Source organism: Melozone crissalis, unplaced genomic scaffold (assembly GCF_028551555.1).
Source record: "Melozone crissalis strain CALT ecotype California unplaced genomic scaffold, PUWL_Pcris_2 ptg000140l_1, whole genome shotgun sequence".
Taxonomy (NCBI): Eukaryota; Metazoa; Chordata; class Aves; order Passeriformes; family Passerellidae; genus Melozone; species Melozone crissalis.
Window position 1 is genome coordinate 231,954 of NW_026535913.1, and position 71,115 is coordinate 303,068.

The following is a 71,115-nucleotide window of genomic DNA, read 5'->3' on the forward strand; positions in this document are numbered from 1 at the left end:
GAGCGTGCAGGTGGATTTTGCATGGCTGTGGCCTGCTGGCGGCTCTAGGCCCAGGAGTGCCTGTGGCTGCAGCAGGAGGGGTGGCTGAAGGTTTGCTGCCTGCTTTGGTGGCATGGCTGCCGGGGCCAGTGCTGGGAGAGCCTCCTGTGTGAGAGCTGGTGAGAGCTGAGCTCTTGGGGACAGCGCTGTGCCCCAGGCCAGGAAGAGCAGCAGTGCCCAGTGCCAGGAGTGGTGTCAGTGGGAGCCCCTGTGCACAGGGACCCCCAGCCCCGGGGTGGCCGTGCCAGCACCCCCAGGGACCTCCAGCCCAGGGAACGTGGAACAAGTGGAACCCACAAGTGTGCAAAGGCTGCCTGTTCCCAAAGGAATGGCCAGGAGAAGTCAGGTTTTAAAGAGAAACAGTATTTATTTGCCGAAGATTGGCAAATCTAGGATTTACAGAACATGTGTCATTATAACAATTGTTATAACAACAACAACAACAATGTACAGAACATATTGACATGGGATCCGATGGGCTAACAATCTTCAAAACGTATTTACAGAAAACTTCTAACGTAGTCAACGTATTTACAGGAACTTCTAAACTCTCAAACGTATTTACAAAGGCGTGGCATCTGCGCCATGATGTGCATGAGTCCTGGAAGAAAGGAAGCAGCAGAGCTGGACTCAGCTGGCAGCACTGGGCCCAGCAGGGCTGGGAGCTGGGCCCCAGGGGCTGGGCCGGGGCTGGCAGGGCTGGTGTGGCCCCAGGCAAGCGCAGGGCAGGCCGGGGCTGGTGCTTGTGGCAGCACAATCCAGGGCCCCTGCGGGCACCGTGTCCCTGAGCGGGGCCATCCAGCCCAGCCCCAGCCTGGCGTCAGGGGACCCAGCGTGTGTGTGGGCAGGGCGTGGGAAGCATCTGCCTGTCTTACCTGTGGGGCTCCATCTTCATCCAAGGACCATGGGCTCCTCCTCATCCTTCTCGTCCACTTCCATATCTTCCATGTTATCCTCCTCATCCACCTCCATCTCTTCGTAGTTGTCCTCCTCATCTACTTCCATGTTCTCAACAGGGGAGGACATGGAAGTAGAGGAGGAGTCCACCTCCATCATCTCTTCGTCATCCAGGCCCAGGTCCACTTCCATGTCCTCCACAGTGTCTCTGTCAGTCTGCAAGGGGCAGCACAATCTCCCAGTGGGCTTCCTGTCCCACAACATCCATTCCCACATGGCTGCAGCCTGCCCAGGCCGGGTGCGCCCTGCCTGGCATGGCACTGTACCTCCATTGGCACAGCAGAGCACATTGTGCTGGGATTGGCACTCCAGAGCAGGCGGCAGGAAAAGCCCAGGCAGCAGCAGCAGCAGGTCTGTGCTGAGGGTCAGAGTGCTGGGTGAGCAGCAACTGACCCTCGGCAGCCGGCGAAGTGTCTGCTGTGCTCGTTTCCAGGTCCTGGAGGTTCCACCTGGAACCCTCTGGGCGCTGTGATGTCACTGAAGTTTCAGGGGCGCTGTGCAGTGGGAGATGGGGATGGCAGAATGATCAAATCCTTGAATGGTTTGGCTTGGAAGGGACACTAAAGATGATGTGGTTCCAAGCTGAGCAAGCTCCCAGCACACCAAGTGGATGTTGCCCCTGTCCCACCTGGCCTTGGATGTTTCTGGGGATGGGGCATCCACAGCCTCTCTGCACTGGTCCCTGTGTCAGGGACAAGCACCCTGAGAGTAAAGAACTTCTTCCCATCATCAAATCTCTTCCACCTCTTGCAGTCTGATCCCATTCCTCCGTGTCCTGTCACTACAGTTCCTGAGAAAATGTGTTCTCCCACTTCCCTGTGTTTCAGACTGTTCCTACAGGGTTACACGTGTGACTTAACCTGCAGACAGGAGAGAGACAAGCCAAGTTCCCAGTCAGAAAAAATGCGGAATGTGGCTTGAGAACTGAGAGAATAAGGAAAAAGAAAAGACAAGGAAGTCTTTGGGTTGCGTGGGCTGTGGGATTCATGCCTTTTATTAGAGGCCCGGTCCCTGGTGCACTCAGTTCCTGTGTTGCAGCCTGCCCACAGGAACCTCTGCGATGGACCTGCACTCGCAGAGGTGGGAGCCGGCTTGCTTGGATGGCTGATGGATGAGGCAAGAGAGGGATCGTTGTGTGGGAATCCAAATAATGTGGATTGCGCTGAAGAGGGTCCAGAAATGGAGACAAAATGGGGCTGGGCACACAATATGGGGGTGAACAGCGCAGGATCATTACAGTAAGCCAGGACCAAATTGATACAAGAGAGTTGGAACATTCCGGGGGAGTACATATAAGGAAAATGCAGCAGTTGAACTGGGTGATGCCAGCAAAACGTGCTGCATCACCATGAGCCTGCAAATGCCCATGGGCGACACCATTGCATTCAGAGCGGTGACTTTTTTTACCTTGGTCGCTTTGCCCTGAGGTATTACAGTTCCAGTGGTCGGCCCCTGGGCCCTCACATCTCCCCCTTTTTGTTATCTATCAAGAAGGTTTCTGCCATAGACTTTTGGAGGTATTTAGCAAAAAAGGATAAAATAACCAACACAATGAATACAAAAAACAAAACCCACACAACAGTCTTAACTAAAGATGAAAGCCAGCCTCGCAAACCCCTGTGTTTGGAAAGTCCAGTGAACCAGTTGTTGTTGCCTTCCATCTGGATCTTGTTTCCTTGATCTTTTAGCAGCTGGATGCCCTGGTATACTGACTCCCTATGTGACAGCAGGTAGAAAAAACACATGCCTTGTAGTGCCTGACAGGCATGGCCATGGACAAGAAATTGTGGCTTGTCTGTGGAAGCGCCCAGCTGGAGGCATGCGGCTCAGTGAGGAACATCCAGTTGTCTGCTGCAGCGGCTACAAATGTCAGAATCCTCTGACGTAGGCTAATTTATTATCTGGAGGCTTGGGTGTCCTAAAAGTAAACAGATAAAGAGATTAGAAGATGAAACTTAAGTTGTGTTCCCACTAAACTTTCTCTTCTGTAAGGCCAGGGTGTGAACACAGCTTATTAGAAGAATCATGTATCAATGCTAAAATATAATTTTTACAAATGTTAAGACATAGATCCTGGTTAGTGGTGTCTGAGCTACCTTGGTCTTGGTGTGTGTGGTCAACGCTGCGTAGGAGATCTTCTTCTGTCCTTCTCCTTCTTCTTTTCCAGGCTGTTGCTGCCCCTCTTAGGCTTTCATTCTGTTCTTCCTATGGTGGCTCTGGTGTTTGCCTCACCATTCCCAGAAAGAGTTTTTATGTATTTTGCTGGGATCGATCTTAGGAGTGTTGCTGTAAAGACAAGGGCATCTTCTCTTCCCCAAGTATTTAATGGAAAAGGGCCCATAATTTGTTTAGATTCAGGGTCTTTGGTCAACACAGATGGCTGTTTTTTTAATTGGGCTGCAGTTGAATTAGTAAAATGCCTGATGACTGGGGGAGTTGCCTCCATAAATGAATTGTTCAAAAAGTTGAATACATTAAAGGCCTTGGCCAGTCTGTCAGTGGAAGATAATATCTGGATTACCCCTCTCAGTTGATCAAGGATCCTTTTGGTGGATCAGTGGGCCCTCTCAGCTATGGACTGTCCTGTGGTGAAGTGTCGTATGCCTGTGACATGTTTTATACACCAGTGGACAGAAACTTGTTGGAATCAGTGCAAGGTATAAGCAAGAGCATTATTAAATTTAATTTCCTGTAGAACTGCTAAGGTGGAAAAAACGAAAACGTAATGTTTTATAGCATCTTCTGATTTTTCACCAGCATGGGCAGAGGTGAAAACCACAGTGGAAAAGGCATCGATTGAGACCTGGATGTATTTTATTCTGCTGAAAGGGACTTAGTGGGGGATGTCTGATTGCCAGATGTGGAGACTCTCTATTCCTCTTGGATGGACTGCAGCTCTGACAGAAGCAAGGCCATGTTCCTGACAATTTGGGCAGGTGGCTACAAGGGATCTTGCCGGGTCTCGGGTGTTTTTGAACATCCTGAGCATCGCAGGAATGTTTTGATGGTAGAATTGGTGGCTGATCCTAGCCTGTGTAAAACCGATCTAAGGCATATTGCAGTGGTTCAGATGTTTGAAGTAGGCAATTGAGCGGCTCTTGAGTGAGAAGTAAGTATATATTGACACGGTCTGTTCCTGCAAGGGAGCACAGATGCTCTCTAGCTTTCCTGATAAGTTGTGCAATAACTTTCTGTTGGGTTGTTATCATTTTAGTAGGTTGGTGTGCTCTGAAAACACATTCAATTTCTATGAGGGGATCTGAGATAGTTGAGTCCCCCTGAAAGAATAATGCATGGAATATTGGACTTTCACCAAGGATTGCAGGGGAGAAAGGAAAAGTAGTGTGGTCTCTGTGTGCCTGTTTAGTTTGAATCACCCAGGATGCCTTTTGTACAGTTGCTTAAGCCTCCGGTGTCAGTGATGACGGGAATTGAGTCCTTCACTGCCTTTAAGGAGCAGCAGGAACAGTGGCGTGAGATCTTCTGTGGTGATTCCCAGCAGTGGATGTACCCAACTGATGCTTCCACAGAGAATTTGGGGTTCTGGCAGAGTCTTTGGGTTGTCCTTGATGTGTAGTGTTTGTGGTGTGATGGTTCTCTCTGCAGTTTTTAGGCCGAGACACTTGCAAGGGGCTGTCCTTTTAACTTTATCTGCTGCAATCTTAAAACTTTTCTCCTGTACCACAGTGATGACCTCATGTACTGCAACATCCAAAATGATTTGAGCTTCTGCTCAAACTAATGTTGCCTTAGCTAGGCTGGCATCATGGTGTAAGGATATCCTAATGGTTGATGCTTCGGCCATTTGTGCAATGGTAGGTTTTGGGGAAAGTGACATGAGGGATGAGAGAAAGAGGAAAAAGAGACATGCAGGTCATTGGGTTAAATAGCCTGTGGAATTTATGCCATTGATTGGAGTCCAGAATCTCTGGAGCACATAATTCCTGCCTCTTCCTAAAATTTCATTGCTGGGTGAGGAGCTCAGCAGTGCTAAAAGCTGAGGCCTGTCCTTTGTGATCCCTTTGGGATGGCAGTGGAAGTGCCCTTAGTGCACAATCAGAGGCACCTTCATGGCTTCTCATGCCATGACACCAAAAGCAAATGTGCAAGGTGGCTTCCTTGAATGACATGTAGTCCTCTGAAATATCTGCAGGCAGTGGTCTTAAACTGCTTTCTGAGCCTGCTCCTTGGGATCAGCTGTAAGGGCCTGAGGGCTGGCCTGAGCCCGGTGCTGTGTCCCACTGGGAGCAGCCGCACAGGCTCACGTGCAGAGCAGGCCCAGCCAGAGGCCCTGGAGATCTCACCTGCCCTGCAGCCACCACTGTCAAGGTGCTGTAAACATCAGCTGGTGCTGACTATCCTCCTGGACCCCTTGGTTTAGTCACTATGGGAATTTCTTTCCTGAATCCCGTGGTATTTCCCCCTGGCAGGTGTGATGGGGATGCTCGGGGAGTGTGGGGCTTTGGGGGCACCTGCCCAGGCAGGGACAGAGCTTGGGCCCCTGTTGGGCCCATGGCCCCCAGCAGCAGCAGCAGCAGCAGCAGCAGCAGCAGCAGCCCCCGGCCAAAAGCCCCGTGCCCCCTGCCCAGCACAGGCTGCCCTGTCCCTGCAGCTGTCACCCGAGTGGGGCCCAAGGGCCAGTGGCCGCTGGCAGCAGCAGGAATGCGGGCAGGGTGAGGATGCCCTGGCCTGGCTTTTGTCTCTGGAACAAAGCGGGCTCAGGGCAGTGCAGAGCAGGCTGGGAAGCAGAGCCCAGGGCCTTTGGAGGCTGCAAGGCTTAAAGATCAGTCCCTGCAGCAGCCCAGATGCAGGTGGCCCAGTTGCTAAGGCTGTGGTGGCCTTGAGAGCGTGCAGGTGGATTTTGCATGGCTGTGGCCTGCTGGCGGCTCTGGGCCCAGGAGTGCCTGTGGCTGCAGCAGGAAGGGTGGCTGAAGGTTTGCTGGCTGCTTTGGTGGCATGGCTGCAGGGGCCAGTGCTGTGAGAGCCCCCTGTGTGAGAGGTGGTGAGAGCTGAGCTCTTGGGGACAGCGCTGTGCCCCAGGCCAGGAAGAGCAGCAGTGCCCAGTGGCAGGAGTGGTGTCAGTGGGAGCCCCTGTGCACAGGGACCCCCAGCCCCGGGGTGGCCGTGCCAGCACCCCCAGGGACCTCCAGCCCAGGGAACATGGAACAAGTGGAACCCACAAGTGTGCAAAGGCTGCCTGTTCCCAAAGGAATGGCCAGGAGAAGTCAGGTTTTAAAGAGAAACAGTATTTATTTGCCGAAGATTGGCAAATCTAGGATTTACAGAACATGTGTCATTATAACAATTGTTATAACAACAACAACAACAATGTACAGAACATATTGACATGGGATCCGATGGGCTAACAATCTTCAAAACGTATTTACAGAAAACTTCTAACGTAGTCAACGTATTTACAGGAACTTCTAAACTTTCAAACGTATTTACAAAAGTATCGGATCTGTGCCATCTTGAGCATGAGTCCTGGAAGAAAGGAAGCAGCAGATCTGGACTCAGCTGGCAGCACTGGGCCCAGCAGGGCTGGGAGCTGGGCCCCAGGGGCTGGGCCGGGGCTGGCAGGGCTGGCGTGGCCCCAGGCAAGCGCAGGGCAGGCCGGGGCTGGTGCTTGTGGCAGCACAATCCAGGCCCCCTGCGGGCACCGTGTCCCTGAGCGGGGCCATCCAGTCCAGCCCCACCCTGGCATCAGGGGACCCAGCGTGTGTGTGGGCAGGGCGTGGGAAGCATCTGCCTGTCTTACCTGTGGGGCTGCATCTTCATCCAAGGACCATGGGCTCCTCCTCATCCTTCTCGTCCACTTCCATATCTTCCATGTTATCCTCCTCATCCACCTCCATCTCTTCGTAGTTGTCCTCCTCATCTACTTCCATGTCCTCAACAGGGGAGGACATGGAAGTAGAGGAGGAGTCCACCTCCATCATCTCTTCGTCATCCAGGCCCAGGTCCACTTCCATGTCCTCCACAGTGTCTCTGTCAGTCTGCAAGGGGCAGCACAATCTCCCAGTGGGCTTCCTGTCACACACCATCCATTCCCACATGGCTGCAGCCTGCCCAGGCCGGGTGCCCCCTGCCTGGCATGGCACTGTACCTCCATTGGCACAGCAGAGCACATTGTGCTGGGATTGGCACTCCAGAGCAGGCGGCAGGAAAAGCCCAGGCAGCAGCAGCAGCAGGTCTGTGCTGAGGGTCAGAGTGCAGGGTGAGCAGCAACTGACCCTCGGCAGCCGGCGAAGTGTCTGCTGTGCTCGTTTCCAGGTCCTGGAGGTTCCACCTGGAACCCTCTGGGCGCTGTGATGTCACTGAAGTTTCAGGGGCGCTGTGCAGTGGGAGATGGGGATGGCAGAATGATCAAATCCTTGAATGGTTTGGCTTGGAAGGGACACTAAAGATGATCTGGTTCCAAGCTGAACAACCTCCCAGCACACCAGGTGGATGTGGTCCCTGTCCCACCTGGCCTTGGATGTTTCTGGGGATGGGGCATCCACAGCCTCTCTGCACTGGTCCCTGTGTCAGGGACAAGCCCCCTGAGAGTAAAGAACTTCTTCCCATCATCAAATCTCTTCCACCTCTTGCAGTTTGATCCCATTCCTCCGTGTCCTGTCACTACAGTTCCTGAGAAAGTGTGCTCTCCCACTTCCCTGTGTTTCAGGCTGTTCCTACAGGGTTACACGTGTGACTTAACCTGCAGACAGGAGAGAGACAAGCCAAGTTCCCAGTCAGAAAAAATGCGGAATGTGGCTTGAGACTGAGAGAATAAGGAAAAAGAAAAGACATGGAAGTCTTTGGGTTGCGTGGGCTGTGGGATTCATGCCTTTTATTAGAGGTCCAGTCCCTGGTGCACTCAGTTCTTGTGTTGCAGCCTGCCCACAGCAACCTCTACGATGGACCTGCACTCGCAGTGGTGGGAGCCAGCTTGCTTGGATGGCTGATGGATGAGGCAAGAGAGGGATCGTTGTGTGGGAATCCAAATAGTGTGGATTGCACTGAAGAGGGTCCAGAAATGGAGACAAAATGGGGCTGGGCACACAATATGGGGGTGAACAGCGCAGGATCGTTACAGTAAGCCAGGACCAAATTGATACAAGAGAGTTGGAACATTCCGGGGGAGTACATATAAGGAAAATGCAGCAGTTGAACTGGGTGATGCCAGCAAAACGTGCTGCATCACCATGAGCCTGCAAATGCCCATGGGCGACACCATTGCATTCAGAGCGGTGACTTTTTTTACCTTGGTCGCTTTGCCCTGAGGTATTACAGTTCCAGTGGTCGGCCCCTGGGCCCTCACATCTCCCCCTTTTTGTTATCTATAAAGAAGGTTTCTGCCATAGACTTTGGGAGGTATTTAGCAAATAAGGATAAAATAACCAACACAATGAATACAAAAAACAACACCCACACAACAGTCTTAACTAAAGATGAAAGCCAGCCTCGCAAACCCCTGTGTTTGGAAAGTCCAGTGAACCAGTTGTTGTTGCCTTCCATCTGGATCTTGTTTCCTTGATCTTTTAGCAGCTGGATGCCCTGGTATACTGACTCCCTATGTGACAGCAGGTAGAAAAAACACATGCCTTGTAGTGCCTGACAGGCATGGCCATGGACAAGAAATTGTGGCTTGTCTGTGGAAGCGCCCAGCTGAAGGCATGCGGCTCAGTGAGGAACATCCAGTTCTGTGCTGCAGTGGCTACAAACGGCAGCATCCTCTGACGTAGGCTAATTTATTATCTGGAGGCTTGGGTGTCCTAAAAGTAAACAGATAAAGAGATTAGAAGATGAAACTTAAGTTGTGTTCCCACTAAACTTTCTCTTCTGTAAGGCAAGCGTGTGAACACAGCTTATTAGAAGAATCATGTATCAATGCTAAAATATAATTTTTACAAATGTTAAGACATAGATCCTGGTTAGTGGTGTCTGAGCTACCTTGGTCTTGGTGTGTGTGGTCAACGCTGCGTAGGAGATCTTCTTCTGTCCTTCTCCTTCTTCTTTTCCAGGCTGTTGCTGCCCCTCTTAGGCTTTCATTCTGTTCTTCCTATGGTGGCTCTGGTGTTTGCCTCACCATTCCCAGAAAGAGTTTTTATGTATTTTGCTGGGATCGATCTTAGGAGTGTTGCTGTAAAGACAAGAGCATCTTCTCTTCCCCAAGTATTTAATGGAAAAGGGCCCATAATTTGTTTAGATTCAGGGTCTTTGGTCAACACAGGTGGCTGTTTTTTTAATTGGGCTGCAGTTGAATTAGTAAAATGCCTGATGACTGGGGGAGTTGCCTCCATAAATGAATTGTTCAAAAAGTTGAATACATTAAAGGCCTTGGCCAGTCTGTCAGTGGAAGATAATATCTGGATTACCCCTCTCAGTTGATCAAGGATCCTTTTGGTGGATCAGTGGGCCCTCTCAGCTATGGACTGTCCTGTGGTGAAGTGTCGTCTGCCTGTGACATGTTTTATACACCAGTGGACAGAAACTTGTTGGAATCAGTGCAAGGTATAAGCAAGAGCATTATTAAATTTAATTTCCTGTAGAACTGCTAAGGTGGAAAAAACGAAAACGTAATGTTTTATAGCATCTTCTGATTTTTCACCAGCATGGGCAGAGGTGAAAACCGCAGTGGAAAAGGCATCGATTGAGACCTGGATGTATTTTAGTCTGCTGAAAAGGACTTAGTGTGGGATGTCTGATTGCCAGATGTGGAGACTCTCTATTCCTCTTGGATGGACTGCAGCTCTGGCAGAAGCAAGGCCATGTTCCTGACAATTTGGGCAGGTGGCTACAAGGGATCTTGCCGGGTCTCGGGTGTTTTTGAACATCCTGAGCATCGCAGGAATGTTTTGATGGTAGAATTGGTGGCTGATCCTAGCCTGTGTAAAACCGATCTAAGGCATATTGCAGTGGTTCAGATGTTTGAAGTATGCAATTGAGCGGCTCTTGAGTGAGAAGTAAGTATATATTGACACGGTCTGTTCCTGCAAGGGAGCACAGATGCTCTCTAGCTTTCCTGATAAGTTGTGCAATAACTTTCTGTTGGGTTGTTATCATTTTAGTAGGTTGGTGTGCTCTGAAAACACATTCAATTTCTATGAGGGGATCTGAGATAGTTGAGTCCCCCTGAAAGAATAATGCATGGAATATTGGACTTACACCAAGGATTGCCAGGGAGAAAGGAAATGTAGTGTGGTATCTGTGTGCCTGTTTAGTTTGAATCACCCAGGATGCCTTTTGTACAGTTGCTTAAGCCTCCGGTGTCAGTGATGACGGGAATTGAGTCCTTCACTGCCTTTAAGGAGCAGCAGGAACAGTGGCGTGAGATCTTCTGTGGTGATTCCCAGCAGTGGATGTACCCAACTGATGCTTCCACAGAAAATTTGGGGTTCTGGCAGAGTCTTTGGGTTGTCCTTGATGTGCAGTGTTTGTGGCGTGATGGTTCTCTCTGCAGTTTTTAGGCCGAGACACTTGCAAGGGGCTGTCCTTTGAACTTTATCTGCTGCAATCTTAAAACTTTTCTCCTGTACCGCAGTGATGACATCATGTACTGCAACATCCAAAATGATTTGAGCTTCTGCTCAAACTAATGTTGCCTTAGCTAGGCTGGCATCATGGTGTAAGGATATCCTAATGGTTGATGCTTCGGCCATTTGTGCAATGGTAGGTTTTGGGGAAAGTGACATGAGGGATGAGAGAAAGAGGAAAAAGAGACATGCAGGTCATTGGGTTAAATAGCCTGTGGAATTTATGCCATTGATTGGAGTCCAGAATCTCTGGAGCACATAATTCCTGCCTCTTCCTAAAATTTCATTGCTGGGTGAGGAGCTCAGCAGTGCTGAAAGCAGAGGCCTGTCCTTTGTGATCCCTTTGGGATGGCAGTGGAAGTGCCCTTAGTGCACAATCAGAGGCACCTTCATGGCTTCTCATGCCATGACACCAAAAGCAAATGTGCAAAGTGGCTTCCTAGAATGACATGTAGTCCTCTGAAATATCTGCAGGCAGTGGTCTGAAACTGCTTTCTGAGCCTGCTCCTTGGGATCAGCTGTGAGGGCCTGAGGGCTGGCCTGAGCCCGGTGCTGTGTCCCACTGGGAGCAGCCGCACAGGCTCACGTGCAGAGCAGGCACTGCCAGAGGCCCTGGAGATCTCACCTGCCCTGCAGCCACCACTGTCAAGGTGCTGTAGACATCAGCTGGTGCTGACTATCCCCTTGGACCCCTTGGTTTAGTCACTATGGGGAATTTCTTTCCTAAATCCCGTGGGATTTCCCCCTGGCAGGTGTGATGGGGATGCTCGGGGAGTGTGCGGCTTTGGGGGCACCTGCCCAGGCAGGGACTGAGCTGGGGCCCCTGTTGGGCCCATGGCCCCCAGCAGCAGCAGCAGCAGCAGCAGCAGCAGCAGCAGCAGCAGCAGCAACACCAGCCCCCGGCCAAAAGCCCCGTGCCCCCTGCCCAGCACAGGCTGCCCTGTCCCTGCAGCTGTCACCCGAGTGGGGCCCAAGGGCCAGTGGCCGCTGGCAGCAGCAGGAATTCGGGCAGGGTGAGGATACCCTGGCTTGACTTTTGTCTCTGGAACAAAGCGGGCTCAGGGCAGTGCTGAGCAGGCTGGGAAGCAGAGCCCAGGGCCTTTGGAGGCTGCAAGGCTTAAAGATCAGCCCCTGCAGCAGCCCAGATGCAGGTGGCCCAGTTGCCAAGGCTGTGGTGACCTTGAGAGCGTGCAGGTGGATTTTGCATGGCTGTGGCCTGCTGGCGGCTCTAGGCCCAGGAGTGCCTGTGGCTGCAGCAGGAAGGGTGGCTGAAGGTTTGCTGCCTGCTTTGGTGGCATGGCTGCAGGGCCAGTGCTGTGAGAGCCCCCTGTGTGAGAGCTGGTGAGAGCTGAGCTCTTGGGGACAGCGCTGTGCCCCAGGCCAGGAAGAGCAGCAGTGCCCAGTGCCAGGAGTGGTGTCAGTGGGAGCCCCTGTGCACAGGGACCCCCAGCCCCGGGGTGGCCGTGCCAGCACCCCCAGGGACCTCCAGCCCAGGGAACGTGGAACAAGTAGAACCCACAAGTGTGCAAAGGCTGCCTGTTCCCAAAGGAATGGCCAGGAGAAGTCAGGTTTTAAAGAGAAACAGTATTTATTTGCCGAAGATTGGCAAATCTAGGATTTACAGAACATGTGTCATTATAACAATTGTTATAACAACAACAACAACAATGTACAGAACATATTGACATGGGATCCGATGGGCTAACAATCTTCAAAACGTATTTACAGAAAACTTCTAACGTAGTCAACGTATTTACAGGAACTTCTAAACTCTCAAACGTATTTACAAAGGCGTGGCATCTGCGCCATGATGTGCATGAGTCCTGGAAGAAAGGAAGCAGCAGAGCTGGACTCAGCTGGCAGCACTGGGCCCAGCAGGGCTGGGAGCTGGGCCCCAGGGGCTGGGCCGGGGCTGGCAGGGCTGGCGTGGCCCCAGGCAAGCGCAGGGCAGGCCGGGGCTGGTGCTTGTGGCAGCACAATCCAGGGCCCCTGCGGGCACCGTGTCCCTGAGCGGGGCCATCCAGCCCAGCCCCAGCCTGCCGTCAGGGGACCCAGTGTGTGTGTGGGCAGGGTGTGGGAAGCATCTGCCTGTCTTACCTGTGGGGCTGCATCTTCATCCAAGGACCATGGGTCCTCCTCATCCTTCTCGTCCACTTCCATATCTTCCATGTTATCCTCCTCATCCACCTCCATCTCTTCGTAGTTGTCCTCCTCATCTACTTCCATGTTCTCAACAGTGGAGGACATGGAAGTAGAGGAGGAGTCCACCTCCATCATCTCTTCCTCATCCATGCCCAGGTCCACTTCCATGTCCTCCACAGTGTCTCTGTCAGTCTGCAAGGGGCAGCACAATCTCCCAGTGGGCTTCCTGTCCCACAACATCCATTCCCACATGGCTGCAGCCTGCCCAGGCCGGGTGCCCCCTGCCTGGCATGGCACTGTACCTCCATTGGCACAGCAGAGCACATTGTGCTGGGATTGGCGCTCCAGAGCAGGCGGCAGGAAAAGCCCAGGCAGCAGCAGCAGCAGGTCTGTGCTGAGGGTCAGAGTGCAGGGTGAGCAGCAACTGACCCTCGGCAGCCGGCGAAGTGTCTGCTGTGCTCGTTTCCAGGACCTGGAGGTTCCACCTGGAACCCTCTGGGCGCTGTGATGTCACTGAAGTTTCAGGGGCGCTGTGCAGTGGGAGATGGGGATGGCAGAATGATCAAATCCTTGAATGGTTTGGCTTGGAAGGGACACTAAAGATGATGTGGTTCCAAGCTGAGCAAGCTCCCAGCACACCAGGTGGATGTTGCCCCTGTCCCACCTGGCCTTGGATGTTTCTGGGGATGGGGCATCCACAGCCTCTCTGCACTGGTCCCTGTGTCAGGGACAAGCACCCTGAGAGTAAAGAACTTCTTCCCATCATCAAATCTCTTCCACCTCTTGCAGTCTGATCCCATTCCTCCGTGTCCTGTCACTACAGTTCCTGAGAAAATGTGTTCTCCCACTTCCCTGTGTTTCAGACTGTTCCTACAGGGTTACACGTGTGACTTAACCTGCAGACAGGAGAGAGACAAGCCAAGTTCCCAGTCAGAAAAAATGCGGAATGTGGCTTGAGAACTGAGAGAATAAGGAAAAAGAAAAGACAAGGAAGTCTTTGGGTTGCGTGGGCTGTGGGATTCATGCCTTTTATTAGAGGTCCAGTCCCTGGTGCACTCAGTTCTTGTGTTGCAGCCTGCCCACAGCAACCTCTGCGATGGACCTGCACTCGCAGAGGTGGGAGCCGGCTTGCTTGGATGGCTGATGGATGAGGCAAGAGAGGGATCGTTGTGTGGGAATCCAAATAATGTGGATTGCACTGAAGAGGGTCCAGAAATGGAGACAAAATGGGGCTGGGCACACAATATGGGGGTGAACAGCGCAGGATCATTACAGTAAGCCAGGACCAAATTGATACAAGAGAGTTGGAACATTCCGGGGGAGTACATATAAGGAAAGTGCAGCAGTTGAACTGGGTGATGCCAGCAAAACGTGCTGCATCACCATGAGCCTGCAAATGCCCATGGGCGACACCATTGCATTCAGAGCGGTGACTTTTTTTACCTTGGTCGCTTTGCCCTGAGGTATTACAGTTCCAGTGGTCGGCCCCTGGGCCCTCACATCTCCCCCTTTTTGTTATCTATCAAGAAGGTTTCTGCCATAGACTTTTGGAGGTATTTAGCAAAAAAGGATAAAATAACCAACACAATGAATACAAAAAACAAAACCCACACAACAGTCTTAACTAAAGATGAAAGCCAGCCTCGCAAACCCCTGTGTTTGGAAAGTCCAGTGAACCAGTTGTTGTTGCCTTCCATCTGGATCTTGTTTCCTTGATCTTTTAGCAGCTGGATGCCCTGGTATACTGACTCCCTATGTGACAGCAGGTAGAAAAAACACATGCCTTGTAGTGCCTGACAGGCATGGCCATGGACAAGAAATTGTGGCTTGTCTGTGGAAGCGCCCAGCTGGAGGCATGCGGCTCAGTGAGGAACATCCAGTTGTCTGCTGCAGCGGCTACAAATGTCAGAATCCTCTGACGTAGGCTAATTTATTATCTGGAGGCTTGGGTGTCCTAAAAGTAAACAGATAAAGAGATTAGAAGATGAAACTTAAGTTGTGTTCCCACTAAACTTTCTCTTCTGTAAGGCCAGGGTGTGAACACAGCTTATTAGAAGAATCATGTATCAATGCTAAAATATAATTTTTACAAATGTTAAGACATAGATCCTGGTTAGTGGTGTCTGAGCTACCTTGGTCTTGGTGTGTGTGGTCAACGCTGCGTAGGAGATCTTCTTCTGTCCTTCTCCTTCTTCTTTTCCAGGCTGTTGCTGCCCCTCTTAGGCTTTCATTCTGTTCTTCCTATGGTGGCTCTGGTGTTTGCCTCACCATTCCCAGAAAGAGTTTTTATGTATTTTGCTGGGATCGATCTTAGGAGTGTTGCTGTAAAGACAAGGGCATCTTCTCTTCCCCAAGTATTTAATGGAAAAGGGCCCATAATTTGTTTAGATTCAGGGTCTTTGGTCAACACAGGTGGCTGTTTTTTTAATTGGGCTGCAGTTGAATTAGTAAAATGCCTGATGACTGGGGGAGTTGCCTCCATAAATGAATTGTTCAAAAAGTTGAATACATTAAAGGCCTTGGCCAGTCTGTCAGTGGAAGATAATATCTGGATTACCCCTCTCAGTTGATCAAGGATCCTTTTGGTGGATCAGTGGGCCCTCTCAGCTATGGACTGTCCTGTGGTGAAGTGTCGTATGCCTGTGACATGTTTTATACACCAGTGGACAGAAACTTGTTGGAATCAGTGCAAGGTATAAGCAAGAGCATTATTAAATTTAATTTCCTGTAGAACTGCTAAGGTGGAAAAAACGAAAACGTAATGTTTTATAGCATCTTCTGATTTTTCACCAGCATGGGCAGAGGTGAAAACCACAGTGGAAAAGGCATCGATTGAGACCTGGATGTATTTTATTCTGCTGAAAGGGACTTAGTGGGGGATGTCTGATTGCCAGATGTGGAGACTCTCTATTCCTATTGGATGGACTGCAGCTCTGGCAGAAGCAAGGCCATGTTCCTGACAATTTGGGCAGGTGGCTACAAGGGATCTTGCAGGGTCTCGGGTGTTTTTGAACATCCTGAGCATCGCAGGAATGTTTTGATGGTAGAATTGGTGGCTGATCCTAGCCTGTGTAAAACCGATCTAAGGCATATTGCAGTGGTTCAGATGTTTGAAGTAGGCAATTGAGGGGCTCTTGAGTGAGAAGTAAGTATATATTGACACGGTCTGTTCCTGCAAGGGAGCACAGATGCTCTCTAGCTTTCCTGATAAGTTGTGCAATAACTTTCTGTTGGGTTGTTATCATTTTAGTAGGTTGGTGTGCTCTGAAAACACATTCAATTTCTATGAGGGGATCTGAGATAGTTGAGTCCCCCTGAAAGAATAATGCATGGAATATTGGACTTTCACCAAGGATTGCAGGGGAGAAAGGAAAAGTAGTGTGGTCTCTGTGTGCCTGTTTAGTTTGAATCACCCAGGATGCCTTTTGTACAGTTGCTTAAGCCTCCGGTGTCAGTGATGACGGGAATTGAGTCCTTCACTGCCTTTAAGGAGCAGCAGGAACAGTGGCGTGAGATCTTCTGTGGTGATTCCCAGCAGTGGATGTACCCAACTGATGCTTCCACAGAGAATTTGGGGTTCTGGCAGAGTCTTTGGGTTGTCCTTGATGTGTAGTGTTTGTGGTGTGATGGTTCTCTCTGCAGTTTTTAGGCCGAGACACTTGCAAGGGGCTGTCCTTTTAACTTTATCTGCTGCAATCTTAAAACTTTTCTCCTGTACCACAGTGATGACCTCATGTACTGCAACATCCAAAATGATTTGAGCTTCTGCTCAAACTAATGTTGCCTTAGCTAGGCTGGCATCATGGTGTAAGGATATCCTAATGGTTGATGCTTCGGCCATTTGTGCAATGGTAGGTTTTGGGGAAAGTGACATGAGGGATGAGAGAAAGAGGAAAAAGAGACATGCAGGTCATTGGGTTAAATAGCCTGTGGAATTTATGCCATTGATTGGAGTCCAGAATCTCTGGAGCACATAATTCCTGCCTCTTCCTAAAATTTCATTGCTGGGTGAGGAGCTCAGCAGTGCTAAAAGCTGAGGCCTGTCCTTTGTGATCCCTTTGGGATGGCAGTGGAAGTGCCCTTAGTGCACAATCAGAGGCACCTTCATGGCTTCTCATGCCATGACACCAAAAGCAAATGTGCAAGGTGGCTTCCTTGAATGACATGTAGTCCTCTGAAATATCTGCAGGCAGTGGTCTTAAACTGCTTTCTGAGCCTGCTCCTTGGGATCAGCTGTAAGGGCCTGAGGGCTGGCCTGAGCCCGGTGCTGTGTCCCACTGGGAGCAGCCGCACAGGCTCACGTGCAGAGCAGGCCCAGCCAGAGGCCCTGGAGATCTCACCTGCCCTGCAGCCACCACTGTCAAGGTGCTGTAAACATCAGCTGGTGCTGACTATCCTCCTGGACCCCTTGGTTTAGTCACTATGGGAATTTCTTTCCTGAATCCCGTGGTATTTCCCCCTGGCAGGTGTGATGGGGATGCTCGGGGAGTGTGGGGCTTTGGGGGCACCTGCCCAGGCAGGGACAGAGCTTGGGCCCCTGTTGGGCCCATGGCCCCCAGCAGCAGCAGCAGCAGCAGCAGCAGCAGCAGCAGCCCCCGGCCAAAAGCCCCGTGCCCCCTGCCCAGCACAGGCTGCCCTGTCCCTGCAGCTGTCACCCGAGTGGGGCCCAAGGGCCAGTGGCCGCTGGCAGCAGCAGGAATGCGGGCAGGGTGAGGATGCCCTGGCCTGGCTTTTGTCTCTGGAACAAAGCGGGCTCAGGGCAGTGCAGAGCAGGCTGGGAAGCAGAGCCCAGGGCCTTTGGAGGCTGCAAGGCTTAAAGATCAGTCCCTGCAGCAGCCCAGATGCAGGTGGCCCAGTTGCTAAGGCTGTGGTGGCCTTGAGAGCGTGCAGGTGGATTTTGCATGGCTGTGGCCTGCTGGCGGCTCTGGGCCCAGGAGTGCCTGTGGCTGCAGCAGGAAGGGTGGCTGAAGGTTTGCTGGCTGCTTTGGTGGCATGGCTGCAGGGGCCAGTGCTGTGAGAGCCCCCTGTGTGAGAGGTGGTGAGAGCTGAGCTCTTGGGGACAGCGCTGTGCCCCAGGCCAGGAAGAGCAGCAGTGCCCAGTGCCAGGAGTGGTGTCAGTGGGAGCCCCTGTGCACAGGGACCCCCAGCCCCGGGGTGGCCGTGCCAGCACCCCCAGGGACCTCCAGCCCAGGGAACATGGAACAAGTGGAACCCACAAGTGTGCAAAGGCTGCCTGTTCCCAAAGGAATGGCCAGGAGAAGTCAGGTTTTAAAGAGAAACAGTATTTATTTGCCGAAGATTGGCAAATCTAGGATTTACAGAACATGTGTCATTATAACAATTGTTATAACAACAACAACAACAATGTACAGAACATATTGACATGGGATCCGATGGGCTAACAATCTTCAAAACGTATTTACAGAAAACTTCTAACGTAGTCAACGTATTTACAGGAACTTCTAAACTTTCAAACGTATTTACAAAAGTATCGGATCTGTGCCATCTTGAGCATGAGTCCTGGAAGAAAGGAAGCAGCAGATCTGGACTCAGCTGGCAGCACTGGGCCCAGCAGGGCTGGGAGCTGGGCCCCAGGGGCTGGGCCGGGGCTGGCAGGGCTGGCGTGGCCCCAGGCAAGCGCAGGGCAGGCCGGGGCTGGTGCTTGTGGCAGCACAATCCAGGCCCCCTGCGGGCACCGTGTCCCTGAGCGGGGCCATCCAGTCCAGCCCCACCCTGGCATCAGGGGACCCAGCGTGTGTGTGGGCAGGGCGTGGGAAGCATCTGCCTGTCTTACCTGTGGGGCTGCATCTTCATCCAAGGACCATGGGCTCCTCCTCATCCTTCTCGTCCACTTCCATATCTTCCATGTTATCCTCCTCATCCACCTCCATCTCTTCGTAGTTGTCCTCCTCATCTACTTCCATGTCCTCAACAGGGGAGGACATGGAAGTAGAGGAGGAGTCCACCTCCATCATCTCTTCGTCATCCAGGCCCAGGTCCACTTCCATGTCCTCCACAGTGTCTCTGTCAGTCTGCAAGGGGCAGCACAATCTCCCAGTGGGCTTCCTGTCACACACCATCCATTCCCACATGGCTGCAGCCTGCCCAGGCCGGGTGCCCCCTGCCTGGCATGGCACTGTACCTCCATTGGCACAGCAGAGCACATTGTGCTGGGATTGGCACTCCAGAGCAGGCGGCAGGAAAAGCCCAGGCAGCAGCAGCAGCAGGTCTGTGCTGAGGGTCAGAGTGCAGGGTGAGCAGCAACTGACCCTCGGCAGCCGGCGAAGTGTCTGCTGTGCTCGTTTCCAGGTCCTGGAGGTTCCACCTGGAACCCTCTGGGCGCTGTGATGTCACTGAAGTTTCAGGGGCGCTGTGCAGTGGGAGATGGGGATGGCAGAATGATCAAATCCTTGAATGGTTTGGCTTGGAAGGGACACTAAAGATGATCTGGTTCCAAGCTGAACAACCTCCCAGCACACCAGGTGGATGTGGTCCCTGTCCCACCTGGCCTTGGATGTTTCTGGGGATGGGGCATCCACAGCCTCTCTGCACTGGTCCCTGTGTCAGGGACAAGCACCCTGAGAGTAAAGAACTTCTTCCCATCATCAAATCTCTTCCACCTCTTGCAGTTTGATCCCATTCCTCCGTGTCCTGTCACTACAGTTCCTGAGAAAGTGTGCTCTCCCACTTCCCTGTGTTTCAGGCTGTTCCTACAGGGTTACACGTGTGACTTAACCTGCAGACAGGAGAGAGACAAGCCAAGTTCCCAGTCAGAAAAAATGCGGAATGTGGCTTGAGACTGAGAGAATAAGGAAAAAGAAAAGACATGGAAGTCTTTGGGTTGCGTGGGCTGTGGGATTCATGCCTTTTATTAGAGGTCCAGTCCCTGGTGCACTCAGTTCTTGTGTTGCAGCCTGCCCACAGCAACCTCTACGATGGACCTGCACTCGCAGTGGTGGGAGCCAGCTTGCTTGGATGGCTGATGGATGAGGCAAGAGAGGGATCGTTGTGTGGGAATCCAAATAGTGTGGATTGCACTGAAGAGGGTCCAGAAATGGAGACAAAATGGGGCTGGGCACACAATATGGGGGTGAACAGCGCAGGATCGTTACAGTAAGCCAGGACCAAATTGATACAAGAGAGTTGGAACATTCCGGGGGAGTACATATAAGGAAAATGCAGCAGTTGAACTGGGTGATGCCAGCAAAACGTGCTGCATCACCATGAGCCTGCAAATGCCCATGGGCGACACCATTGCATTCAGAGCGGTGACTTTTTTTACCTTGGTCGCTTTGCCCTGAGGTATTACAGTTCCAGTGGTCGGCCCCTGGGCCCTCACATCTCCCCCTTTTTGTTATCTATAAAGAAGGTTTCTGCCATAGACTTTGGGAGGTATTTAGCAAATAAGGATAAAATAACCAACACAATGAATACAAAAAACAACACCCACACAACAGTCTTAACTAAAGATGAAAGCCAGCCTCGCAAACCCCTGTGTTTGGAAAGTCCAGTGAACCAGTTGTTGTTGCCTTCCATCTGGATCTTGTTTCCTTGATCTTTTAGCAGCTGGATGCCCTGGTATACTGACTCCCTATGTGACAGCAGGTAGAAAAAACACATGCCTTGTAGTGCCTGACAGGCATGGCCATGGACAAGAAATTGTGGCTTGTCTGTGGAAGCGCCCAGCTGAAGGCATGCGGCTCAGTGAGGAACATCCAGTTCTGTGCTGCAGTGGCTACAAACGGCAGCATCCTCTGACGTAGGCTAATTTATTATCTGGAGGCTTGGGTGTCCTAAAAGTAAACAGATAAAGAGATTAGAAGATGAAACTTAAGTTGTGTTCCCACTAAACTTTCTCTTCTGTAAGGCAAGCGTGTGAACACAGCTTATTAGAAGAATCATGTATCAATGCTAAAATATAATTTTTACAAATGTTAAGACATAGATCCTGGTTAGTGGTGTCTGAGCTATCTTGGTCTTGGTGTGTGTGGTCAACGCTGCGTAGGAGATCTTCTTCTGTCCTTCTCCTTCTTCTTTTCCAGGCTGTTGCTGCCCCTCTTAGGCTTTCATTCTGTTCTTCCTATGGTGGCTCTGGTGTTTGCCTCACCATTCCCAGAAAGAGTTTTTATGTATTTTGCTGGGATCGATCTTAGGAGTGTTGCTGTAAAGACAAGAGCATCTTCTCTTCCCCAAGTATTTAATGGAAAAGGGCCCATAATTTGTTTAGATTCAGGGTCTTTGGTCAACACAGGTGGCTGTTTTTTTAATTGGGCTGCAGTTGAATTAGTAAAATGCCTGATGACTGGGGGAGTTGCCTCCATAAATGAATTGTTCAAAAAGTTGAATACATTAAAGGCCTTGGCCAGTCTGTCAGTGGAAGATAATATCTGGATTACCCCTCTCAGTTGATCAAGGATCCTTTTGGTGGATCAGTGGGCCCTCTCAGCTATGGACTGTCCTGTGGTGAAGTGTCGTCTGCCTGTGACATGTTTTATACACCAGTGGACAGAAACTTGTTGGAATCAGTGCAAGGTATAAGCAAGAGCATTATTAAATTTAATTTCCTGTAGAACTGCTAAGGTGGAAAAAACGAAAACGTAATGTTTTATAGCATCTTCTGATTTTTCACCAGCATGGGCAGAGGTGAAAACCGCAGTGGAAAAGGCATCGATTGAGACCTGGATGTATTTTATTCTGCTGAAAAGGACTTAGTGTGGGATGTCTGATTGCCAGATGTGGAGACTCTCTATTCCTCTTGGATGGACTGCAGCTCTGGCAGAAGCAAGGCCATGTTCCTGACAATTTGGGCAGGTGGCTACAAGGGATCTTGCCGGGTCTCGGGTGTTTTTGAACATCCTGAGCATCGCAGGAATGTTTTGATGGTAGAATTGGTGGCTGATCCTAGCCTGTGTAAAACCGATCTAAGGCATATTGCAGTGGTTCAGATGTTTGAAGTATGCAATTGAGCGGCTCTTGAGTGAGAAGTAAGTATATATTGACACGGTCTGTTCCTGCAAGGGAGCACAGATGCTCTCTAGCTTTCCTGATAAGTTGTGCAATAACTTTCTGTTGGGTTGTTATCATTTTAGTAGGTTGGTGTGCTCTGAAAACACATTCAATTTCTATGAGGGGATCTGAGATAGTTGAGTCCCCCTGAAAGAATAATGCATGGAATATTGGACTTACACCAAGGATTGCCAGGGAGAAAGGAAATGTAGTGTGGTATCTGTGTGCCTGTTTAGTTTGAATCACCCAGGATGCCTTTTGTACAGTTGCTTAAGCCTCCGGTGTCAGTGATGACGGGAATTGAGTCCTTCACTGCCTTTAAGGAGCAGCAGGAACAGTGGCGTGAGATCTTCTGTGGTGATTCCCAGCAGTGGATGTACCCAACTGATGCTTCCACAGAAAATTTGGGGTTCTGGCAGAGTCTTTGGGTTGTCCTTGATGTGCAGTGTTTGTGGCGTGATGGTTCTCTCTGCAGTTTTTAGGCCGAGACACTTGCAAGGGGCTGTCCTTTGAACTTTATCTGCTGCAATCTTAAAACTTTTCTCCTGTACCGCAGTGATGACATCATGTACTGCAACATCCAAAATGATTTGAGCTTCTGCTCAAACTAATGTTGCCTTAGCTAGGCTGGCATCATGGTGTAAGGATATCCTAATGGTTGATGCTTCGGCCATTTGTGCAATGGTAGGTTTTGGGGAAAGTGACATGAGGGATGAGAGAAAGAGGAAAAAGAGACATGCAGGTCATTGGGTTAAATAGCCTGTGGAATTTATGCCATTGATTGGAGTCCAGAATCTCTGGAGCACATAATTCCTGCCTCTTCCTAAAATTTCATTGCTGGGTGAGGAGCTCAGCAGTGCTGAAAGCAGAGGCCTGTCCTTTGTGATCCCTTTGGGATGGCAGTGGAAGTGCCCTTAGTGCACAATCAGAGGCACCTTCATGGCTTCTCATGCCATGACACCAAAAGCAAATGTGCAAAGTGGCTTCCTAGAATGACATGTAGTCCTCTGAAATATCTGCAGGCAGTGGTCTGAAACTGCTTTCTGAGCCTGCTCCTTGGGATCAGCTGTGAGGGCCTGAGGGCTGGCCTGAGCCCGGTGCTGTGTCCCACTGGGAGCAGCCGCACAGGCTCACGTGCAGAGCAGGCACTGCCAGAGGCCCTGGAGATCTCACCTGCCCTGCAGCCACCACTGTCAAGGTGCTGTAGACATCAGCTGGTGCTGACTATCCCCTTGGACCCCTTGGTTTAGTCACTATGGGGAATTTCTTTCCTAAATCCCGTGGGATTTCCCCCTGGCAGGTGTGATGGGGATGCTCGGGGAGTGTGGGGCTTTGGGGGCACCTGCCCAGGCAGGGACTGAGCTGGGGCCCCTGTTGGGCCCATGGCCCCCAGCAGCAGCAGCAGCAGCAGCAGCAGCAGCAGCAGCAGCAGCAGCAACACCAGCCCCCGGCCAAAAGCCCCGTGCCCCCTGCCCAGCACAGGCTGCCCTGTCCCTGCAGCTGTCACCCGAGTGGGGCCCAAGGGCCAGTGGCCGCTGGCAGCAGCAGGAATTCGGGCAGGGTGAGGATACCCTGGCTTGACTTTTGTCTCTGGAACAAAGCGGGCTCAGGGCAGTGCTGAGCAGGCTGGGAAGCAGAGCCCAGGGCCTTTGGAGGCTGCAAGGCTTAAAGATCAGCCCCTGCAGCAGCCCAGATGCAGGTGGCCCAGTTGCCAAGGCTGTGGTGACCTTGAGAGCGTGCAGGTGGATTTTGCATGGCTGTGGCCTGCTGGCGGCTCTAGGCCCAGGAGTGCCTGTGGCTGCAGCAGGAAGGGTGGCTGAAGGTTTGCTGCCTGCTTTGGTGGCATGGCTGCAGGGCCAGTGCTGTGAGAGCCCCCTGTGTGAGAGCTGGTGAGAGCTGAGCTCTTGGGGACAGCGCTGTGCCCCAGGCCAGGAAGAGCAGCAGTGCCCAGTGCCAGGAGTGGTGTCAGTGGGAGCCCCTGTGCACAGGGACCCCCAGCCCCGGGGTGGCCGTGCCAGCACCCCCAGGGACCTCCAGCCCAGGGAACGTGGAACAAGTGGAACCCACAAGTGTGCAAAGGCTGCCTGTTCCCAAAGGAATGGCCAGGAGAAGTCAGGTTTTAAAGAGAAACAGTATTTATTTGCCGAAGATTGGCAAATCTAGGATTTACAGAACATGTGTCATTATAACAATTGTTATAACAACAACAACAACAATGTACAGAACATATTGACATGGGATCCGATGGGCTAACAATCTTCAAAACGTATTTACAGAAAACTTCTAACGTAGTCAACGTATTTACAGGAACTTCTAAACTCTCAAACGTATTTACAAAGGCGTGGCATCTGCGCCATGATGTGCATGAGTCCTGGAAGAAAGGAAGCAGCAGAGCTGGACTCAGCTGGCAGCACTGGGCCCAGCAGGGCTGGGAGCTGGGCCCCAGGGGCTGGGCCGGGGCTGGCAGGGCTGGCGTGGCCCCAGGCAAGCGCAGGGCAGGCCGGGGCTGGTGCTTGTGGCAGCACAATCCAGGGCCCCTGCGGGCACCGTGTCCCTGAGCGGGGCCATCCAGCCCAGCCCCAGCCTGCCGTCAGGGGACCCAGTGTGTGTGTGGGCAGGGTGTGGGAAGCATCTGCCTGTCTTACCTGTGGGGCTGCATCTTCATCCAAGGACCATGGGTCCTCCTCATCCTTCTCGTCCACTTCCATATCTTCCATGTTATCCTCCTCATCCACCTCCATCTCTTCGTAGTTGTCCTCCTCATCTACTTCCATGTTCTCAACAGGGGAGGACATGGAAGTAGAGGAGGAGTCCACCTCCATCATCTCTTCGTCATCCATGCCCAGGTCCACTTCCATGTCCTCCACAGTGTCTCTGTCAGTCTGCAAGGGGCAGCACAATCTCCCAGTGGGCTTCCTGTCCCACAACATCCATTCCCACATGGCTGCAGCCTGCCCAGGCCGGGTGCCCCCTGCCTGGCATGGCACTGTACCTCCATTGGCACAGCAGAGCACATTGTGCTGGGATTGGCGCTCCAGAGCAGGCGGCAGGAAAAGCCCAGGCAGCAGCAGCAGCAGGTCTGTGCTGAGGGTCAGAGTGCAGGGTGAGCAGCAACTGACCCTCGGCAGCCGGCGAAGTGTCTGCTGTGCTCGTTTCCAGGTCCTGGAGGTTCCACCTGGAACCCTCTGGGCGCTGTGATGTCACTGAAGTTTCAGGGGCGCTGTGCAGTGGGAGATGGGGATGGCAGAATGATCAAATCCTTGAATGGTTTGGCTTGGAAGGGACACTAAAGATGATGTGGTTCCAAGCTGAGCAAGCTCCCAGCACACCAGGTGGATGTTGCCCCTGTCCCACCTGGCCTTGGATGTTTCTGGGGATGGGGCATCCACAGCCTCTCTGCACTGGTCCCTGTGTCAGGGACAAGCACCCTGAGAGTAAAGAACTTCTTCCCATCATCAAATCTCTTCCACCTCTTGCAGTCTGATCCCATTCCTCCGTGTCCTGTCACTACAGTTCCTGAGAAAATGTGTTCTCCCACTTCCCTGTGTTTCAGACTGTTCCTACAGGGTTACACGTGTGACTTAACCTGCAGACAGGAGAGAGACAAGCCAAGTTCCCAGTCAGAAAAAATGCGGAATGTGGCTTGAGAACTGAGAGAATAAGGAAAAAGAAAAGACAAGGAAGTCTTTGGGTTGCGTGGGCTGTGGGATTCATGCCTTTTATTAGAGGTCCAGTCCCTGGTGCACTCAGTTCTTGTGTTGCAGCCTGCCCACAGCAACCTCTGCGATGGACCTGCACTCGCAGAGGTGGGAGCCGGCTTGCTTGGATGGCTGATGGATGAGGCAAGAGAGGGATCGTTGTGTGGGAATCCAAATAATGTGGATTGCGCTGAAGAGGGTCCAGAAATGGAGACAAAATGGGGCTGGGCACACAATATGGGGGTGAACAGCGCAGGATCATTACAGTAAGCCAGGACCAAATTGATACAAGAGAGTTGGAACATTCCGGGGGAGTACATATAAGGAAAGTGCAGCAGTTGAACTGGGTGATGCCAGCAAAACGTGCTGCATCACCATGAGCCTGCAAATGCCCATGGGCGACACCATTGCATTCAGAGCGGTGACTTTTTTTACCTTGGTCGCTTTGCCCTGAGGTATTACAGTTCCAGTGGTCGGCCCCTGGGCCCTCACATCTCCCCCTTTTTGTTATCTATCAAGAAGGTTTCTGCCATAGACTTTTGGAGGTATTTAGCAAAAAAGGATAAAATAACCAACACAATGAATACAAAAAACAAAACCCACACAACAGTCTTAACTAAAGATGAAAGCCAGCCTCGCAAACCCCTGTGTTTGGAAAGTCCAGTGAACCAGTTGTTGTTGCCTTCCATCTGGATCTTGTTTCCTTGATCTTTTAGCAGCTGGATGCCCTGGTATACTGACTCCCTATGTGACAGCAGGTAGAAAAAACACATGCCTTGTAGTGCCTGACAGGCATGGCCATGGACAAGAAATTGTGGCTTGTCTGTGGAAGCGCCCAGCTGGAGGCATGCGGCTCAGTGAGGAACATCCAGTTGTCTGCTGCAGCGGCTACAAATGTCAGAATCCTCTGACGTAGGCTAATTTATTATCTGGAGGCTTGGGTGTCCTAAAAGTAAACAGATAAAGAGATTAGAAGATGAAACTTAAGTTGTGTTCCCACTAAACTTTCTCTTCTGTAAGGGCAGGGTGTGAACACAGCTTATTAGAAGAATCATGTATCAATGCTAAAATATAATTTTTACAAATGTTAAGACATAGATCCTGGTTAGTGGTGTCTGAGCTACCTTGGTCTTGGTGTGTGTGGTCAACGCTGCGTAGGAGATCTTCTTCTGTCCTTCTCCTTCTTCTTTTCCAGGCTGTTGCTGCCCCTCTTAGGCTTTCATTCTGTTCTTCCTATGGTGGCTCTGGTGTTTGCCTCACCATTCCCAGAAAGAGTTTTTATGTATTTTGCTGGGATCGATCTTAGGAGTGTTGCTGTAAAGACAAGGGCATCTTCTCTTCCCCAAGTATTTAATGGAAAAGGGCCCATAATTTGTTTAGATTCAGGGTCTTTGGTCAACACAGGTGGCTGTTTTTTTAATTGGGCTGCAGTTGAATTAGTAAAATGCCTGATGACTGGGGGAGTTGCCTCCATAAATGAATTGTTCAAAAAGTTGAATACATTAAAGGCCTTGGCCAGTCTGTCAGTGGAAGATAATATCTGGATTACCCCTCTCAGTTGATCAAGGATCCTTTTGGTGGATCAGTGGGCCCTCTCAGCTATGGACTGTCCTGTGGTGAAGTGTCGTATGCCTGTGACATGTTTTATACACCAGTGGACAGAAACTTGTTGGAATCAGTGCAAGGTATAAGCAAGAGCATTATTAAATTTAATTTCCTGTAGAACTGCTAAGGTGGAAAAAACGAAAACGTAATGTTTTATAGCATCTTCTGATTTTTCACCAGCATGGGCAGAGGTGAAAACCACAGTGGAAAAGGCATCGATTGAGACCTGGATGTATTTTATTCTGCTGAAAGGGACTTAGTGGGGGATGTCTGATTGCCAGATGTGGAGACTCTCTATTCCTATTGGATGGACTGCAGCTCTGGCAGAAGCAAGGCCATGTTCCTGACAATTTGGGCAGGTGGCTACAAGGGATCTTGCAGGGTCTCGGGTGTTTTTGAACATCCTGAGCAGCGCAGGAATGTTTTGATGGTAGAATTGGTGGCTGATCCTAGCCTGTGTAAAACCGATCTAAGGCATATTGCAGTGGTTCAGATGTTTGAAGTAGGCAATTGAGGGGCTCTTGAGTGAGAAGTAAGTATATATTGACACGGTCTGTTCCTGCAAGGGAGCACAGATGCTCTCTAGCTTTCCTGATAAGTTGTGCAATAACTTTCTGTTGGGTTGTTATCATTTTAGTAGGTTGGTGTGCTCTGAAAACGCATTCAATTTCTATGAGGGGATCTGAGATAGTTGAGTCCCCCTGAAAGAATAATGCATGGAATATTGGACTTACACCAAGGATTGCCAGGGAGAAAGGAAAAGTAGTGTGGTCTCTGTGTGCCTGTTTAGTTTGAATCACCCAGGATGCCTTTTGTACAGTTGCTTAAGCCTCCGGTGTCAGTGATGACGGGAATCGAGTCCTTCACTGCCTTTAAGGAGCAGCAGGAACAGTGGCGTGAGATCTTCTGTGGTGATTCCCAGCAGTGGATGTACCCAACTGATGCTTCCACAGAGAATTTGGGGTTCTGGCAGAGTCTTTGGGTTGTCCTTGATGTGCAGTGTTTGTGGTGTGATGGTTCTCTCTGCAGTTTTTAGGCCGAGACACTTCCAAGGGGCTGTCCTTTGAACTTTTATCTGCTGCAATCTTAAAACCTTTCTCCTGTACCACAGCGATGACATCTTGTACTGCAACATCCAAAATGATTTGAGCCCCTCCACAAACGACTGTGTCGTCCATGTAATGAAAAATGATAGTATTAGGATGTTCATTTACTGGTCCATATAACGAAAAGCGATTAGCATTAGGGCTTGAGAATTTGAACATCAAGCCATTGACAAATATTTTGTCTACTCTTCAGTCGTTGAGGCAATACAGTCCACTGGTACCTCTTTAAAGGTGCTTGTCGATTTAGTGACGGAAAAGGCAACCCTGGAGGGTGTCATTTGGCTGCATTTGGGTGTCAAAAAGTATTCATTAAGATATATATCAACCATCTGCCAATAACAGTGTAATCATAGGTACAATTGGACTAAACCTCCCTGAACTAGCCTTCCTTCAATTCTCAACCCATGCAATGTTCAAAGCAATGCTCTTCCTATGCTCAGGCTCCATCAATCACAGCCTAAATATCGAACAAGATATCCGAAAAATAGGAGGACTACAAAAACTGCTACCCACAACTACGGCATGGTGCACCATCGGCAATCTCGAGGTACCATGGAGGCTGAGGGCAGTCTGGACTGGAAGGCACCCATGTCGTCGATGACCTCATTGATTTTCCTGAGGTCCTGCAGGAGCCGCCTCTTGTCCTTGCCAGGCTTTCATATGATAATGACAGGTGCATTGCAGGGGCTAGTAGATGGTACAATGTGGCCCACAGTCAGCTGCCTCTGCAGGAGGGACTGCAGGGCCTTTAACTTTCTGCCTGGGAGGGGCCACTGATCCACCCATACGGGGTTGTTGGTCTTCCAGGTTGACTGAAGTGTGGCGCGCTGCTCTGTGGCCCCATCTAGAAATCCTGAGGTGTTGATAGGGTCTCTGGCCCTGTCCCCCTTTGGGACAAGAGGTCGTTTTCCTCAAATTGTTATTGGTGCCTGGGTGACAAAGGATCTTACTGTCGAAACTGTGCCCTCAGGACCTTCCCTGCAGATGTTACTGTGACTCCAGAAGCTGGTAGTGGCTCCCCTGGTAGCTAATACTTACCAGAGCAGTTGGAACCAGGGGCCATTCTTTAGCCAATCAGAGCAGTAAATTATAGTGACATCAGGTCTTGTATCTAATAGTCCTGAATGACATCTCCTTCTCCCTTTACATGACAAAGCGCACTTTAGAATGGGTCTATTTCTGCCTGTTGTCTGTGCCCACATCACCATTGGATCAACTGGTGTGGTGATCATGTCCAGTAGGAGGATGGCTCTGGCTCTAACTGTTCCTTTTAGAATGAAAAGGGGAGGGTCTAAGCATAGAGCCTGGACAGTTATCTCCTGCAAAGATGTCAAGGCGAGCACCTCAGGTAATGTAGTGAGTGTCTCCATCTCTTCCCTGGTGTTGGTTAAAATCAAAATGCCTCTAGGCCATTCTTCAGGCCCGTATTTGCCTGTTGGAATATGGTGAACATAAATTTAATGGATTGGAATTGAAAAGGCCCCTACTAGCTGCCTTTAGGTTCCAGGGCAGAGCTGTCTTCTATTTTCTGCAGCGATCGAGCTGTCCTGATGGATCTGAGAAGGTCGCTGTGCTGGTTCTCCACGGTGTTGGGGAGAGTGGGGCGGAACAGCCTCGCATTTTGTGTCATCGTGCGTGGCCTTTCTGTGTCTGTGTGGGGTTTCCCGCAGGCCACCGGTTTTGCTGGTGTTGGAAAGCATGTGGACGAGGGGGGCAGTGAGGACAGTGGTTGTGACGCCTAGAAGCTCTCCAGTAATAGCCTTTAGTTTTGCAATTCTGTTAAAAATGCCCCATCTCTCCACATAAAAAGGAAGGTCCTTTTTCATATGTTTGTGGGTGAGAAACTTAAAGGGTATTAGCATTTCTACTACACCCTGACTGGTAGCCTTATCTAGGCTGGCATCATGGTGTACAGATGACCTAATGGTGCATGCCTTGACCATTTGTGAAAGGGCAGGTTTTGGTAAAAGTGACATGAAGGATGAGAGAAGGACAAAAATAGTACAGACATGCAAGTCATTGGGTTTAGTGGTCTGAGGGATTTATGACTGTTATTTGAGGCCAAGTGCCCTGGTGCACGTAATTCCTACATCTTCCTGAGATTTCATTGCTGGGTGAGGAGTTGAGCAGTGCTGAAAGCTGAGGCCTGTCCTTTGTGATCCCTTTGGGATGGCAGGGGAAGTGCCCTGAGTGCACATTGAGACGGACCTTCATGGCTCCTCATGCCACGACACCAAAACTAAATGTGCAAGGTGGCTTCTTTGAATGCCATTTAGTCCTTTGAAATATCTGCAGGCAGTGGTCTAAAACTGCTTTCTGAGCCTGCTCCTTGGGATCAGCTGTGAGGGCCTGAGGGCTGGCCTGAGCCCGGTGCTGTGTCCCACTGGGAGCAGCCCGACAGCCTCTCGTGAAGAGCAGGCACTGCCAGACGCTCTGGAGATCTCACTTGCCCTGCAGCCACCACTGTCAAGGTGCTGTAAACCTCAGCTGGTGCTGACTTTCCCCTTGGACCCCTTGGTTTAGTCACTATGGGGAATTTCTTTCCTGAATCCTGTGGTATTTCCCCCTGGCAGGTGTGATGGGGATGCTGGGGGAGTGTGGGGCTTTGGGGGCAGCTGCCCGGGCAGGGACTGAGCTGGGGCCCCTGTTGGGCCCATGGCCCCCAGCAGCAGCAGCAGCAGCAGCAGCAGCAGCAGCAGCAGCAGCAGCAGCCCCAGGGCCGAAAGCCTTGTGCCCCCTGCCCAGCACAGGCTGCCCTGTCCCTGCAGCTGTCACCCGAGTGGGGCCCAGGGGCCAGTGGCCGCTGGCAGCAGCAGGAATGCGGGCAGGGTGAGGATGCCCTGGCTTGGCTTTTGTCTCTGGAACAAAGTGGGCTCAGGGCAGTTCAGAGCAGGCTGGGAAGCAGAGCCCAAGGCCTATGGAGGCATCAATGCCTAAAGATCAGCCCCTGCAGCAGCCCAGATGCAGGTGGCCCAGTTGCCAAGGCTGTGGTGGCCTTGAGAGTGTGCAGGTTGATTTTGAATGGCTGTGACCTGCTGGCGGCTCTGGGCCCAGGAGTGCCTGTGGCTGCAGCAGGAAGGGTGGCTGAAGGTTTGCTGCCTGCTTTGGTGGCATGGCTGCAGGGGCCAGTGCTGTGAGAGCCCCCTGTGTGAGAGGTGGTGAGAGCTGAGCTCTTGGGGACAGCGCTGTGCCCCAGGCCAGGAAGAGCAGCAGTGCCCAGTGGCAGGAGTGGTGTCAGTGGGAGCCCCTGTGCACAGGGACCCCCAGCCCCGGGGTGGCCGTGCAAGCACCCCCAGGGACCCCCAGCCCCGGGAACGTGGCAAAAGTGGAACCCACAAATGTGCAAAGGCTGCCTGTTCCCAAAGGAATGGCCAAGAGAAGTCAGGTTTTAAAGAGAAACAGTATTTATTTGCCGAAGATTGGCAAATCTAGGATTTACAGGACATTTGTCATAACAATTGGTATAACAACAAGAACAACGATGTACAGAACATATTTAAATGGGATCTGATGGGCTAACAATCTTCAAAACGTATTTACAAAAAACTTCCAACGTAGCAAACATATTTACAAGGAACTTCTGAACTTCAAACGTATTTACAAAGGTGGGCATCAGTGCCATCATGTGCATGAGTCCTGGAAGAAAAGAAAGCAGCAGAGCTGGACTCAGCTGGCAGCACTGGGCCCAGCAGGGCTGGATGCTGGGCCCCAGGGGCTGGGCCGGGGCTGGCAGGGCTGGCGTGGCCCCAGGCAAGCACAGGGCAGGCCGGGGCTGGTGCTTGTGGCAGCACAATCCAGGCCCCCTGCGGGCACCGTGTCCCTGAGCGGGGCCATCCAGCCCAGCCCCAGCCTGGCATCAGGGGACCCAGTGTGTGTGTGGGCAGGGCGTGGGAAGCATCTGCCTGTCTTACCTGTGGGGCTCCATCTTCATCCAAGGACCATGGGCTCCTCCTCATTCTCATCCACCTCCATGTCCTCGATGTCATCCTCCGCATCCACCTCCATCTCCTCGATGTTGTCCTCCTCATCTACTTCCATGTCCTCAACAGGGGAGGACATGGAAGTAGAGGAGGAGTCCACCTCCATCATCTCTTCGTCATCCAGGCCCAGGTCCACTTCCATGTCCTCCACAGTGTCTCTGTCAGTCTGCAAGGGGCAGCACAATCTCCCAGTGGGCTTCCTGTCCCACACCATCCATTCCCACATGGCTGCAGCCTGCCCAAGCCGGGTGCCCCCTGCCTGGCATGGCACTGTACCTCCATTGGCACAGCAGAGCACATCCTGCTGGGATTGGCACTCCAGAGCAGGCGGCAGGAAAAGCCCAGGCAGCAGCAGCACCTCAGCGCTGAGGGTCAGAGTGCAGGGTGAGCAGCAACTGACCCTCGGCAGCCGGCGAAGTGTCTGCTGTGCTCGTTTCCAGGTCCTGGAGGTTCCACCTGGAACCCTCTGGGCGCTGTGATGTCACTGAAGTTTCAGGGGCGCTGTGCAGTGGGAGATGGGGATGGCAGAATGATCAAATCCTTGAATGGTTTGGCTTGGAAGAGTTCCTAAAGATGATCTGGTTCCAAGCTGAGCGACCTCTTAGCAGAGCAGGTTGCTGCGGCCCCTGTCCCACCTGGCCTTGGATGTTGCTGGGGATGGGGCATCCACAGCCTCTCTGCACTGATCCCTGTGTCAGGGACAAGCACCCTGCGAGTAAAGAACTTCTTCCCATCATCAAATCTCTTCCAACTCTTGCAGTTTGATCCCATTCCTCCTTGTCTTGTCACTACAGTTCCTGACCAAGAGCCCTCTCGCACTTTCCTGTGGGTCAGGCTGTTCCTGCAGGGTCTCATATGTGGCCTGACCTTCAGACAGGAGATAGAGAAGCCAAGTACCCAGTCACAGACAATGCAGAATGTGGCATGAGAACTGAGAGAATAAGGAAAATGCAAGGACATGCAAGGCATTGGTTTGGGTGGGCAACCGGATTCATGCGTTTTCTTAGAGGTTAGGTTCCCTGTTGCACTCAGTTCCTGTGTTGCAGCCTGCCCACAGCCAGCCTCTTTGAGGGACCTGTACTCCCAGAGCTGGGAGCACACTTGCTTTAACTGCTGGTGAACGAGGCGAGTGAGGGATCTTTGTGTGGAGCTCCAAACACTATGGATTGCACTGAAGAGGGTCCAGGAAGGGAGACAAAATGGGGCTGGGCACACAGATGGAAAATGGTGGGAAAAATCAGGGTAGCATTGCAGTGAGCCAGGACCAAAAAGGTAAAACAGAGGGGAGAACCTTCTAGGGGGTGTACATATAGGAAAATACAGCAGTTGAACTGGGTGATGCCAGCAAAACGTGCTGCATCACCATGAGCCTGCAAATGCCCTTGGGCGACACCATTGCATTCAGAGCGGTGACTTTTTTTTCCCTTGGTCACTTTGCCCTGAGGTATTACAGTTCCAGTGGTCGGCCCCTGGGCCCCAAGAACTTCCCCCTTTTTGTTGCCTTTAAAGAAGGCTTCTGCCCTAGATTTTTGGAGGCATTTAGTAAAATAGGATAAAATAAACAACACAATGAATACAATCAACATTGTCCACACAACAGTCTTAACTAAAGATGTAAACCAGCTTTTCATCCCGCCATGTTTGAAAAGTCCAGTGAACCAGTCGTTGTTGCCTTCCATCTGGATCTTGTTTCCTTGATCTTTCAGCAGCTGGATGCCCTGGTATACTGACTCTCTATGTGACAACAGGTAGAAAAAACACCTGCCTTCAAATGCCTGACAGGCATGGCCATGGACAAGAAATTGTGGCTTGTCTGTGGAAGCGCCCAGCTGAAGGCATGTGGCTCAGTGAGGAGCATCCAGATTCCTGTTCAGTAGCAACCAATGGCAACATCCTGTGACTTTAGCTAATTTAGTATCTTGAGGCTTGGGTTGCCTAAAAGCAAACACATAAAGAGATTAGAAGATGAAACTTAAGTTGTGTTCCCACTAAACTTTCTCTTCTGTAAGCCAAGGGTGTGAACACAGCTTATTAGAAGAATCATATATCAATGCTAAAATATAATTTTTACAAATGTTAAGACATAGATCCTGGTTAGTGGTGTCTGAGCTATCTTGGTCTTGGTGTGTGTGGTCAACGCTGCTTAGGAGATCTTCTTCTGTCCTTCTCCTTCTTCTTTTCCAGGCTGCTGCTGTCCCTCTTAGGCTTCCATTCTGTTCTTCTGGTGGTAGCTCTGGTGTTTGCCTCACCGTTCCCAGAAAGAGTTTTAATGTATTTTGCTGGGATCAATCTTAGGAGTGTTGCTCAAGAGACATGGGCATCTTCGCTTTCCAAGTAATTAATGGGTAGGTGCCCATAAATTGTTTAGATTCAGGTTCTTTGAGCAACACAGGTGGCTGTTCTTTTAATTGGGCTGCAGTTGAATTAGTAAAATGCCTGATGACTGGGGGAGTTGCCTCCATAAATGAATTGTTCAAAAAGTTGAATACATTAAAGGCCTTGTCCAGTCTCTCAATGGAAGATAATATCTGGTTTCCCCCTCTCAGTTGATCAAGGATCCTTTTGATGGCTCAATTGGGCCTCTCGGCTATGGACTGTCCTGTGGTGGAGTGTGGTATGCCTGTGACATGTTTTATACCCCAATGGTCGGAAACTTGTTGGAATCAGTGCAAGATATAAGCAAGAGCATTATCAGTTTTAATTTCCGGTGGAATTGCTAAGGTGGAAAAAACGAAAACGTAATGTTTTATAGCATCTTCTGATTTTTCACCAGCATGGACAGAGCCAAAAAACACACTTGTAAAGGCGTCGATTGAGACATGGATGTATTTTAGTCTGTCCAAAGGAGCTTAGTGTGTGATGTCTGATTGCCAGATGTGGAGACTCTCTAGTCCTCTTGGACTGACTGCAGCTCTGAGAGAAGCAAGGCCATGTTCCTGACAATTTGGGCAGGTGGCTACAATGGATCTTCCTGGTCTGGTGTAATTTTGAACATCCTGAGCAGCACAGGAATGTTTTGGTGTTAGAATAGGTGGCCGATATTTGCCTGTATAAAGACTGTCTAAGGCGTATTGCAGTGTTTCAGATGTTTGAAGTAGGCAATTGAGGTGCTCTGGAGTGAGAAGTAAGTATATATTCACAAGGTCTGTTCCTGCAAGGGAGCACAGACGCTCTCTAGCTTTCCTGATTAGTTGTGTAATAACTTTCTGTTGGGTTGTTATCATTTTAGTAGGTTGGTGTGCTCTGAAAACGCATTCAATGTCTTTGAGGGGACCTGCAATAGTTGAGTGCCCCCGAAAAAATAATGTATGGAATATTGGACTTACACCAAGCATTGCCAGGGAGAAAGGAAAAGTAGTGTGGTATCTGTGTGCCTGTTTAGTTTGAATCCCCCAGGAGACCTTTTGTACGGCTGCTTCAGCCTCCGGTGTCAGTGATCACGGGAATCGAGTACTTCTCTGCCTTTAAGGAGCGGAAACAGTGGCGTGAGATCTTCTGTGGTGATTCCCAGCAATGAACGTACCCCACTGATCATTCCACAGAGCGTTTGCAGTTCTGACCGAGTCTTTGGTTTGTCCTTGATGTGCAGTGTTTGGGGTGTGATGGTTTTATCTGCGCTCTTTAGCCCAAGGTACTTCCAAGCGACTGTCTTTTGAACTTTATCTGCTGCAATCTCAAAAACCTTTCTGTTGTACCACAGTGATGTCATCTTGTACTGCAACGTCCAAAATGATTTGGCCTTCTGCACAAATTACTGTATCGTCCATGTAATGAAAAATGATAGCATTAGGATGTCTTTTCTGTCTGGGCGAGAGATTTTGGGCTCAAAGCCATTGACAAATAGTTGAGCTAGTCTTCTCGCTTTGAGGCAATGCAGTCCACTGGTACCTCTGTGAAGGTGTTTTTCAGTTTAGGGGCAGAAAAGGCAAACCGGGGGGGTGTCATTTGGATGCATGAGGGCATCAAAAAAGTATTGAATTGAATTGAATTGAATTGAATTGAATTGAGAAAGTCTCTGTGCTGTTTCTCCACGATGTTGGGGAGAGTGGGGCGGAACGGCCTCGCATTTGGTGTCATCACGCAGGGCCTTTCTGTGTCTTTATGGGGTTTCCCGCAGGCCACCAGTTTTGCTGGTGTTGGAAAGCGTGTGGATGAGGGGGGAAGTGAGGACAGTGGCTGTGACAGCTAGAAGGTCCCTGGTAATAGCCTTTATTTTTACAATTCTGTTGAAAATGCCCCATCTCCCTACACTTAAAGCCAGGTCCTTTTTCATGTGTATGTCAGGGAATAACTTGGGAGGCTACTAGCACCTCTACCACACCCTTACTGGTAGCCTTAGCTTGGCTGGCGTGACAGTGTTGGGATGCCCTAAGTGTGCATGCCTCGACCATTTGTGCAATGCTAGGCTTTGTGTTGACTGGTAGCGAAGGAAAAATGTCTTTAAAGGTGTTGTTAGCATTTGTTTCAGCAAGTTTATTAAGAAGTTCCTTCCTGGCTTTTGGATGTTCACCTTGCTTCTCTATTGCTTGTGGAAGGTGGTCAATAAATTTTAGAAAGGATTGCCCAGGTCCCTGCAGAATGTCTGGGAAATCTAGAGTAGGTGTTGTTCCATTGGGTGTCTGCTTGAGAGCTGTCTTTGCAGCACTTTTATCTCTTCTAACAGAGCTCTGGGAAGGTCTATTGAATGAGGTTTTGTGAAATCTTCCTCACGGGCTAGATGGACTAGTGGTAGGTGTGCCCACCTGTCTTCCCTAGTATAGTCTTCTAATAATTGTTTTATTAGATTTTTCTCCATTCCTTCCCACAGAATAATTTCAGTGGGAGAAAGTAGGATGTGCATAAAATGGAGCAGATCGTGAGGCACCATAACATGTGCAGTGAAGGTGGCATTTAACAAATTTTTAAAATATGGTGACCTCCTCCCATGGTCTTTCACTGCTTTACAAAGGTCTTTCATCTCCCGTGTGTGACAGCTTCTCATCAGGGGTTAGCCCCACACTGGTACTGCACCGGTGCTGCTTGTATTTTAGCCACCAATTCCCAATCCCCCTCTTCTGCCACCAGCTTCCACATCCTTGTCCAAGAATCCTCAGGCTCATGCTGAAGATGGGATGAACCTTCCCTCTCCTCGCCAGAAGAGGGAACTTGTTCTTTGGCAGAGGAGCGGGGCCTTGGTGTGACTGGCCAGGCCCGGTGTTGTGGGCCTTTGGTAGCCAAGATGGCGGCCTTCCGGTTACCGCCCCTCACACTTCCGGCTCTGACAGTGTGGGGTCCACAAGGGGCTGAGTTGGAGGGGGTAGGCCAGCGGGAGTAGGCAAGGAAGCGCTGGATCCCAATGCAGGGGTGGTACCTGACACAGAGCTGGGACCCAACACAGGGGGAGGACCCGATGAGAGAGCTGGGGGTGGGAGGGAGTTTGACATTGACAACCCCCTCCAGAGGAGGGACTCCATTTTGTGAGCTATCTGAGGGGGATCCAGGGAGGAGAGGTACTGGAGAATGGGTTAGGGTAGAATCCAGGCCGGTGTTACCTGGGCAGGGGGTGGAGAAGGAGGGAAGATGTCAGACAGCAGGTGGCTTGTTTGTGCTTTACAGCAGTTCCTGTCTCTCACCCTTATCTTGGTATCAGTGGGTTCAGGAATGCCAGGGGCAGAACTCAAAAAATTATTTGAGTATTAGAGCATTGAACCCTTGAGAAAACTCCATAAATCATATGAAAAATTGGGTAAAATTTTGCGACTCTTATCCCTCTCTGAGTTTTCAAAAGAAAGAATCTTTCCCGAACTGAGTCCCAAAATGCTACATGACAAATTGAATCAACAGAAATATCTGGGAACTCCTTTAAAAGCCAATGAACAAATGACTTCCAGCCTCCCTTAATACAAGTCTTCCCCCATGAAAGGAGAACCTCCCTAGTAGGAACATATATGTCCCTAACAACTCTGGATAATTTGCTACCCAGAGCTGCCCCTGATGTAAAGGGTGGCCCACCCACAGGACTAAAATATCACCCAAGGATCCTGCACTGCAGGTGGCTGTGGGATCTCAGTCTCTCAGAACTGGGGTGCAGGGTGAACGAGACCCCCCCTGGGGGGCTCGGGAGTCCTGGAATGTTGCCAGAAATGTCTGGTGGCTGGACTTTGATCCCACATGGGAGATGACATCAGTATGAGGACGGGAGGATTTCACTGGGGTGAATGGTGAAGGGACAAGTTAATTGGAGTGTGAGATACAGGGTTTAAGATCCCTGTACAGGGGGGTCTAGAGAGGTAAGATGGAGGAATTGGAGCGTGCCCTTCTCCTTCTTCTTCTTCCTCTAGGCCTCCATCTTCTGTGGTGATGTTGGCACTCCAGGATTGGACCTTACTAGGGGAACACTGGTTAATAAGGGTAGAAGGTATTGGAGAAAAATGATAAATATTGTATACGTAACTCTGGGTATAAAGATAGGTGGCCGCCCCAGGGGCTCTCAGTGTGTGCCCATGGCTGACTGCTGAGCAGAACTCTGTCAGGCCAAGAGAAAATCTTTTAGATAAGCAATTAATAAACACCGAGACCGAGAACAAATCTGAAGCTTCCTCTCGTCCTTTCGAACCCGGGGGCCCAAGGCCATCTTTGGGCTTTTCCCAGACCATCTAAACAGCACCCAAAATCCGACAGGTGGCTGTCTCCCCATTCATTGCTCTGGTGGCTCTGGATGCAGAGGTTTAAAAATATCCCCTGAGCTTCACCCGCTGAGCCAGCCCTCATCCCTCATGCTGCTGCTGGGTGCTGGCGCGGCATTCAGCAAGCCCTGATAAAACTGATAAAACATTGCATTTAGAGGGCTGCCACACTTTACTTTAATTTGTCATTTTTGTTGTGAGGTATTATAGTTCCACTGCTAGGCCCCTGGGTCTGCACAACCCTGCGTCCTCCTGAGATATCATTGCTAGTGAGGAGCTCAGCAGTGCTGAAAGCGGAGGCCTGTCCTTTGTGTTCCCTTTGGGATGGCAGTGGAAGCACCCTGAGTGCACATTCAGAGGCACCTTCGTGGCTTCTCATGCCGCGACACCAAAACTAAATGTGCAAAGTGGCTTCTTTGAATGACATTCAATCTTTCGAAATATCTACAGGAAGTGGTCTGGAAATGCTTTCTGAGCCTGCTGGTTGGGATCAGCTGTAAGGGGCTGAGGGCTGGCCTGAGCCCGGTGCTGTGTCCCACTGGGAGCAGCCGCACAGGCTCACGTGAAGAGCAGGCACTGCCAGAGGCCCTGGAGATCTCACCTGCCCTGCAGCCACCTTTGTCAAGTGGCTGTAAACGTCAGCTGGTGCTGACTTTCCCCTTGGACACCTTGGTTTAGTCACTATGGGGAATTTCTTTCCTGAATCCCGTGGGATTTCGCCCTGGCAGGTGTGATGGGGATGCTCGGGGAGTGTGGGGCTTTGTGGGCAACTGCCCGGGCAGGGGCTGAGCTCGGGGCCCTGTTGGGGCCATGGCCCCCAGCAGCAGCAGCAGCAGCAGCAGCAGCAGCAGCAGCAGCAGCCGCCCCGGGGCCCAAAGCCCCGTGCCCCCTGCCCAGCACAGGCTGCCCTGTCCCTGCAGCTGTCACCCGAGTGGGGCCCAGGGCCCAGTGGCCACTGGCAGCAGCAGGAATGCGGGCAGGGTGAGATGCCCTGGCTTGGCTTTTGTCTCTGGAACAATGCGGGCTCAGGGCAGTGCAGACCAGGCTGGGAAGCAGAGCCCAGGGCCTATGGAGGCGCCAAGGCTTAAAGATCAGCTCCTGCCGTAGCCCAGATGCAGGTGGCCCAGTTGCCAAGGCTGTGGTGGCCGTGAGAGTGTGCAGGTGGATTTTGCATGGCTGTGGCCTGCTGGCGGCTCTGGGCCCAGGAGTGCCTATGGCTGCAGCAGGAAGGGTGGCTGAAGGTTTGCTGGCTGCTTTGGTGGCATGGCTGCAGGGCCAGTGCTGTGAGAGCCCCCTGTGTGAGAGGTGGTGAGAGCTGAGCTCTTGGGGACAGCGCTGTGCCCCAGGCCAGGAAGAGCAGCAGTGCCCAGTGCCAGGAGTGGTTTCAGTGGGAGCCCCTGTGCACAGGAACCCCCAGCCCCGGGGTGGCCGTGCCAGCACCCCCAGGGACCTCCAGTCCAGGGAACGCGGAACAAGTGGAACCCACAAGTGTGCAAAGGCTGCCTGTTCCCAAAGGAATGGCCAGGAGAAGTCAGGTTTTAAAGAGAAACAGTATTTTTTTGCCGAAGATTGGCAAATCTAGGATTTACAGAACATATGTCATTATAACAATTGTTATAACAACAACAACAACAATGTACAGAACATATTTACATGGGATCCGATGGGCTAACAATCTTCAAAACGTATTTACAAAAAACTTCCAACGTAGCAAACATATTTACAAGGAACTTCTGAACTTCAAACGTATTTACAAAGGTGGGCATCAGTGCCATCTTGAGCCTGAGTCCTGGAAGAAAGGAAGCAGCAGAGCTGGACTCAGCTGGCAGCACTGGGCCCAGCAGGGCTGGGAGCTGGGCCCCAGGGGCTGGGCCGGGGCTGGCAGGGCTGGCGTGGCCCCAGGCAAGCGCAGGGCAGGCCGGGGCTGGTGCTTGTGGCAGCACAATCCAGGCCCCCTGCGGGCACCGTGTCCCTGAGCAGGGCCATCCAGCCCAGCCCCAGCCTGGCATCAGGGGACCCAGTGTGTGTGTGGGCAGGGCGTGGGAAGCATCTGCCTGTCTTACCTGTGGGGCTCCATCTTCATCCAAGGACCATGGGCTCCTCCTCATCCTTCTCGCCCACTTCCGTGTCCTCGATGTTGTCCTCCTCAACCACCTCCATCTCCTCGATGGTCTCCTCCTCCTCTACTTCCATGTCCTCAACAGGGGAGGACATGGAAGTAGAGGAGGAGTCTACCTCCATCATCTCTTCGTCATCCAGGCCCAGGTCCACATCCATTGCCTCCTCAATGTCTCTGTCAGTCTGCAAGGGGCAGCACAATCTCCCAGTGGGCTTCCTGTCCCACAACATCCATTCCCACATGGCTGCACCCTGCCCAAGCCGGATGCCCCCTGCCTGGCATGGCACTGTACCTCCATTGGCACAGGTGAGCACATTGTGCTGAGATTGGCGCTCCAGAGCTGGCGGCAGGAAAAGCCCAGGCAGCAGCAGCAGGTCTGTGCTGAGGGTCAGAGTGCAGGGTGAGCAGCAACTGACCCTTGGCAGCCGCTGAAGTGTCTGCTGTGCTCGTTTCCAGGTCCTGGAGGTTCCACCTGGAACCCTCTGGGCGCTGTGATGTCACTGAAGTTTCAGGGGCGCTGTGCAGTGGGAGATGGGGATGGCAGAATGATCAAATCCTTGAATGGTTTGGCTTGGAAGGGACCCTCAAGATGATGTGGTTCCAAGCTGAGCAAGCTCCCAGCACGCTAGGTTGCTGTGGCCCCTGTCCCACCTGGCCTTGGATGTTGCTGGGGATGGGGCATCCACAGCCTCTCTGCACTGGTCCCTGTGTCAGGGACAAGCCCCCTGAGAGTAAAGAACTTCTTCCCATCATCAAATCTCTTCCACCTCTTGCAGTTTGATCCCATTCCTCATTGTCCCGTCACTAAAGTTCCTGACCAAGAGTCCTCTCCCACTTCTCTGTAGTCCCTTCCCTCATTGGAAAGTTGCTGAGGTCTCCTATGACTCTCTGTACAATGCTCATAAGATGAAATCTGCAAGTTGAAGCTTGTAGGCCCTCTGCAGTTATATAGTGGCACTGGGGTGGTTCCTCAATTGCAACACGAAATTCTGAGGTATCAATTCATCAGCTGTTTTTATTGTGGTGGGATCTGAAAATTTTGGTCAGCAGAGCCCTATATTGCCAGGGGGAGCTGTCTGTGAGCCTGACACAGAATCCAGCACTCAGACTAATCTTTTCTTGAGTGTGGTAGCTTTTTTCATTCCTTTCCTCCTGCCCTTAGCCATTGCTAGAGTGTCACAGTGAAAATAGAATTGAGGCCATTTTTCACTCATTACATGTTCTTGTTTGTTTTGTTTCTTCTGCAAGGCTGGGCAAGGTTGATCTCGATGCAAATTCATTCACATCTGAGGAGCTTAAAAAGGCCTTGGCTAAAATGAAGGAAAGTGAGAAGGCAGAAAGGAAGGTGAGTTTCCCATTTCTAAAGCAATGCACATTGCAGGGATCTGAAAACACCCTGTTACACTCTGCTGAAACACAATGGTTAAAATGATTGCTTGGAAAACACTGTGCAAACTAATTTTGTGGTGAATATGGACCTGAAATACCTTTATTAACCTGTTAGTGATATTGTTCCCTGACTTTTCTGTACGACTCGAAGATTCTGTGAGTGGTTTGGGTTGGATATGACCTTAAAGCTGATCCAGTCCCACCCCTGCCATGGGCAGGGACACCTTCCACTATCTCAGGTTGCTCCAAGCCCCATTCAAGCTGGCCTTTGACATTTCCAGGGATCCAGGGGCAGCCACAGCTGCTCTGAACAATGTAATTTATCTGTTTCACTGCAGCTCAATTCACAAAAATGTCTGCAGACCCCAAAGGGAACTGGATTGCAGCTGACGGTATTAACAGAGGGTATTTCCCTTTACTCTCCTTGCTTTGGCTTTCCAACCTTGTGCTCTGGATAGCAAAACCCAAGTGGCCATGGGGAAGCAGGGGCTGACATTTCCTTACACAAGCTCCAAGTTGTCCATTTAGTTACAAAACAACCCACAACCCGAAGTAAATAGGTGGGAAGATGTGTGACTCATCAGGTACATCAGAGCCTCTTTCCCTTCTCCCCCTCAGCAGTATTTCTTTAACCCTCGCTCCTCCTGCTGCCTTGGTCTTGGCTCACTCAAACAAAAACTGAGAGGAGTCAAGGCTCTAAAGTTCTGGCGTCACAGAAAGGCTTTTTCTTCCCTTATGTGGCAGCACGGCATGATTTCATTTGCTGGAGATTATTTCCATAGCAGCATTGCTGATTGATTGCAGGACTGCTGAAAAGGGCTGCTGGAAATGAGGATCATTGAAATGCAAAAATTAGTGATACTCTATTAGGTGAAAATAAGCCATATTTTAAAACCCCCTGTTAGAATAGCTTTTGTCCCAGCAACTGGGCTAAAAGCAGCTACATCTAATGGACCTAAAGTATTCCATTTGCAGTCACTCCTGCAGAGAGCAAATCCATCCCTGAAGGCTCAGTGTCAGAGGAAATGGAGTTACACCGAGCCTCTCTGTGCTCCGGCAGAGGCAGCTCGGGGAGGGATGGGTTTGGTGTGGTACCTCTGGTAATTTATCATTCCATTGACACAGCTTTCACCTCCGTTGCTCACTTGTTTTTCCTCCAGCCCTCTCTGATCCCTCATGGGGAGCAGGACAGTGCAAACCCTCCAGCTGAGGCTCACTCCGCATACAAACACATCTTGGCATTTGTGACAAATGCCTTCCAAAAGGGGCTTTCTGCCTTTCTCCTGTCCTTGGGGCAGCCCAGCTCCAGCATGTCTGTTCAGGGCAGCCCTTGGGGTGCTGTTACTGCGAGGGAGATGAGCTCAGGACAGGCTGTGTGCTGGCCAAGCCCCATGGCACAGCACGTCAGCTGCCCCCAGCTTATCACTGCTCCTTCTGCCTCCATTTCTGACAGCTTCTGTCCTCACACCTCTCCCTAGGAGATAGACCCTTCCAGGAATTTGCTCAACACTTGGAAAGGCAAAAGCATCTTTGTCTGTGTCTGAGAACTCGTTGGAGTCACTGGGCACTTTGGGCTGGATGGGACCTCTGGAGCTCTCCAGCCTCATGTCCGGTTCCAGAGAGGTTCAGCTGTAAGATCAGGGAGGTGCCTCAGGGCTTTTTGCAGCCAGGTTTTGAGAAGATCCACTTGCAGGCAAGCAGAGAACAGCAGTACTGCTGCCTGTGGGCTTGATGTTGAATTGGATGGAAATGGGATGTAGAAATAGTGCACAAATGCTGTAGAGATGTAGAAGTGGTGCACAGAGCTCTACTGTTCACTCATATTGTGGGTATATCACAGCTAACTGGGTTCCTGGGCTTCTCAGAAGGAACCTGCCCCTGCACTTCTGATGTAGAGCAATAAATCCATTGGCACAGACAGCCAGGTTCCCTTTGTGAATTTTGGGGCTGGCATTCCTTTCTGTGTCTGTCTTGTCTCTCTTCATCTCCTATCTTGTTATCTCACATCTGGTTTTTCCTCCTTTTGTTTCCAAGGCCCGAGAGGAAGAGGTGAGGAAGAAGTTCCGGCCCATAGAGCAGCTGAAGGAGGAGTTTGAAAAGCTGAACATGAAGATAGAAACAGATTATGAAATTATGGTTAAATTAATCAGCAAATTCAACAGCTCTGCCTCCACGCTGGATGAGAAAGTCGCGGCGCTTTATGATCTCGAATATTATGTTCACCAGGTAACAAGAATGCCTCAGTAACTACCTTGTAAAATCCAGGGGATACGGTGTCATAAACGGGGCTTTATTTTTCTTATCAGTATCAGGTAATACAAATTGCTTAATTACCATAATCCTGGGACAATAACAGACAGCAGAGGACTAGTGCAGGCTTATTTTATATCCAGGTTGGAATTAATCATCGCTTGTGCCAGGAGCCAGCAGTATCCTGGTGGTTGCCTGATTTGTTGTCTGTTCTCAGGCTGGTTTTCTTATCCTCTCTTTTTCCTTTTTTATCTCCTTAATGTTACAAAATGGGGTTTTAGCTGCCATTTTTGGGTAAGTAGAGTGGTGGTTGCTCAGAAAATAATTATTTTCTCTCTGCTTCCATGGAAAGCTGCCGTGGTTGATGGTAGGTGCCTTTATATCAGTTCACAGAAAACGTCTTTGTACCAGGAAAGGTGACAGCCACCCCAAACCCCCTATTTTGTCTTGGTGTGAGTAAGCAGTGGCAAGCAGAGCCTCGCTGTGCTAATTAGCTCTGTGTGAGGGTGAACATATTTCCTGGCATCTCGCTTCCTCGGGTTTGTGCTCACACTTTTCCCCCCTCTCTCTGATCTCTCTTGCTCTGCTTTCAGCTCACACATTCCTACCTCCCCTTGGATGCAGCTGCAGGCACAGAGCTCTGCTGCCCTGGGCTTGGTGCCTGCCTTGGTGCCACCCCTGGGAGGGTGTCTGGGCATCCAGCCTCTGCTCTGCCGTGTGGGAAGGGACTTGGCTTCTCCCTCCCCAGTGACTGGGGAGAGTCTGGAGTGCACTGGGAGAGTTTCCAATGGCACTTTGTCATTTCAGAGGGTGAATAGGACAACTCTTGGGAGGTGCCAGTGCAAGCCCTTTCACTGGAACAGCACTTGTTGAACCAAATGTGGTATTTGGAGGCAGGTAGCTGAAGTGTTGCTGCTGTGAGAGAGAGAGTCCATGTGCCAGCTGATACAAGTGTTATTTCCAGGGCTCTTTGTCTTGAATTTCCACTCTGAATTGTCATTGTGGGCATGCAGAGGCTTCCTTGCTGTTTGTTCTCCCTGCTTTTGTGTCACTGACAGCATCTGTGTGACTCAGAGAATAACTGTGAACAATGGGCACCCAAAGAGCTTCATATTTGTACTCAGGGCTAATCTTGCCTGATTAAGGGTGCCAGAGCATCAGGCCATTGTGCTAAAAAGCAACCCCCAAATGCCCTGGCATGCCTTGAATTCCAGCATAGCGATCTGGACTATTCCAGCAGAAAATCCCTGCAGCACAGGATGGGGCAAACAATTTCAGAATGGCAGAGGAGCAGGGACTGGAGCATCAAAGGGAAGCACATGCAGCATCAAAGGGGTCAGAGAGGGGGAATGGCAGGAGGCTGGCAGGAGCACAGGGGCTCCTTTGTGCGCCGATCACAGCGCTGCTCTGTGCCCGCGCTGTCGGGGCAGATGGCTGGGCAGCACCTTCTCGTCAGGCAGGAAGCTGAGAAGAAATATGACTTGTCTCTAAGCCAGCATGGCTTTTCCTCCTCTTTCTTCTTCCAGTCAGTTGAATGCATCCAGAGCATTATCTCTGCTTGGGACTGACTTTAGCAGCAGTGGCTTAATGTAATTACTGAACAGCAGCCAAAGGACGCTGGTGCTGCATAACTCTGGAAGGGCTGAACTGCCAGGACTCCTCTGCAGCGAGTCACAGCCCTGCTGTGGGAGCAGGGGATCCTTGCAGATGTGGGTGGCCAAGGACTTGTGTAGGGCCACTTTGCAAGTCCCACCTTCCCCAGCCTCCATCTGAGCAGTACCATGCCGTGCCGTGGCTTTTCCGAACTGTTCAGCTCCCGGCCATCCTGCTGCTGTCTCCGGGACACAGGATGCCCTGTGGAGTGGCAAATGCCATGCCCTGGAGGACGTGCAAGCAAAGGCTGCTCCCTGCTCTGTGCCGTGGTCACCCTGGAGCAGTGGGTGCGGGGCAGCTCGTGCCTCGGAGCGTGCCGTGGGAGCCATGGCTGGTGCCCAGCCCGGGGAGATGCTCTCTCCTGCCTTTGAAGAGTCAGCCCAAGGGCTCTGCCTTTGCTCAGCTTTTGGTTGCCAGCTCTAGTTTGCTTCTCCTCAGCCATGATTCAGCTTGGCATGTTCGGGAGCCCGTCTTGGAGAAGGAGTAGGAAGGTTTGGCTTGCTGGGTTATCTGTAACGCATAAAACCCAAATGCAAATGTGAAGAGGGAAGAGCGTAACTCATAAACAGCATTCACGGTGCTTGCACAGCAGTGTGTGGAGCCAAGGCCCATTCTCAGGCATTGCAGGCTCTTCCTCTCAATTATTTACTCTGCTTATCTTCCCCTCTCCTCTGCTCTGACATGCTACACCATCTCTCTCTGCTAATTTCCTCTCCATCATGTGCAGTTGACATGCTGCTTTCCCTCGCTCTTCTTTTCTAACATTTTCTCTCTCACCTTCCCTCCCTATTTTCTTTCTCCTCCAATTCAAACCTGCTCCCTGAATAACTGCTGTCATATTTGCTCTTCTCCCATCCCTCCCCTTGCCTGCTTTGGCTGTGCACTTTACTCAAGAGCTCTTTTGATCTTTGGTTTTTCTTCTGTGCTGATTTCAGTGGACTGAAGTGAGGTAGAAGCTGCTGCCTTGCAGCATCCACTGCTCCCCAGAGAGGTTAATACCTTCAAGTTGTTAAGTTTGGGGATTTTGTTAGTTTTAGAACTGGAGCTCTCACAACAGACTCTGGTTAAAAAAGATAAACACATCTTCAGAATAAGCTTTACAGCACAACAGCACACTTTACATTCTGCTGTTGTGGTGTCTCACTGACGCTGGGGCAGCACAAAGGACTCTGGTGCTGCTGAGGTTACAGCAGGGGATGGTTTTACCACTCCAGCTGCTGGATGCAAATTCCTGCCTGTCCATATATTCCCTCTCATGCAGAAGTCAATGTCTGATTCCAGCACTAAACCAGTTTTTACAGAGGCTGAGTAATAAAAGGACCCACTAGCAGCTGAAATTGCCTTGCTGCATAGATTTCTTTGTAGATAAAGATGGGTCTGCAGAAAAGTGAGAGCTCTGGCAGGCCTGGTTTATAGGGACAGTTAAAAGAACAGCATCTGAAAGGATACAAAAGCTGCTGCAAATCCTGAATCAGCCCCAGCAGACCTGCAGAGAGCAGCTTTGCAGAGGGACAGGTGGGTATTGTCCCACTGGGGAGCAGAGATGAGCTGGAGCTCCCCAGGTCCTGCTTTGGTTGGTAACGACAGACCTGTAGGACACAAAGCTTCTTCTCCTGGGTACCTGAAATATCTGACTTAGGGCCAATTTTGATGAAGGTACATGGTTGAGATACATATAACACTGAGCATGAAGTCATTGACTAGAAGAGGGTCCCACATGCCCTGCATGGCTTGTGGTCCTGTTCCTCCTCATCAGGGGGTCGGCTTGCCCTGCTGATAACTCATTTTTATATTCTGTTTCCATCAGCCAACGATTGCTGTTGTGTCCCTGTCTTTCAGAGAGATATGTTGAATTTCTAAACCTGATTTTTCTGTGCAGGCAGAAACTGATTTTTCTGTGCAGGCAGTTCTGAGCATTCATCAGATCCTCTTTTAAACTGAAAAAAAAATCATTGAATACCAAAATGCATTGAATTTGACTTTGGACTGAATTTTGTACTTGAAGTAGTTTGTGCTGTTTCTCTAAATTTTGTCTATGAGCATCCAGAGCCTTTTCTGGTCTCCTCTCCAAGAGCAGATGCCCGCTGGGACTGTGCCTGGCTAGCCCCTGATCCACTTAGAGCCAGAGGCTGATGAATTCCCACTAATGTGCAAAGTTTTCCCTACTGGCAGTTAATCCATTATTGTTTGCTTAGAAAAGTCATTGTGGGGCTGCTCCCTGGGGAAGCTCCTGGATGACCCCTCCAAGCTGGGACTGGCTTTTTCCTTCCTTGTCCATGGGAAGTTGTTGATGGAACTCATGGAGAACTCCCAGAACTGCCCATGCTACTCGCTCCCATGCCCCCTTTGCACCCTGTTGGTGCTGACAGGCTCCTAAACATCTCTGACTCCTGGTGCTACAATTACAGCATCAATTAATTAACTTCATTTGCAAAACATGCAATTCCCTGGATCCCTAGTAAAGGCTTGCTCAGGGGAGAGCAAAGAGCTGGAGTTTTTTGACATCAGCAGATATATTGAGTTTTTGACACCACCTGAATTGCCAAAGTACATGTCAAGAGCAGTTTTGATAGCTATAATCAAAGTATTTGAGTTTCCAGTGATGCCTTCTGAGTGTGACAATGTCCTCACACAAGGACACTGTGCCTGGGCAGCTGTGACATCTCTGCTCATGGGCAGGGCTGTGCTAAGCTCAGCCACAGCCATTCCCTCGGAATTTTTAATCCCTTATAAAACTCCCTGCTGGTCAAAGCAGGAGGGAAGGGATGCTGTGGATGTGAAGGGAGGTGCTCTCCAGGGGCTGGGGCTTTGTGCTGATGGAAGCTGCTCTCTCCCAGGTGGACAATGCCAAGGATTTCCTGTCCATGGGTGGGCTCCGGCTGGTGATCAAGGGGCTGAACAGCAGCGAGGCCTCGCTGAAGGAACACACTGCCTTTGTCCTGGGAGCTGCCCTGTCAAGGTGAGACCTGCCCTCACCTGGGCTCTGTGCCTCTCTCCACCTCCCTTGGTTTATTTCTGATAGCAGAGACCAAAAGCTGTGTTGTGACACACCACAAAACTGTCTTGTCCCCTTCCTTGCCCTTGCAACATCTGTTTCCCCTTCTCCTCAGTGTGTCCTTATCTTGCTCATTGGACACATCCAGAAGTAATGTGGTGTCAAATCTATGATTGTTTCTTGGTTTCCCTGGCCTCCCTGTTTCTACAAAGTCCAAGGAAGGAATAATTCTCCTTCTGTCCCACTGACAGCTTTCTCTGGGGGAAGATGTAACAGAGGGTACAGTTACAAGCACCCCAGTGAGCACCTTTGTCCTTCCTCATCCTTGCTCCTGGGCTGCCTCAGGATGGCAAGGTGCTGATTTGAGCAGCTCCCGTGGTCTTTAGAGAGAGATTTGGGCCCCATGAACACGTGCCTCTGACATCAAAGGCGTGTTGATTAGATGTGGGGTCAGGAATAAGGGTCAGCAGCCAGAATCCAGAGGAGACTGACCTGCAGAATATTTGAGGTTCAGGGGAAGGAGCCTGCTCTTCCTTATGCTGGGGCATCCTGTGTAGCGCTGGCTACAGGAGGTATCCTGTGGGCTCCATGGGTTTTCCTGGTGCCCCTTTTTTGATTTATGGGTTTTGGGGCTTTGCAGGGGATGTGTTGCTCATTCAGAGGTGCAGAGGCTTTAGAAATGCATTGGATAGACTCAAATTCAGGATCAGAAGTGCAGAGTGAAAATTGAAGGTCAGGACTGTTTTATCTGCATATTTCTACACCTAAAAATACAGCCACCTTCTCCAGCATCATAAATTATTTATGGCCTAGTCTAACACATGGTGCATGCACAGACCTGCATTTACTTGGCAATCTCATACGCAATGCCGTTGGCCCTCAGCGTGTGTGGAGTGATGGGCCTCATGGACAGGAGCAGGTACCCAGGTTTATACCAGGGAAGGATCCAGCTTCTAGTCTGAAACAGAGCCTGATTTAGGGATGACAGGAAGATACATGAGAAACAAAACCTGCTCTTCATATTCTGGTGTATCTTTGTCTCTGAAACAATACCAGAGTGGTTTGCTCAGGTTCTTTATGTAGACTCTTTCTGCATACAGAGAAGATCATGCAGAGGATCTGGAAACATTTGCAGGTAACTTATGAAATGACAGGGGCTGCTAAAGAGCTTCTTTCCAGATGTACCTGCCATGACATGGCCAGGACTCCAAAAATTCATTGTCTCATGGTACCTGACAGTGTAGCAGTGGCCACGAGAGTCACACTTTTGTGTAGTGTTTCTTACTCAAGTGCAAAAATCTTCTTTGGAGAGAGCCTCTCATCTGATAGGACAACATTAAACTGCTGCTTTGCAAACTTGTGGACCTTTTTTCTTTGAAGGACATTCTGGCAGATGGTAATTTGGAGTGGTTTGGATGATACATGGTGTGAGAGCTCTGCTCCAAAATGTGAGGGATATTATGCCTTGGTTTGAGTTTGCTTTTTCTCCCCTTGCTGTGCTTAAGCTTTCTCAGTAGACACCTACATGCCAACTTGTCTGCTGTGTGCTCACTTGTTTAATTCGTTTGTTCATACATTTTCTCAGCTTACTCCATGCTCTAGTTAAACTGTTGGGGGCATTTCAGGTACTTCACACAGCATTTTGTGTTTTTCTGAGGGCTTGTTTTTTATTTCCTTCCCTCATGGTTGTTCCTGAGAGCCTTAGAGAGGTGGTAGGGATTTCCAGTAAATTCCCAGAGGTATCACAGCTCGCTGGGCTGCAGGGACACGATCTGCTCTGTGCATGTGTGCCTGGGGCTGGTGTCAGATCCTCTGCTGGATGCTGAGCCTGGGAAGAGGCAATGGTCTGCTGCTCACCAAATGGATCTGTGGCCACCTCCCAGGTCTCTTCAGCCAGGCTGGCTCAGGCCAGTGGTTTCAAGCCAGGCAAACATTCCCAGAGGGAAATCTGGGCATGATGAGAGAGCAGCTCCAGAGCCTGGCACAGGAGGTCAGTAACTCCTGGCACAGCTCAGTCTGGAAGAGGGAGTTTGGCCTTGACTGTAGACAAGTGTTTAACACAGGAGGAAACCACTGGAGACAGAGTGATTCCAGACATGCCTGGGACACATCCAGAACTTTTCAGCTCTCAGAAATACCCAGATCTTCTCCAGATTTGCACTGTCCTTAACTCTGCTCAGGTAGTCAAGCAGGTAAGGGATGGAACAAACAGCTGCAGCCCCCAGGTCCTGCCTGCACATGGCCCTGCCAGGACGTGGCTCAGAGCTCTGGCTGTGTTGGAAGCCCATTGGAACAAAAAGGTTTTCCAGGGGATCAGCATCTTGAGCCAACAGGCCAGGGGGCTGGCCAAGACTTGGATCAGCAAAGGCAGCAGGAGGAGAAGGCACAACAGGGCCAGCTCAGAATTTCCCCTTCCTGATATTATCGCTCCTATTTATTTGGCTTAAAGCAGACTTGAAAAGCAGCCATAGCACAGCATGACTGGGACATGAACATGCACTGCATGTGCAGCCAGGGTTGTCCTGCAGAGCAGCTCCTGCAGCCCTCAGGGCTCTTGGCCAGCCCAGGGCATGTGCCACCTGCCAGGGGCAGCTCTCAGCCTGCCTGGCAGCTGCCCATGGATGCTGCTGGGGAGAAGTTGGAGGTGGAAGGAGCCACCCCCATCAGAGCAGATTTCTCCTGCTCTGGAGATGGTGCTGCATGGCCAGGGCTGCTCTCAGCTTTCTCCTGAAGGGAAGGGAAAGGGGCTGTCAGCTTTGGCTGTGTCACTGAGACTCCTGCACTGTCAGCCTGGGCATCAGCAGATGGGCCCCAGATCTCCCTCAGAAAGCCTCCTTAGCCTCCTCTCCCTACAGAGAGCAGCAGCAGCACCTTGGATTGCAGCATCTCTGTCTGGCCTGCCCTTAAGGCCCTGCTGCCATGGAGATGCCCCTGGGAAGTGCCCTGTGCTGGGAGGTGTCTGCAGGGCACAGCTGAGCCCCCAGGGCTTGGCTGGGCTCTGGCAGCACTGGCAGGGACAAGGCTTGGATAGAGAGGAACAGTTCCTAGTAGGCAAAGTTACAGGCAGCAGAGAGCCAGACCCATCCTTGGTATCCCTTTCTGTTCAGGTGCACTGGGAAAGAGAGACGGGCTTAGAGAAATTGACTTTTAAACTGGAGTCTTTAGAAACTCCACTTTTGTTTTTAAACATGTTTAAAATTTCATCACCCTGAAATAAGAGGAGATGTAATAGGCATAGGGCACCTTTGTGGGAACAGCAGGTCTGACTGTTCTGGGGCACAGGGAGCCCTGTTTTCCCTTTTGGGCTTCCCTGGGGTTCAGGCTGAGAGCAATGCTGAAGATGAGGAAGGGACTCAAAAGCATAAACCCAATCAAAAATAAAAAAAGCTTAGTGAAATTCCCCCACAGATAGAAAAGTAGTTTTGAGGGAATTCCTAAAATAACCTCATAGGATTGACTCAAAGCGCTTGTCAATGTCTTCTTTCAACAGTCCACCATGGCCAGAGTGAAAAAATGTCCAACAGCAGCTCCATCAGGCACTTCCTCCTGCTGGCATTGGCAGACACGCGGCAGCTGCAGCTCCTGCACTTCTGCCTCTTGCTGGGCATCTCCCTGGCTGCCCTCCTGGGCAACGGCCTCATCATCAGCGCCGTAGCCTGCAGCCACCACCTGCACACGCCCATGTTCTTCTTCCTGCTCAACCTGGCCCTCAGCGACCTGGGCTCCATCTGCACCACTGTCCCCAAAGCCATGCACAATTCCCTCTGGAACACCAGCACCATCTCCTACTCAGGATGTGCTGCACAGCTCTTTTTCATAATGTTCTTCCTCTCAGCACAGTATTTCCTCCTGACCATCAGGTGCTACGACCGCTACGTGTCTATCTGCAAACCCCTGCACTACAGGACCCTCCTGGGCAGCAGAGCTTGTGCCCACATGGCAGCAGCTGCCTGGGCCAGTGCCTTTCTCAGTGCTGTCATGCACACGGCCAATACATTTTCCCTGCCCCTGTGCCATGGCAGTGCCCTGGGCCAGTTCTTCTGTGAAATGCCTCAGATCCTCAAGCTCTCCTTCTCCAAATCCTACCTCAGGGAAATTGAGGTTTCTCTTTTCTCTATCTCTATAGCTTTTGGTTGTTTTGTTTTCATTGCTTTCTCCTATGTGCAGATCTTGAGGGCTGTGCTGAGGATCCCCTCTGAGCAGGGACGGCACAAAGCCTTTTCCACCTGCCTCCCTCACCTGGCTGTGGTCTCCCTGTTCATCAGCACTGGCTTTTTTGCCTACTTGAAGCCCCCCTCCATGTCCTCCCCATCCCTGGATCTGGTGGTTTCAGTTCTGTACTTGGTGGTTCCTCCAGTTTTGAACCCCCTCATCTACAGCCTGAGGAACCAGGAGCTCAAGGCTACAGTGTGGAGACTGACAACTGGATGGTTTCAGAAACATTAAACGGCTGGCCAGTTTCTGCAAATAATCTATAATAAAAGTCATCTTGGATAGTTCTGTTGATTTGGGGTTTTTTCCCCTCTGTTTTAGTTTGTATTATTGTCTCGAAATCTAGGCTTTTCTTTATTCCATTTCTCATTTTCTTTCTCTTAAATTGTCCTGTGGCCCCAGACTTGTCAAGGAGGAGCTGTGCTTTTAGTGGCTGTAAATGAACTAAAGGCTCTCCCAGCAAAGTTTTAACTACAGATTCCCCTTCTGTTGCCTTGTCTGGAGGTGCAGCAGCAATGTCTGTGTGCAGAGCTGGGGGCAGATCAGTGCTGGCCCAGCAGCTGTGCCCAGCACCAGCAGCACTTGGTGTTGCCCTGATGTTGCTGCAGGGCCTGAGTGCTCTCGGGGTCAGGCACAGCCCTGGGTGTGGCAGTGCCGGGGCTGCAGCAGGGACAGGCCATGGGCACTGCTGGGGCAGCGCTGACGCCTCAGCCCAGGGCCTGGGGGCTCCAGGCTCCTTGCCCAGGCTCTCTCAAGAACACGGCCAGGCCAATGCTCTGCACAGAAACCCCCGTGAGCAGCCCCCGGCTGGCCGTGGGCAGGCTGGGGGCAAACAGCATGGCTGGGGCTCTGCAAGGGCCCTGGGGCAGATGGGAAGGAGCAGCAGAGCAGGGGCTGATCCATCCCCAGTGCGCTGCACAGCCCAGGGCAGCGTCCCAGAGCATCCTCATGCAGCTGCCAACAACATCCCCCCTCTGCAGCCCTGGCCTCTCCCCCAGCTCACACAGGTGCCCCATCCTTGCAGGCACAGACACGGCAGCACTGGCTCAGCAGCCCCTCTTTGCATTGCACACAGCAGGGGGAGCACCCCCATGCTGATGCTGTGGGGACAGGACCCTGAGGGAGCACAAATGCCATCAGCCCCTGGGGCCAGCAAGGGCTGGGGGACACCAGGGAAACCACTCAGCTTTGTCCTGGCCTCTGCAGTCAGCCAGAAAGTTTGTTCCCATCAGCTGGGAGTTTCCTGTCCCAGTGCAGACGCTGTTGCTCAGAGCCAGGGCTGCCTGGCAGCCACCCCCAAACTGCCCTGAGCATTTCCTTGGCTTCACCTTTGCTTTCTTTCCTCTTCCTGCTGCAAATTTCTTCCTATTGCCCACCCCTCTTCCCTCCCCTGCAAACAGCCCATCCCTTTTTCCCCTTTTCTCTCTGGCCCCACTCCCCATTGCAGTTCCTGACTTGGCCCCATGGGAACGTCCCTTGGGGAGCAGGATCATCCTACAAGTGCTGCAGGAATTGTCTGCAGGCTCCTGCAGTGCCTGGTGCTGCTCCCTTGCCAGAGGCACCCCAGGCCAGAGAGGCACATCTGGGCTGCTGTGTCTGGCTCTGGGGCTCCCTGTTCTGGGCAGTGGAGGAGGAGCTGCAGAGGCTCTGCAGGACTGACAGGATGGGCTTTGGGGCTGGCAGGAGAAGCTGAGGGACCTGGGCTGCTGGAGCTCCTGAAGAGGAGGCCCAGGGCTCATCCTGCAACTGCTCCAAGGGTGGTTCCAGAGAATCCCAGAATCAGCAAGGCTGGAACAGGCCATGGAGAACATGAAAACCACCCTGTGCCCTGACACCGCCTTGTCTGCCCTGAGCCTCCACTTCTCCAGGATAAACAACCCCAGCTACCTCAGCTGCTCCTCACAGGACTTGTGCTCCCTCCCCAGCCTTGCTACCCTTCTCTGGACATGCTCCAGCCCCTCCATGTTCTTCCTAAATATGGGGGACCCAGAACTGCAAACAGCACTTGAGGTTCTGCCCAAACAGTGCTGAGCACAGGGGAAGAATCCCTGCCCTGCTCCTGCTGGCCACACCATTCCTGAGCCAGGCCAGGAGCCATTGGCCTTCTTGGCCACTTGGGCACACTGCTGCCTCATGCCCAGCCAGCTCTCCATCAGTCCCTGCAGGTCCCTTTCTGCCTGGCTGCTCTCCAGCCACTCTGTCCCCAGCTTGTAGTGCTGCAGGGGTTGTTGTGGCCAAAGTGCAGGACCCGGTACTTGGACTTGTGAAACGTCACCTTCTTGGATCTGGGCCCTGGATCCAGCCTGTCCAGGGCCCTGTGCAGAGCCCTCCTACCCTGCAGCAGATCAACATTCCCAGACAACTTGGTGTCACCAGAGTTCCATGAGGCCCCCGAGTGTCCCAATGCTCTCCATGATTCCATGAGGCCACCCAGTGTCACAATGTCCCTTTGGTTTCAAGGGACCCCTTGATGTCACAAATTCACTTGGATCCTTGCGCCCTGCAGTGTCACAATGGATCCTTGGCCCCCAAGGCCTTCCGTGTCACAGTGTATTCTTGGTTCCATGAGGTCTGGCAGTGCAGCAATGCTCTCCTTGGTTCCACAGTGTCACAATGGTCTCTTGGTCCCAAGGGCCACCACCTTGTCAAACATGTTTCCTTTATTCCAGGAGTACCTGAGGTGTGGTGGTTTTCACAGGGGTCACAGAACAAAGGAAGAGACAAGAAACTTGAATCCATGTTTCAGAAAGCTGATTTATAAATTTATGATATATATTATATATATTAAAATAAAATTATATACTAAAACTATCGTAAAAGAATAGAAGAAGGGATTTCATCAGAAGGCTAGCAAGCAATAGAAAAGAATGGAATGATAATAAAATCTTGTGACTGACCAGAGAGTCCGAGAAAGCCAAACTGTGATTGGACATTAAAAACCACCACATGAGACCAATCAAGGTCCCCCTTTGCATTCCAAAGCAGCAGATAATTATTGCTTACATTTCATTTCTGAGGCGTCTCTGCTTCTCAGGAGAAAAATACCTAGCAAAAGGATTTTTCATAAAATATGTCCACATAAAATATGTGACACTGAGGAGCAGCACTGTCCCCTTGGTTCCATGGGGCCCTGCAGTGTCACAATGGCCCCATCATGACACCAGGTCCTGCTCTGTCACAATGCCCTGCATGGTTCCACAAGGCCCTGCAGGGTCACAGTGGCCTCTTGGTTCCCTGAGGCCTCAGAGGGCCACCATGAATTCCTTGGTGCTGCAGTGTCACAATGGAGCCCTGGTGACACAAGATCCTGCAGTGTCACCAGGGACCCTTGGTTCCATGGGGCACCACAGGGTCACAATTGTTCCCTCAGTTCCCAGAGTCCTTGCAATGGAGCAATGGCCCCTTGATTCCATTGTGCCCATGCTCTCCCAACGGTCTCCTTGGTTCTGCAATGGCACAATGGCCCCTTGGTTCCACAAGGTCCTGCAGTGTCACAGTGACCTCTGTGGTTCCACCAGGACCCAGACTGTTACAATGGACCCCTTGCTTCCATTCAGTCCCACAGTGTCACAATGGCCTCTTGGCTCTGTGCTGCCATGTCGTACACAATGTCACCATGGTTCTCTTAGTGTCACCAGGCCCCGCAGTGTCACAATGGCCCCTTGCTTCCCCAGGGCCCTGCAGTGTCACAATCATCAGAGAATCAACCAGGCTGGAAAAGACCTTGGAGAGCATCAGGTCCAACCTGGAACCCAACACCACCTTGTCACCCAGACCATGCACTGAGTGCCACATCCAGTCTTTCCATAAACATTTCCAGGGACAGTGACTCACCCACTGCCCTGGGCAGCCAGTTCCTGTGACCTAACAGTGTGCTGCCCAACCAGTACTGAGCACAGGGGAAGAATCACTGCCCTGCTCCTGCTGGGCACACAATTCCTGATCCATAGGAGTGCCAGGGGTTGGATAAGGGAAATGGTGGGGAGAAATTGTGATTGATTGATTGATTGTCAGCCATAAAGGGTCTTGATTTTCATACGTATTCATGCTGCATTAGGAGCTGCTGGGGGTCAATATCAACTGGACACTGCATTGCTGATATCAATCTATAAACAGGAAAAAAATAGGACAAAACAGTTCTCTCTGCATTTTTTTCAGTACAGTATATTCACTTTGAATACATTTCTGAAATGTGTGTAATTAATCACAGAAGAACTGAAAACTTATATTATTCCCAAGGGCTTGTCTTGTTTGGGTGATTTGAAGAAATGTTTAACAGCCTTTTCCAGTGAATTCCTGAACTGAAGAGCTCAAGAAAGAAGAGGCCTCTGGAGTAGTAAAATTCATCAGCAACCTCCAAGTGCCAGCAGATCCATCCCCATCAGAGCAACAATGAACAGAAATGGGCACAGCTTTGTGGCTGCCCCAGCTTTGGCATGGGCCCTGGGCCTGGAGCAGGAGCAACTCTTGAGGGCCCCAAGGCTGGGGCTCTTGTGCTGCCCTGGGCAGATGGGATGGCAGCAGGGGCTGCAGAGCTCTCAGCACCTCAGCCCAAGGGGAGCAGGGAAGCCAGGGAGCCTCCTTTGGCCTTGGCCAAGCACCTTCCCCCCATGGCTGGGGCTGAGTCCTGTGGCAGCTGCAGCTGCTGCTGTGCCCTTGCCAGGGGCTGAGGCCGTGGGGCAGTGCCCAGAGCAGCCTGGCTTGAGCAGAGCTGTGGGGCCAGAGCCGGCTGGGCTGGGCTGGGGAGAGGCCCTTGGTGCTGCCCAGAGCTCAGGGCAGCTGGCAGAGCTTGCAGGGAGCTGGGCTGGGCTCAGACAGCCTGGCCCAGAAACCATCAGTGTCCACCTCAGCCTGGCTGAGCATGCAGGGACAGGACTCTGGCCAGGCCTTGTGGGGAAGGGCCAGCGCCTGTGCAAGGCATTGAAAACAGGCAAGTGGCCCAGAGAGGAGGCTGCTCTGTGCCCTTGGTGGCATGGACAGAGCAGGGAGGGGGCCCAGGACATTTGTCAGTGCCAGCCTCTGTGCCCGTGTGTTGGCAGCCCTGGCTGCTGAGGCCAGCTTTGGCCTGGGCTGAGTTTGGCTGTGGCCCAGCTCCATCCTCCTGCGGGGCTCAGGGCCTATTCACAGCCATGGCCAGCCCTGGCTGCCTCTCTGCTGGCCCAGAGGCCGGCAGAGCCCGGGGCAGGGCTCTCTGTGCAGCCTCACAGGTGCCAGGGGCTCTGCAGGAGCTGGCAGAGGCTGCCCAGCAGGGAGGCCATGGGGCACAGAGCCCCAAGGCTGCTGTGGGCACCACGGCACAGGGGCCGTTCCCAGTCGCAATGCTCCTGGCCTGGGCTGGGCCTGCACAGGGGCTGGGCCACCATGGCTGGGCCGGCACAGGGCCACAAAGGGGCCACGCAGCCGCTGCCAGGGCTGACAGCAAGGCCAGGCACACACAAGCAATTGCTGAGCATGGCCTGCGCTGGCCAGGCCTGACTGTGCCAAAGGCAGAGCTCAGCTGCCCTTGGGGCTGCAGGAACAGTGCAGAGCCCAAAGAGCCTCCATGGCTGTGCTGGAGACCAAGGCTGCAGGAGGGAAATGCAGGGCTGCTGAGGGATGGGGAGGGCATTGAATTCCAGCACACACCTCAGCTCTCTGATGATCCTGGCACCATGCTGGGCCCTGTTTCAGACTGGAGCAGAGCAGATGTTGATGGGCCAGGAGCCCTGTGGGGCTGTCAGGGACCTGCAGCTTGCAAGGTGCCCTACTCTCTCTCAGGTGCTCTCAGAGAGATCCAATCCCAGCTGGGCACCTCAGGGCACAAGTGGCACTGCCTGTTCATGGGCACACAACTGATGTCTGCCTGGATAGGGGCACAGGTTTAAATACTTGTTAGTTTCTAATATACAAACAAATCTTTATTATCTGGGTAATCTGAGTACTTTGAAGTTATAGCAAAGTTTTCCCATCAAAAACAGGGATTTCCTGGAAGCATATTGATGGCAGAAGGAGAAAAAATACTGATCTTCCCCTCTGCTTGTGTCCGCAATATTCATTCTATGATTTAATCTTTCTTTTCCATCAGGTGTTTCCAGCCCTCCTGGTTAAATGGCCATGTCTAAGGACATCTCTTCTTTTAAAGCAGGTGGATCTATGTACTTCCTGCTGCCCCCAGATTTACTCCTCTAGGTCCTCTCTGGTCATTGAAGTACCTCTCAAAGGACTGATTTCATACTTTGATCTGCAAGAATTTGCCCAATATTTCTGAAGTTCAAATAAATATATAATTAAACATCATCTCATTTCTGTTTATATTTATCACAGTATTGTGTTTTCTTATGTCCTTTTTTTAGAATTCTTCCTGTACAGAAATCCCTTGGGGATTGGGGGTATGTCAGATGCTTCTGGGACATCCCAGAGAGCTGAGGGAAGAGCTGTGATGGTTCTTAACCTGTTCAAATGTTCAACTTGTGTTTGTTGGCAAGAAACCTTTCTGTGCCTCTGGATGCCACCAGTCCCTGACCACAAAGGACACAAACCTGATGAGTTGTGGTTCCCACTGCAGGGGCTGCACTTGGACCTTGGCTCTGCACAGGAGAGCTCTTCATCCCCTTTCCCTATGTTCCTCCCTCTGGTCATGGAGGGAGCTCCTGACTTCAGTGTATGACTGCTGTGTGCAAAGAGCAAATCTGGGCAGAATCAGAGTATGGAGGGTTTGCACGGGAGGATCTGTTGAGATCTGTGCTGTGCACAGAAGGTGTTTTCCATTGCTCTGAGACTGTCTGCTGTGGAAAGTGGATTCAATATCCAGCAGAGGAATGACTTTTGCATTTGATGGAGCTGTGCCTTCCCTTGGCTTTGTTGGCTGACAAGAAATGAACATCCCTCTGTGTCTCAGGCAGCTCCTTCTCCGAGAAAAGCAGGTGGGAGTTGGAGCCAAGGAGCTGAAAGCTGCAGGTGCAGCCTGGGCTGGAGGGAGCTCAGATTTGCACAAGGCTGCTCTGAGTGCCAGGGCTTGGATGGGGGAAATGGTGGGGTGGGGGTAGTGACAGAGTCTGATTGATTGTCAGCCATGAAGGGTCTTGATTTTCATCTTTATTCAAATTGCATGAGGAGGTACTTGGATTCAATGTCAATTGGAGACTGCACAGACTGATTTATGAACAGGAAAAAACTGAAGAAGGACCTAAAAAAAGTTTTCTCATTGTCTTTGTAAATAGAATATATTCCGTTTGAACACACTACTGAAATCGGTCAAGTTAACCACAGATGATTTGAAAACTGAAATCAAATTATTCCCTGAGGCTTGGCTTGTTAAGGTGTTCTCAATGTCAATGAGCCCTGGGACACTGAATTCCTGCACTGAAGAGCTCAAGGCTGAACAAGCCTCTGGAACAGGAAAATTCAGCAGCAGCCTCCAAGTTGCTGAGGATGTCAGCAGCCCCCACTGAGGCCATCCCTGCCCAGAGACCGTGGGGGAATGGGCAGACAAGGAGAGCGTCCCTGGGGCTGGGGCAGCACAACTCAGAGGCACCAGGGGCTCCAGCTGGGAAATGGAGTGTGGAATGTGGCTGGGAAAGCCCTGCCTGGGCTGTGCCCAGCAGGACAGACAAGCCCTGACTCCCATCCACTAAAAAACTTTCTCAATGAGAGATTTAAAAGAAATTACAATTGTTTGTTTCCTCTGAGTTGGACGCAGTGCAGAAATTCTGACAAGAGATCATCAGGAGCTCGAAAGAACAAGACAGCTTTTACTAGTTATATTAGAAAATTATGGAAACTTGGCAAATGGTTTAATATGACATTCAATGAAATAAAAAACCCCACTTATCAAAGCTTTAAATTGGACCACTCACCTTCACAAACTCTAAGCCTGTGCAGTTTTAAGTTACTCAAGATTTGCAAGAGAAGAGAAATGGAAGAAATATACACAGAAAGAGAAAAACAAAAAACATGTACAGAAGCACCCACACAGCTACCAAGTCCTGGATTCCAGGAGTGTTCAGATGGAAATTCCAAGTGGAGGTAGGGTCAAGATGTGTGCTTGCCTTGTGGTCAGCTTGGTTTCCCTGGGCCCTTCCCCCAGGTGGGACTTGGGCTCATTTGGTCCCTCAGGAGCTGGGCTGGGGGCTGTGGAGGTGGCTGTGGAGCATTGCCTGTGCTGTGCCAGGGACTGGCAGACACTGCTGGGCTGGCATAGAGGCTCTGGGGGGATTGGGGTTCCAGGGCACAGCAGCATTGGAGTTCCAGGGCAGGGCAAGGCTGGACCTGCCCCTTCCTCCCCTGTGCAAAAATGTTTTGAGCCAACAATCTCCTCCAGTCTCTCACAACAGGGAATGTTGGAGGTGAAATCCCAATTCTGTCCATGGGTGCCTGGAGGAGAAGGACAGTTCTATTCCACAGGAAGGAAAACACAGGGCTCCAGTGTTTGGAAGGCAGCTGAGAGCCTCACAAGGCCAAGGCCTGGCAGACTTGTCAATAAGGGCAGATTTTGTCTGGGAGCATTTTTGAACTGAAGGAATTTTGGAGGTGGAAGGCCAGTCTTGGCCATGGGCACCTGGAAAAGCAGGACAGTTCTTTCCACAGGAAGGAAAGCATGGAGCCTTCCCCAGTATTTTGGGGACAGATGGGAAGTGACCCTCATGAAACCACTGGCAACTAGACTTGTCCTGGCAATATTCCTACTGGAACAATCTCTGGATATAGGGAAATTTGGAGGTGAAATCCCAATTCTGGCCATGGGTGCCTGGCGGAAAAGAACAGTTCTTTTCCATTGGGAAGGAAAGCACAGAGGACCAGTGTTTCAGAAGCAGATGACAAGAGAGTCTTAATGTTCCAAGGTCAGCTGGACCAGTCAGGTGGCCCCTGGGAGGCCAAACCAGCAAGACCTGTTCCATCTTCCCTTGGTTTTGTGGGGCCCCATAGTGTCACAATGGTGCCTTGGATCCATAAGGCCCCACAGTGCCATAATGGTGTTACATGGCTTTGCAAGGGTTCCTCAGGGGTAAAGAGATAGATGAGAATCTTGGCTTCATGATCAGAAGGCTGGATTTATTAATTCATTATATATAATACATTATGACTATACTAAAAGGAATAGAGAGAAAACTTCAGAAGCTGCTAAGCTAAGAAAAGAATAGGAATAGCAATAAACAAGAGAGCTCTCTGTGAACCTGTCCCAGAGAGCTTGGTCCTGATTGGCCCTTAATTGTAAACATGGATAATGGGCCAATCATAGGTGCACCTGCTACATTCCACAGCAGCAGATAACAATTGTTTACATTCTTCTTCTGGGGCCTCAGCTTCCCAGAAGAGGAAAAATCCCAAAGAAAGGATTTTTATGAAAAAATATCAGTGACATATTGGTGTCTTGTTTCCATGGGGTCCAGCAGTGTCACAATGTCCCCTCGGCTCCACAAGGCCCTGAAGTCTCACAATGGTCCCACTGATTCCATGAGGCCTTGCAGTGTCACAGTGGTCTCCATGGTTCCCCAGGCCCCACAATGTCACGTGACTCCTCTGTTCCACGAGGTCTGCAATGTCACAATGGACCTTAGGACCCTGAGGGTTTGCCGTGCCACAATGGTCTCCTTTGGCTCCACAGTGTCACAATGGACCATTGATGACATGAGGGCCTGCAATGTCACACTGGACCTTTGGTTCCAGGCAGCCCTGCAATGTCACAAAGGCCTCTTGGTTTCACGAGGCCTTACAGTATCACAATGGTCCTCTTGGTTTCTGTGGGGACCTCCAGGGTCCCAGTGGTCTCACTGGTTCCATGAGGCCTCACAGTGACATAATGCTTTGGTTATTCCATGGGGCCTCGTAATGTCACAATGGTCTCCATGATTCCATGGTGCCCCTCAGTGTCACAATGGTCTCCTTCATTCCATGAGGCTGTGAAGTGTCCTAATGGTCTCTCCACAGTTCGATGAGGCCCTGCAATGTCACAGTTTGGACCCTTGGCTCCATGGAGTCTTGCAGTGTCACAATGGCCCCTTGGTTCCATGACTCCCCAAAGTGTCATAATGGTCTCCACAGTTTGAGGACTCCTGGCAGTGTCACAATGCACCCTTGGTTTGATGGCGCCTCTCAGTGTCACAATGATCCCTACATTTCATGGAGCCACACAGTGTCAGGACAGTCCCCTTGGTTCCATGAGGCTCAGCAATGTCACAGTGGTCTCCATGATTGCATGAGGTCCCACAGTGTCACAGTGGTCCCTTGGTCTCACAAGGCCCCACAGTGTCACAGTTGTCCCTTGGTTCCATGGGCCCTGTACTGCTGCATTCCCCCCTCCCCTTCTCAGGCCGCCCTGCCAGCTGAGAAATGCTCCTTGGGCCTGGGCCTTGGCCAACAGCCCCTGGGCTCAGCTCCTCTGCAGCTCATCACAAACACTCTCTGCTCCAGGCACTGCTGCTGCCCAGCCAGCTCCTGGTTCCTGTAGGAGCAGCCCTGGGAGCTGTTTTTGTTCCCTCAGCGACACAACATCCCTGTTCTCACACTGCCAAAGAAAGCTGTTGATGCCAAGTGTGGCCAGGATGAACCATTGCTGGGACTGAAGCCCCTCTCTTGGGGCCCTACAAACAGTGCTACAAAAGGAGCCCTTGGAGCTCTCCTGAGCCAGCGACTCCCTCTGAGTGGGGCCTCTCCCAGCCGGGAACTCTCCCGTTTGCTGCACTCGGGGATCCTGAACAATGACAGAGCCTGGGCCGATCCCCCCACTCCTCCAGGCTCAACCCTTCACCCACTGGGGAGGTGCCAAAGGATCCACAGTGAGCATTTCCTGCCCTCAGGGGAATTTCTCACAGGTGCCTTGCACTGACTCTTGGTGTCTGTGTGCACACAGGAGTGCCTGTGCTGGGGAAATGTGGCAGAAATGCTGCTGTCTGAGGGGTTGTTGTGCCTTGGATAGCTGAGTCAGTCAGGCCTGTAGGGAAGGTTAAATCACAAGGCCTAAATGAAGTTAAATGCTGCTGAGAGGTTTTCTTTTGCTAAGCGGTTACCTTTAGTATAAGTTATATGTTAAGTTCAGTATTGTTAAGTGTTATTCCTCTGTTAAATTGCGTAGTCATAGGTTTAAGTTAGGTTACATGCTGTTATACTCTGCTCTTTTGCTAAACTGTGAGGTTGAAAGTATCAGTTAAGGTTAATGTATTAGTAAAGTCCTGTTAAGTTTGAGCTCTGTTAAGCTTTCAGGCCATGTTCCTTTTATCCTTGCCCTTGCTGTCCTTGTGTCACACACACACACAGAGGGACAGTTCTAGGTTCATTTCTGGTTTGATTGCCTGGATTCTGTTTGGTTTTGTTGTTGCTTTGTTTCCTTGGTGTGCCTGAAGTGCCCAGTCAAGAGCAAAGTGACTCTTGCCAAGGAACTTTGTGCTGCTGTCCCTTAATATTCAATCTGGTTTTTGCCGATCCCTTACTGGAGAGCACTTTTCAGTGCTCTCAAGCCCTCGTTCGTAACAGGGTGAAGGAGCCCTGGCCCAGGCTCTGGCCCTAGGGGACACGGGGATGCTGCCAGGGGGTCCCTGTCCCCCTGTCCCACCCCCAGGGCCCCGGCCCCCATCCCCGTGTCAGGCTCTGGGGTCGATCTCGTGGAACATCCTCTGGGGGAGGCTGCGGGGCCGGGGGCGGGGGGACCTGGGGGGACAGGGGACCCTGCTGTGCATGAGCAGGGTTGAACTGCTCTGGGGGGAGCTGTGAGGGGGGCCGGGGTAGAGTGACCTCCCCAGTGACCTCACACAGCCCCTGTGATGTCACACAGCCCCTGTGATGTCACACAGCCCCCGTGATGTCACACAGCCACCTGTGATGTCACTCAGCCCCTCTAAAGTCACACTGACCCTGTGATATCACACTGACCCTGTGATGTCACAGAGCCAACTCTATGTCAACCTGTGATTTCATAGAGCAGTGCTGTGACATCGCAGAAGACTGATGTCACAAAGTCACCCTGTGATGTCACAATCTGGTCTGTGATGTCATAGCCTCCTCTATGATGTTACACAGCCACCAGGTGATGTCACAACCCACTCTCTGATGCCTCAGAGCCACCCTCTATGATGGCAGACACTGCTCTATGGCCTCACACCCTGCTCTGTGATGTCACGGCCAGCTCTGTGATGTCACAGAACCCTTAAGAACTCAGTTCTATTGAAACACTGAAGTTTCTTGTACTTTGAAGAGATCCCACTGAGGGACATGACTGAGAAAGTGTCCCCAGGCCCCAGGCAGAGCAGAGAACTGCAGGCACTGATGGCAGCTGCGGACAAAGAGAAGCCAAGTCTTGGTGCCCTGGAGCACAGCAGGGTCTGTGCCACCAAGGGCTGTGAGGAGACACCTTGTCCTGAGGCCTTGGGGCCTCCTGGCACAGCCCCAGCCAGGCTGGTCACTGTCAGCCCCTTGTCCTGCCCTCAGCATCCCCCCCTAGCCCACATCCCAGTGGCCTCAAGGATCTGCTGGAAGGAGTCCCTGGGGAGCCTTGCTCAGCAATGGCCCTGGGGGCTCCTGAATGCTCCCTGCAGGGACTGCAGGTGTTTCAAAGGACTTTGGGTTTTGCTTTTGCCTTGGCGTCTCTGAGAGCTTTGTGCAGTCATGGCCTCCAATTATGTGTTGTAATTAGTCCCTGCAGAGGCTTTCTCAGTAACACCACTCAGTGGGGCACATTAATGCTTCAAGGTACTTCAGTTCTTTTAAGGTACTTGGTGTTTCCCTTTGGATACAGACTCTGGGAGAGGTTTGTGAAATCATGGCCCCAATTATCTGTGTTAATTAGTCCCTGGAGAGCTTTGTACTGACACGAAATGGGGCTCATTATTGCTTTGAGACTCAAGGTGTTGAAGGTACTTTGGGTTTTCCTTTCCACACTGTCTGAGAGGGTTTTGTGCCATCCTGGCCACCAATTTTGTCCTCCAAGGAGTCCATGAGGAGCCTGTGTTGGAGAGGGACCTCAGTGGGAGCCATGAATGCCTGGAGACACTTGGGGTGTTTCCTCTGCCTTTGACTCCTGGCAAGGTTTGTGCAATCTCCTCCCAGGCCCTGAGGTTCAAGGGCTCAGCTCCAAATGCACAGTGAGGCTCATGAGGATCAAGCAAGTCCTGACAAACCCTGGCTCTGCCTTGATTTCCCTCTGCTCCAGTGTAGTTCATTAGGAGGTTTTCCTTTGACAGTTATGGAGAAATAGTTCCAAGACCTTCCAGGAAATATGTAGTCCTATTTTAAAGGGTGTCTTTTATTGCTGTTCCTATTACACAAGAGATGATTGCAGCATTCAGTGACTGATATTGATCCAGGGACTCTCCTAAGGAGCCCTGGCCTGCTCAGAGAAGCTGTGCCTTGAGCTCTGAGCCAGTGTAGACAACCTTGCTCCACATTCCCCAAGCCCATCGTGTCTCTCCTCACTCACCTGGAACCTGCTTTGCTTGGAGAAGTGGCTGCACACAGCCAAAGAGGGATTTTCCTTCTTTGATTTTTGAAGCAATCTAAAACTCCTGAGTTTCCCCATTGCAAACAGACATCCTCCTAAAGTGTGTGCCAAGCCCAAGCTGCCACCAGGAGCACTCCAGACCTGCCCTGGGCCAGCTGTGAGGGTGGATCATCATCCCAACATGCAGTGGTGCCATTGCAAGGGACTGTTGCCATGGACACTGCAATGACCCCCACTGCTGGGTTTGGGTGCCATGGCAACCCCCATCAGTTCAGGTTTCCTTGGAAACCAGCCCAAGGAGCCATTTTTGAAGCCAGGTTCCATGGCCCCTTGCCTGCAGAGCTGTTGCTGTCCTCGGCTGCCATGGCAACCCTGGGACAAAGCGGTGCCAGGGCTGTTCCAGGTACAATTGCAGTGACGCTCATTGGTGCCACCAGGTGCCATGGCAATGGCCACGGGGACCCGTTCCTTGGTTTGGTGCCGTAGCAGCCGATGCCTGGAGCCGTTGTGATGTTGGTGGCCATGGAAAGCTGCCCTGACCCCTTGCTCAGGGCTGGTGTCAGTGCCCAGAGCCAGAGGGGATCCCTTGCTGGGGGCTGTGCCATGGCCACCTGCCCTGTGCCGACCGCACTGCCAGGGACAAAGGCCAGCTCAGCCAGACAGAAAGGGGCGGGGCTGGGCACTGTTGCCATGGCAACTGGCACTGGGGGGGACACCTGGGTCACCTGGCCTGGCAGTTGCCATGGAAACCCCTGGCAGGGACTGAGGGCACAGCCCCTGGCACTGAGACACTGCTGGGCCGGGTGCTGAGCACAGCGCTGAGCACGCAGAGATGGTTTTGTTCTTGCTGAGCTGCAGCACAGCCAAGGCCTGTCCTGCCCCTCGTCCAGCCACGCTGGGGAGGGGCTGGGGCTGTGGGGGAGCTGGGCAGGGACACAGCCAGGACAGGGGAGCCCAACTGACCCCGGGGTACCCAGACCAGAGCACATCATGCTCAGGGTATGAAGGGGGGAACAGGGAGGAAGGGGGGAATTTGGGAGTGAGGGCTTTTGCCTTTCCAGGGAACACAGGCAAGAGGGAGCCCTGTTTCACCAGTGGGCAGGGTCACGACCAAAGACACAGACACCAACTGAAGGAATTGTGTCATTTATATCATCCACAGATGCAAAGATTTACAAAAGGATAAGCTCAACAAAGCACATCATCATTAGCAATGAATTACAAAAGAAGCTCAGCAATCCATCATAAGCCATCATTACATTTTGATGACCAATCCATTGGTGAAACACCAGAGGTGTTTGTGGCAGACAAAGATTCTGGCTGACTATCAAGGTACACCTTACAGACATCAGCAGTACTTTAGTGACACCGTTCTTCATTCTTTTTTCTCAATCTCATTCGAGTTAGGAACAAGAATTCTGTTGCCCATGGAGCTGGCACCTTTTTAATTCCAGAATAATGCCCCCAGGCCCTTTGCTGTTCAGCTTTACCATGCTGTCTGTGTCTAACAAGGCTTGGGGGGCCCTTTCCCCTCTGGCTGGAAGGGGCTGGGTCCCAGTCCCTGAGGGGCACCCAGCCTCCTGGATGGAATTCCTGTGCAAGTCCCTCAGTGTCACAGCAGCCTTCACAGGGAGCCCCATGGATCAGAGCATTTCCCAAAGGGTCCCTTGGGGCAAACAGGGAGATCTGGTTTGGCAGGATGTGTAAAACAATATCCTGGCAGATGTCCTTGTTCTCACACAGAATCCTTGGCTGCAGGGACACATTCCCATTGTTCCTGCCCAGGGTTCAGGACTCAGAGTTGTCTTTCCTAGGAGCTGCTCCTTCAGCTGCCTCGGGAGGGCCATTTGGCCTCTGGACCCACACTCTGGCTCCATTATTAGGGCTGCTGGATCCAAACCCTTTATCTCCACAAATGGTGGTGACTGGAGCTGGATCTCCTTTTTTCACAATTGTTCTTAAAACTGCAATATCGATAATCGTGCTACCCTGTCATGGGGTTGAATAATCCAATCCTGGTCACTATTGTTTAACACAATTACTGTAATTTCTCCTTGATATTCTGCATCAATTCCTCCTGCCATGACAGGAACACTTTGCAAGGCCAAGCTCCAAGGGAGCAGTTACCAAAGCAAAGTGTCCTGGAGGAATCTGAATTCCTGTTTCAGTACTGATAGCTCTCATTTGCTTTGAATTTATCCTCATTAATTCCAATGCATGAAGGCCCAGCCCTGCAGCCTCTGGGCTGGCCCTGCCAGGGGCCATCACAGCCAGAACAATTTCCCAGGCAGCCCAAGTCTCACTGCCAATGGTTGGATTTGCAAATTGGGGGCAGCCGTGCACAGCCAGGGGGTTTCCATTTCCCCCGTGGGCCATTGTGAAGGGCATGGAGCACATCTGGCAGATGGGTTCTCCGTGGTTCCCATCTCCTCATTTTTTCAACTGCTCTTTTAAGAACCCCTTCACCCATGAAACCAATCCGGCAGCTTGTGGATAGTCTGGTACATGAAAAACCCTGCAGGCAAAATCACAGTATTTTTCACAGCAACAGACAAAGCACTCTGCATCACAGTATCAGCAAACCCTGTAAAAATCACCAATTTCCTCCCTTCCTCCTTTTTCCATTGTATACAATCTCACAAAGTTGACCACTGACTTTAAGGTCATGGCCAGTCCTCTTCTGTAGGGTATTTAGTGTTACATCCCTGAGCAGCCAAAGCTACCAAATTAGCATTGTCAGAACTATTTCACATTATTATTGTTTTATATGTACATATTGATATAGAAATATAGATATAGATATGTAGATATAGCCATATATATAAATATATAAACATATATTAAGGTCTTATCATACTATAAATCTGTATATAGTTATTTATTATATTGATATTTCACTTGCTCAAGTCCATCTGAGCATAAGATTAAAACCTTCTTCTGTTGCTCCATGTGGGAGCATTCCAACAATCATTGTTCCTTCTGAAGGTGCTGTTTCCTATGTACTCTCAACAAATTCACCCTCGTCTGCCCAAATCCACAAGGTCTTTTTCTTTTTCATGTGCAATTTTTGGATGCATTTGAAGACATCCAGGGGTTCAACCTCTTTTACCCGACTGCCCCACTGCTCCCACAGGGCTCTGACCTCAGCCCACTCCAGAGCCAGAGAACTCCAGGGAAGGGCTTCCCAGCTGGGAATTTCTGATGGGACTGATTCCTCACATTAATATTGAACAAGTAACATTTTGTTGTCATCTGGCCAGACTGTGCCAGTTTTGTTTTACCAGTGGGCAGGGTCAGCACCAAAGACACAGACTCCAATTGAAGGAATCAGTGTCATTCCCTGCAGTTCAGAGCAGCAAAGAATCACAAAAGGAGCAGCTCAGCAACGCACCCAACCATCCCCACCAAAGACTACCTGCAGTGATTAACAAAGATCCAGCAGCATTTACCCTCAGCCTTTACCATCCCCCAGACCCACACAGCAGCTGGGGAAGCTGTCACAGCCAAGGGCTGCAGAGCCACTCCTGGGCACTGGGAATTCCTGCAGGTGCCTCCAGCCCCAGGTGAGGCTCCAACCCCGCTGGGAGAGGGCCCAGCTCTGACAGTGCTGAATGAACAAACTGACAGCACTGCTAGTGTGGCAACATCTGCTTTCATCCTCCTCTTGGGTCCCTCCCAAAGCCTGGCCAGGGATCAAGGAGGAACCAAGGGAGGTGACATTGATCCTTCAGCCCCAAACAAGGCCAGATGTCAGATTTCATGGCCTTGTCTGGCTTCTGAATACACAAAGGTCAATACATGTTTCACTAATGAGTGGCTACATCTATCTCAGTGCTAATGATCATGCACATTTCATTAGGGAGCAGATACAAAGATAACGTTTGGTTGGAAGGTTCATCCAGAGGCCACCTTTGGCTCAGGGCCTGCTGTCCAGGCCTCACTCAGGGCTGGTGTCCAGGCCTTGGCACTACAGGGACGTGTTTTAGTGCTGGGCTTGGCACTGCCCGGTGAGCGGCTGCACTGGGTGAGCTCAGAGGGCTTTTCCAACAAAAAGGATTCTGTGATTCCATGATTCTATCCATTGCATTGAGCTGGGGCTATTTTAGCAGCATTACTTGGCTCCAAAAGTTCCCTCTTGCCCAGCTCCTGTGGCCTGAGGCTTCAGCTCCTTCAGCTCCTGGTGCTGAGCTGCTCATGCTGAACAAGACAAATCAGAGAGAAGAACACAGTCCATGCAATTCCTTCTGGGACATGGAGAGGGGAGGCTGTGCAAACAGGAGCATTGTTTGGTGTGGCCTCCTCTCTGCCCTTCACGCCTTTCAGCGTTTTGAACCAGCCAAGAGCTTTCTCCAAGAGTGCAATGGAGCAGCTGT